Raw genomic sequence first — 72,089 nt, forward strand, 5'->3', positions numbered from 1 at the left:
TTTGGAAGAGTTTGAGAAGTATAGGTATAAGTTCTACGTATGTTTGGTAGAATTCACTGGTGAAGCTGTCTGGTACTGGACTTTTGTTTGCAGGGAGGTTTTTTTGTTTTGTTTTAATTACAGATTCTATTTCACTTCTAGTGATTGGTCTGTTCAAATTATCTGTTTCTTCTTGACTCAAATTTGGCAGGCTGTATATTTCTAGAAACTTGTCCATTTCTTCTTGGTTGTCTAATCTGTTGGCATATAACTGTTCATAGTATTCTCTTATGTTTTTTTGGTTTTTGTGGGTTTTTTTTCGTATTTTTGTGGTATTGGTTGTTGCTTCTGTTTCATTTCTTATTTTGTTTATTTGGGCCCTTTCTCTTTTTTTCTTGGTGAGCCTGGCTAGAAGTGTGTCGATTTTGTTTGTCTTTTCAAAAATCTAGCCCTTGGTTTTATTGATCTTTTCTATTTTTATCTCTATTTTATTTGTTTCCCTCTGATCTTTCCCAAAGAACTGACTTTGGGATTTTTTTGGTTCTTCTTTTTCTAATTCTTTCTCTCTTTTTGTTTTTTTGAGATTTTTCTTGTTCCTTGAGGAAGGCCTGAATCGCTGTGTACTTCCCTCTGAGAACTGCTTTGGCTGCATCACATAGATTTTGGAAGGTTGTGCTTTCATTGTCATTTGTCTTGAGGTATTTCCTGATTTCTTCTTTGATTTCATCATTGACCCACTGGTTTATTGGGAGCATGTTGTTCAGTCTCCATGTATTCGTTCTTTACCCATTTTTCTTTCTGTGGTTGATTTCTAGTTTCATAACGCTGTGGTAATAAAAGATGCTTGAAGTCATTTCTATCCTCTTAAATGTGTTGAGGTTTGTTTTTTGACCTAGTACGTGGCCTCTCCTAGAGAACGTTCCTTGCACGCTTGAAAAGAATGTGTATTCTGTTTATTTGGGGGATGTAGTGTCCTGTAGATAGAAATTAAGTCCAAGTGGTCTATTGTGTCATTTAGGGCCTCTGTTGCCGTATTGATTTTCTGTCTGGAAGATGTGTCCATTGATGTCAGTGAGGCGTTAAAGTCTCCTAGTATTATAGTATTCCTGTTAATTTCTCCCTTTATGTCTGTAACTATTTGTTTTATATATTTAGGTGCTCCTATATTGGGTGTATATATGCTAACAAGTGTAATATCCTCTTCGTTATTGATCCCTTTATCATTATATAATGTCCTTGTTTGTCTTTATGGACTTTGTTTTGAGTCTGTTTTGTCTGATATGTGTATTGCTAACCCCGCTTTCTTGTTGTTTCCATTTGCATGAAATAGCTTTCCATCTCCTCACTTTCAATCTGTCTGTGTCTTGTGCCCTGAAGTGAGTCTCTTATAGGCAGCATATTGTAGGTTCTTGTTTTTGTTTTTGTTTTTGTTTTTTTATCCATTCAGCCACTCTGTCTTTTGATGGGAGCATTTAGTCCACTGAAAGTTAAAGTAATTATTGATAAGTATGTACTTACTGCCATTTTAAACCTTGTTTTCCAGTTGACTTTGTAGTTCTCTATATCTTTCACTTTTGCCATTTTAATTATGCTACGTCTTGGTGTCACTCTAATTGGGTTCTTCTTGTGTGGGACCCTGTGTGCTTCCTGTACCTGGATATCGGTTTTCTTCTTTAGGTTTGGGAAGGTTTCAGCCATAATTTCTTCAAATACATTTTCTATCCCCTTTTCTCTCTCCTCTTCTTCTGGTACCCCTATTATGCATATGACTGTGCACATTATGCATATGATTATGCATATTATGCATGCTTTATATTATCCTATAGATCTCATTTGTTTTCTTCATTTTTAAACATTTGTCTTTCTGTCTGCTGTTCTGATTTGGTGATTTCCATTATTCTATCTTCCAGATCACTTATTTATTCTTCTGCTTTGTTTACTCTGCTATTTATTGCTTTTAGTTTGTTTTTCATCTGGGCAATTGAGTTGTCTAGTTTTGATTGATTTCTCTTTATAGTTTCTAGTTCCTTGTTGCAGTGATCTGCATTTCTATCAATAATCTTTCTTAATTTCTTTAGCCTTTTTCTTACCTCCTTTCTGAATCTGGGGTCTAGTAGACTGGTGAGGTTTCTTTCATTATTTGTTCCTTCAGGGGATTTCTCTTGTTCTTTCCATTGGGGATAGTTCCTCTGTTTTTCATTCTACTTAACTTTCTTTGTCTCTGAATTTAGGAGAAGCATGACTCTACTGTGTTCTTGAAGAGGATCCCTGTGTAGACGGTATGAGTCCAATATCTTTGGTGCAAGGGCTGGTTTTGGTGTGGGTGCTTGCCACGTATTTCCTTAAAGTGTGCTGGCCCTTGTTCCCTTGATAGGGGGTGTGTTTGAAGTTGTGTTGACCAGAGCCTGCACTGGTTGTTGGCTGGGGCCTCCTCTTTGCTCTATGGCTGTCACAGCCCTGTTGGGGCTGGGGTCTGCTTCCCAGCTGTTGGAGTAGAAGCCCTGAGGGTCAGGTTCAGTCAGGTTCCATTGCCCCTGAGCACATGCCCTGATGCAAAGGAGGTGACCACTGAAGCAAATGAGGTCCGTGTGGTCACCGCAAACCTATGTGCCTCCCGTGCAGGCATCCATGGTTGTGCTCAGAAGCAGCCCAAGGTTGCATCCCTTTCTCTGTTGTGTTCATTCCAGACTTAGTGCTGGGCTGTGGTGTGGAGTAGGCTGGTGCTGGGGGGCGGGGCCCTGTGGCTGCAGGAATTGAGGCGGTTGTGCCGCTGCCTGCAACCTGGGCTGCCTCTGTGGCAGACCTCTCCCAGGACCTGTCAGCTCCAGATCTGGCTCCAAGCTCTGGTGTAGAGTGAGCGGGGCCAGTGTGCTTCCACCGTGAAATGAACGGCTGCATACTCCTGCCCAGAGCCCGTCCAACCGAGATGCAGTGCCCAGCTGCTGTGCCTTTCCGTGGCGCCATCTGGTGCACGTGCTGGCAAAGTCCACCATGGCCAGACCTGCCCCCACTGTGTGCACACTGACAATGGGCACTGTGGCAGGACCTGCCCCCACTATGTGCGGGCTGACAATGGGCTCCTTGGTTTGGCCCAGACCATACCCCAGGCCCTCCGGGCTGTCTCCACACATCTAGATCGAGTCCTCTCCCTGGACCTGTCTACCTAAGATTCAATGCTCAGCTGCTGTGTGCATCTGTGGCCCCACCACCTTGTGTGTGCTTTGGATTGGGAAGTGCAGCAAGGCAGCAGCCGCCAGTGCCAGTCTCTCTCTGCCCTGATTGTTCACAAGCCAGCATGCATGCACTCCTTGTGAGTAGAATTTAGGCTTTTCCAGCCCCTCCATCTATCCCAGCGGCTTTTCCAGCAGGCACGGGGGCTCCCTGGGGTAAGGGTCTGCCTATGTGTACCTTTCCTCCTTTACAGATCTCTCCCAGGGGTGCCAGGACCGTCCTCATGCCTTTGAAAATTTTTTCTGTCCTTCCTGGATATGTAGAGATATCCCTTGCAGCTTTGGTTGTGTAGGAGACCTTCTGCCAGTTTCCAGTTGGTTTTCTGTGAGAATTGCCTCACATGTAGGGGTATTTTTAATGTGTTTGTGGGGAGAGGTGAGCTCCACATACTCCTCCTCCACCATCTTGATCCCCCTCCCTATTTGAGAGACTTTGAATTGCATCAAAGTGTCCCATATAAAAACAGATACACTAGACTAAATTAGAATTTCAGAATCCAGTGAGAGTCAACTATTGCAAGTGCCTGTCAGTTTTTAGAGAGCACAGGATATGCCGTGTTTTTCCAGATTTCATGGGGAAAAAAAAGGTAGAGCATCATGTACATTTTAGATTATCATTGGACCCAAACAGGCTACACGAAGTAGAGAATTCAAAAATCATCTGGTGATGTTACGGAAATGTAAAGTTCATTGATAGAACTTAGTCCTCAAAGCCTGCTTTTATTCTAAAGAAAACTGGCAAAGGTCACGCATTTACATCATATGGGAACATATCCACCAGCAGTAGATGGCAGTGTGATATCGTAACAAGAAAACAATGTGGCTGTTTACGTAAAAACCCGTCTCACACTACTCTCAAAGACTATATTTAGAATTATTTGGGGGGTGTGGCAAAAAAATAGTTACAATGAGTGGATAACAAGAGCCAAGCTAGGACCACTTCAATTCTCCCTGTCTAATAATTTTTAAAGCCTTGAACCACACTTATTTAATTTGTAAATGGTCTTCACGCGGATGGGACTTTCAAACTGTACCAGAGAATCATACCATCACAAATGACACAGTTTATGAGCAAAATCCCTGTAAGGAATCCCTGCCTTCTCGCCCCTTTCCATCATCCTTTGGCCTCAAAAGAAGTTTTCACTGTGGATGTAGTTTTCTGTTTCCAGGCTGTGGTAGTCCCCAAGAATGAGCTCAACCCCTAGAGCTGTTAAAATTTACACTGTGCTGGGGGAAGGGAGCACACTGAGTACTCTGACAGGGAGCACCATCTACAATTGTTTCTCTTCTTTCCCACTGCTTGACACTGACAGTAAAGTCACTTCTAGTTAATTAACGAGTTTCTTAAAGGAACAAAGAAAAACATGTTTCGATTACCATTTCTATAAAGGTACAGCAATATCTGGTAAGTTCTCTTGGATAACGTTACCAGATTAAGTCAATTTTACTTTCTGAAAGTAAATTCACATAGGATCTCTACTTGAGTTGTACATATCTGTGTTTGAACCAAAAGCATTTGAGTATCTGTGTTTAATTTAGCAGCATCACAAATGTCTGTTATTCTCCTTTCCCATTTCTCTGTGTTAAACAATGCCTCTAGCACTGACCTCCAAAACAGAAATATAAAAGAAGTAAAAGTTGTTCCCAGTAAACCTTGCCAAACAACATTCAAGAAGAATAGCTTATCAGCCTGCCTCACCTAAATAGACACAGCACCTGACACATGCAGTGCCTAAACTGCCTAGCTCATATAAGCTGTGTTCATACAGGTGTTTATCCATAGCCTGAGCGTCCCTTCCCCAATGTATGTTAGAAAGAGCTGACGGGCACCCACTGGTGTAACTAAATATATATTTTTTAATCCTAAAATAACTCCTGGAAATCATTGCAGGGAAAGAACAAATGATACGACCATTAGTTCTGACAGGAGAATATCTGACCCTTCCAAAGAAAAGTTATAATTAGAACTCCAGGGTTTGTCTTTTGGTGAAAGAAGGTGAACTCACAATCACCATTAGTGGACTTGTCCATTACAGAAACTACAGTTGGGACAGACATCAGGTCTTGATGTCAGAGTCCATCCAGTGATTGTACACAGATGCTTCCTAAATCCATCTTGAGGTTTCATAATAGGCTCTATTGTAAACATGTGGCTCCATTTTCATACCCTGCATTTACATGTGTCCCATAAATAATTTTCCAAAATCATCTAAGTAACACCAATGTACCCAAACAGAGTCACTCCCAAAAAATCACTACTTCCTTCCGTAGGCTTAGAACTACAAACACAGTCTGTTATCCTTACTAGTATATTCAAATTTAACCATGGTGCAAAATTTGGTCTGTCGTATTTTCTTCAGTTTATTTATGTAGCCATGCCACGTTGCAGGGTGCCAGCAAAATAATCCCACTGCTTGTAGAGCATTAAGTTTGCCTAAGCCAGCAAACCAGCAAGATCACATCAGATCTATGTTGGATATACAGACAGATCTTCAGTTTTCTACACAAATCAGCAAAAGAGGCGTTTGTAAAACTGCAATTAAAAAAAAAAAACACAAACCAAAACTATATTGTATATTCTCCTTTCCCTTTCTCTGTCCTTTCTAGAAAGATGCAAACAAAATATAAGTGCAGTAATATCTAATTCAGATTCTGCTCATTTTTAACTTCTGGAATTCCGTTAAGAGCCATAAAGTCTGCAATATTTCTCTTTAGAGAAAAAGAGCCATAAAGTCTGCAATATTTCTCTTTAGAGTGTTTAAAAATAAAAGAAGGAAACGTTTTCAACTAACGTCTAGCATTTTATACCACCTTTTATATACACAAATACTTCACTTATTAAGGATAAGTTTATACTTATACCTTAAAATGAATCCGAGGGCCTTAACTGGCTTCAGCTTGGATTAGTTCTAATTACTGGTAGTACTGGAAATTATTTAAATGGCACTTTAAAGAGGTCCTCTATGATCTCCACTTTTCAGTAACTGCAGATGGCTTTCCAGTTAGTCTGAATAAGGAAGACTGAATTATTCTTAATTTTCTTTGGAGAATCTTGTGGGTGATCAAAACACAAAGTCTGGAGCCAGGGTGCCTGGGAGTAAACCCTGGTTTGGCACCTACAGGTTCAGTTACCTCTTAGGCAAGTGACTTAACACATCTGTGCCTCCACGTTCTCATCTGTGAAAACTGGAATAATAATCATAGTACTTAGTTTATAGAATTGCCACTATTAAAGGAGTTGACGCTTTAAAGTGCCTGACACATAGTAATCATTATATACATTTTTTTCCAAATTAAGAGCTAAAATTCACTTATTGAGTTTGCTTTAATTTCTCTTAGACTTGCATGAAATTACGGCAACAAAGCTTACCTGTACCCACTGCTTAGGTTTTTGAAGTGGCCCTTAAAATATGGCAATGCTTATGGATTTAGGGAGGACCTAGTCCATTGCTATGTGTTAATTTATGTGTTAAATTTCACGTGTTATTAGGGAAAAAATTAGCACATGAAAGAAGCACATTAGCACATTAAAAAGGGGTTGGGGCAGCTGAAGCCAGCTTGTGTTATGAGGAAGATCATCCGGCGGCACCACCATCAAAGGGAAGCCCAGGAATGTGGGCAGTCTCAGCTCTCCAGGTCTCGTGAAGAGAACGACCTCCTGAAACATGCAGCCGGGAGAACCCTACTGTCACTATCCTACACTCAGGAGGCTGACCCAGCTTTTGAGCACCGTGGGCTCCTAAGGCTATGGTCACACGGATGCGGCCATCAAGTGGCAGGCCCAGACAGTTATGTGGCAGGCCCAGACCTAGTGGTCATGCCAGCACCATGAGCCCTTAAACCCTGAGCTCATGTAGTCTCTCTGGACCTATTGCCACTATGATCATGTGGTAGATCCAGCTTTTCAAGTCGCTAGAGCATGGCAGACTCCTAAACCCTGCCCATCATGTGGATTCATCCTGTCATGTGGCCCTCACTAGCTAGTGGCATGTGGAAGCCTCAGCCCTCCAAGTCACAAAGGTGACCCGCTTCTGAGAGTCGTCTGGATGCTATGGTCGGTCACATATCCCCCTTGGTCACATATCAGGCTCAGCCATCTCTATCTCGTGAAGATTGCTGGCTACCAGAATCTTCAGATCCCTGAGTCAACAGGGATGTGGCCGCTTCCATCACATGGCAGGCAAAGCGCCTGCAGTCATGTGAACACCGCACCGCACCTAGCTTTCGGCTGTTGGTCGTGTATATTCTACGGTCACGGGACATGCTGTGGTGTCTTGAGGCTCAGTTCTCTCGGTCACAGCTGAGGATTGAGGGCTCCTGAACCCCGAGGTCACCTGCATCCTTCTACTCCGTGGCCTCCCCCAGCCAAGCCCCTGGAAGTCAGGTGGGGCCCCACGGCGGCGCGCGTTACGTTACGTACGTCCCACAGCCATGTGACGCCATAAGGTCGCGACCGAGGGGGGCGCCCTTTCCGCGTGTGGAGAGCCTGCCCAACGGTGGGTAGCTCGGCTTGGCCTTCTGAGGAGTCAGACCGAGAGGTGAGGACCTTTAGAATTAAGGTACTTGTCCTGGCTGAGGGGGAACTTTGATGAGGCTCTGGCTCCGATCCCAACCTTTCCCCCGACTTTCATATTCTGCCACGGTAGGCGGTAGGCGGTAGGCGGTAGGCGGGTAGGAGGGGCGCCCGCCTGTCCTAGAGGTTTACTCAGAATTGGCGGGACAGCGGGCGGCAGGCGTTCATGGGCTGCTCTCGGCAGCTCGGCTCGGGAAACTGGGTGGACCCCTCCCTTCCCCCTTCCTTCCCAACCCCCACATTAAAGCCCTACTCTTGCTTATCTCTCTTCCGTATTCCTATTCACTGCCTGCCATGTGATGGCATCCTCTGCCCTCCTCTGACCACGTTTGTTATTAAGAACACCAGAGAACTCCTAGATGCCAGCTCGTATCGATGATTTCAAATCTGATCGGAATTTCTGTCTCTTAATTTGTTCCGTAGAGAGAGGCAAGGAGAGAGACTTTTTTTAATTTGATATTTTTTCAGTAAAAGTGTGAAAGTAGCCAGCACGTTAAGGTTCAGAGTTTGTTTTGTGTATTTGCTTTGCTGATCAGTAGTTTTTCAAAGTGTGTGTGGGGTGGGGTGCCATAATCTTTTTCTCCTTGGACTCTCTAAACGGCTTAAATTAGTCCAGCCAGACACCACTGGCTTCTGACTTTCCTCCTGATTTTCTAACCATTCCTTGTTACATTCCTTGAAAGCTCTCCCCTTTCCTTCATGTGGGAAAAAAAACAGTGAATTTATTTAAGAAAACCATGTTAAGTAAAATTATAGATGATACATTTCATAAAAATCACGTAGATGGTACTTAATGAGTAAAATGCAGCAAGAAAAAGATGGTGTTTACATTTGTGAGGGATTTAAATATTGTTTGAGAGATGGTTAAAGGGGTGGTATATATATATTTTTTATTATATAATAGCCATTTCTTTCCTCTCATTTCAGCACTTTCAGGTTTGTTCTACAAGACACTATGTCTGAGAGACAGCAACAACAAAAATGGTTTTATCCATTGAAGAAATACGGGACATACAAAAATGAAGGTAAAAAGGATTTCTATATTGTCATATTTTTAAGATAATATGCCACTTGAATCTCAAAGAGAAGGGTAGTGTCTTAGCTTGTTCAGGCTGCTGTAGTAGAACACCATGGACCGGGTGGCTTATAAATTACAAAAATTTATTTTTCACGGTTCTGGAGTCTGTGAAGTCCAAAATCAAGGCACCAGCAGGTTCAGTGTCTGGTGAGAGCCTGCTTCCTGGTTCATAAAGGGCTGTCTTCACGCTGTGTCCTCACGTGGCAGAAAGGGCAAGGGAGCTCTCTAGGTGCTCTTTTATAAAGGCACTAATCCCATTCATGACGGCACCTCCCTCATGACCTAATCACCTACCAAAGACTCTACCTGCAAATACTGTCACCTTGGAGACTAGGTTGGTACATAAACATTCAGTCTGTAGCAGGTAGTTTCGTCAAGCTCTATGGGAATGGAACATTTTTCCACAGACCACTGGAAGTGCTAGTGTTCCTCAGAAAACATTTTGGGAAAGCCTGTTCAAACTAAGTCTCTTCTACCGCATTAATACCTTGTACCTTTGTTTACTAAGAACAGTGTATGCTTACTAATAATTATGATCTGTTCTTCTCATTAAGAAACTACTTATTGCTAACTCATTTTCTCTTATGTCATTAGTCATTCTCTCTTTTGCTTAATCTTTCCACTTTTTCATTCTTTACGTATAACCTCAATTTATGTTTCTGATATCATGATGGCAAGAAATAAATGCATAAGTGCTAGTCATTAGGAAGCCTTCAAAATAAAATAAAATGCCCCACTCTTGAAAAGACGATACAACTTACCCGTAAGGATGAGTGGATGAATAATAGCTCTCATTTTATACCAATTTTCCACACTTTTTCAAAACTAGTTTGTTATTATTTTTTTTTTAAGATTTTTAGAAATTTCATGTAATGTCTGAAACATTTATATTAACATATTTCCATACATGTTTCCATACAAATACAAATATAAGATTTTTAGAAATTTCATGTAATGTCTGAAACATTTATATTAACATATTTCCATACATGTTTCCATACAAATACAAATATAAGATTTTTAGAAGTTTCATGTAATGTCTGAAACATTTATATTAACATATTTCCATACAAATAACCCAATGAAAGTTTAGTATTAGTTGTTTTGTTTGTTTTTTTATACTGCAGGTTCTTATTAGGCATCAATTTTATACACATCACTGTATACATGTCAATCCCAATCGCCCAATTCAGCACACCACCATCCCCACCTCACCGCAGTTTTCCCCCCTTGGTGTCCATATGTCCATTCTCTACATCTGTGTCTCAACTTCTGCCCTGCAAACTGGCTCATCTGTACCATTTTTCTAGGTTCCACATACATGCATTAATATACAATATTTGTTTTTCTCTTTCTGACTTACTTCACTCTGTATGACAGTCTCTAGATCCATCCACGTCTCAACAAATGACTCAATTTCGTTCCTTTTTATGGCTGAGTAATATTCCATTGTATATATGTACCACATCTTCTTTATCCATTCGTCTGCTGATGGGCATTTAGGTTGCTTCCATGACTTGGCTATTGTAAATAGTGCTGCAATGAACATTCGGGTGCATGTGTCTTTTTGAATTACGGTTTTCTCTGGGTATATGCCCAGTAGTGGGATTGCTGGGTCATATGGTAATTCTATTTTTAGTTTTTTAAGGAACCTCCATATTGTTCTCCATAGTGGCTGTATCAAATTACATTCCCACCAACAGTGCAAGAGGTTTCCCTTTTCTCCACACCCTCTCCAGCATTTGTTGTTTGTAGATTTTCTGATGATGCCCATTCTAACAGGAGTGAGGTGATACCTCATTGTAGTTTTGATTTACATTTCTCTAATAATTAGTGATGTTGAGCATCTTTTCATGTGCTTCGTGGCCGTCTATATGTCTTCTTTGGAGAAATGTCTATTTAGGTCTTCTGCCCATTTTTGGATTGGGGTGTTTGTTTCTTTGATATTGAGCTGAATGAGCTGTTTATATATTTTGGAGATTAATCCTTTGTCCGTTGATTCATTTGCAAATATTTTCTCCCATTCTGAGGGTTGTCTTTTCGTCTTGTTTATGGTTTCCTTTGCTGTGCAAAAGCTTTGAAGTTTCATTAGGTCCCACTTGTTTATTTTTGTTTTTATTTCCATTACTCTAGGAGGTGGATCAAAAAAGATCTTGCTGTGATTTATGTCAAAGAGTGTTCTTCCTATGTTTTCCTCTAAGAGTTTTATAGTGTCCAGTCTTATATTTAGGTCTCTAATCCATTTTGAGTTTATTTTTGTGTATGGTGTTAGGGAGTATTCTAATTTCATTCTTTTACATGTAGCTGTCCAGTTTTTCCAGCACCACTTATTGAAGAGACTGTCTTTTCTCCATTGTATATCTTTGCCTCCTTTGTCATAGATTAGTTGACCATAGGTGCGTGGGTTAATCTCTGGGCTTTCTATCTTGTTCCATTGATCTATGTTTCTGTTTTTGTGCCAGTACCATATTGTCTTGATTACTGTAGCTTTGTAGTATAGTCTGAAGTCAGGGAGTCTGATTCCTCCAGCTCCATTTTTTTGCCTCAAGACTGCTTTGGCTATTCGGGGTCTTTTGTGTCTCCATACAAATTTTAAGATGATTTGTTCTAGCTCCGTAAAAAATGCCATTGGTAATTTGATAGGGATTGCATTGAATCTGTAGATTGCTTTGGGTAGTATACTCATTTTCACAATGTTGATTCTTCCAATCCAAGAACATGGTATATCTCTCCATCTGTTGGTATCATCTTTAATTTCTTTCATCAGTGTCTTATAGTTTTCTGCATACAGGTCTTTTGTCTCCCTAGGTAGGTTTATTCCTAGGTATTTTATTCTTTTTGTTGCAATGGTAAATGGGAGTGTTTCCATAATTTCTCTTTCAGATTTTTCATCATTAGTGTATAGGAATGCAAGAGATTTCTGTGCATTAATTTTGTATCCTGCAACTTTACGATATTCATTAATTAGCTCTAGCAGTTTTCTGGTGGCAGTTTTAGGATTCTCTATGTATAGTATCATGTCATCCGCAAACAGTGACAGTTTTACTTCTTCTTTTCCAATTTGTATTCCTTTTTTTTCTTTTTCTTCTCTGATTGCCGTGGCTAGGACTTCCAGAACTATGTTGAATAATAGTGGTGAGAGTGGACATCCTTGTCTCGTTCCTGATCTTAGAGGAAATGCTTTCAGTTTTTCACCATTGAGAATGATGTTTGCTGTGGGTTTGTCATATATGGCCTTTATTATGTTGAGGTAGGTTCCCTCTATGCCCACTTTCTGGAGAGTTTTTTTTATCATAAATCGGTGTTGAATTTTGTCAAAAGCTTTTTCTGCATCTATTGAGATGATCATATGGTTTTTATTCTTCAATTTGTTAATATGGTGTATCACATTGATTGATTTGCGTATATTGAAGAATCCTTGCATCCCTGGGATAAATCCCACTTGATCGTGGTGTATGATCCTTTTAATGTGTTGTTGGATTCTGTTTGCTAGTATTTTGTTGAGGATTTTTGCATCTATATTCATCAGTGATATTGGTCTGTAATTTTCTTTTTTTGTAGTGTCTCTGTCTGGTTTTGGTATCAGGGTGATGGTGGCCTCATAGAATGAGTTTGGGAGTGTTCCTTCCTCTGCAATTTTTTGGAAGAGTTTGAGAAGGATGGGTGTTAGCTCTTCTCTAAATGTTTGATAGAATTCACCTGTGAAGCCATCTGGTCCTGGACTTTTGTTTGTTGGAAGATTTTTAATCACAGTTTCAATTTCATTACTTGTGATTGGTCTGTTCATATTTTCTATTTCTTCCTGATTCAGTCTTGGAAGGTTATACCTTTCTAAGAATTTGTCCATTTCTTCCAGGTTGTCCATTTTATTGGCATAAAGTTGCTTGTAGTAGTCTCTTAGGATGCTTTGTATTTCTGCGGTGTCTGTTGTAACTTCTCCTTTTTCGTTTCTGATTTTATTGATTTGAGTCCTCTCCCTCTTTTTCTTGATGAGTCTGGCTAATGGCTTATCAATTTTGTTTATCTTCTCAAAGAACCAACTTTTAGTTTTATTGATCTTTGCTATTGTTTTCTTTGTTTCTATTTCATTTATTTCTGCTCTGATCTTTATGATTTCTTTCCTTCTGCTAACTTTGGGTTTTGTTTGTTCTTCTTTCTCTAGTTTCTTTAGGTGTAAGGTTAGATTGTTTACTTGAGATTTTTCTTGTTTCTTGAGGTAGGCTTGTATAGCTATAAACTTCCCTCTTAGAACTGCTTTTGCTGCATCCCAAAGGTTTTGGGTCGTCGTGTTTTCATTGTCATTTGTCTCTAGGTATTTTTTGATTTCCTCTTTGATTTCTTCAGTGATCTCTTGGTTATTTAGTAACGTATTGTTTAGCCTCCATGTGTTTGTCTTTTTTATGTTGTTTTCCCTGTAATTCATTTCTAATCTCATAGCGTTGTGGTCAGAAAAGATGCTTGATATAATTTCAATTTTCTTAAATTTACTGCGGCTTGATTTGTGACCCAAGATGTGATCTATCCTGGAGAATGTTCCGTGCGCACTTGAGAAGAACGTGTAGTCTGCTGTTTTTGGATGGAATGCCCTATATATATCAATTAAATCTATCTGGTCTATTGTGTCATTTAAAGCTTCTGTTTCCTTATTTATTTTCATTTTGGATGATCTGTCCATTGGTGTAAGTGAAGTGTTAAAGTCCCCCACTATTATTGTGTTACTGTCGATTTCCTCTTTTATAGCTGTTAGCAGTTGCCTTATGTATTGAGGTGCTCCTATGTTGGGTGCATATATATTTATAATTGTTATATCTTCTTCTTGGATTGATCCCTGGATCATTATGTAGTGTCCTTCCTTGTCTCTTGTAACATTCTTTATTTTAAAGTCTATTTTATCTGATATGAGTATAGCTACTCCAGCTTTCTTTTGATTTCCATTTGCATGGAATATCTTTTTCCATCCCCTCACTTTCAGTCTGTATGTGTCCCTAGGTCTAAAGTGGGTCTCTTGTAGACAGCATATATATGGGTCTTGTTTTTGTATCCATTCAGCCAGTCTATGTCTTTTGGTTGGGGCATTTAATCCATTCACGTTTAAGGTAATTATCGATATGTATGTTCCTATGACCATTTTCTTAATTGTTTTGGGTTTGTTTTTGTAGGTCCTTTTCTTCTCTTGTGTTTCCCACTTAGAGAAGTTCCTTTAGCATTTGTTGTAGAGCTGGTTTGGTGGTGCTGAATTCTCTTAGCTTTTGCTTGTCTGTAAAGCTTTTGATTTCTCCATCAAATCGAAATGAGATCCTTGCCGGGTAGAGTAATCTTGGTTGTAGGTTCTTCCCTTTCATCACTTTAAGTATATCATGCCACTCCCTTCTGGCTTGCAGAGTTTCTGCTGAGAAATCAGCTGTTAACCTTATGGGAGTTCCCTTGTATGTTATTTGTCGTTTTTCCCTTGCTGCTTTCAATAATTTTTCTTTGTCTTTAATTTTTGCCACTTTGATTACTATGTGTCTCGGCGTGTTTCTCCTTGGGTTTATTCTGTATGGGACTCTCTGCGCTTCCTGGACTTGGGTGGCTATTTCCTTTCCCATGTTAGGGAAGTTTTCTACTATAATCTCTTCAAATATTTTCTCTGGTCCTTTCTCTCTCTCTTCTCCTTCTGGGACCCCTACAATGCGACTGTTGTTGCGTTTAATGTTGTCCCAGAGGTCTCTTAGGCTGTCTTCATTTCTTTTCATTCTTTTTTCTTTAGTCTGTTCTGCAGCAGTGAATTCCACCATTCTGTCTTCCAGGTCACTTATCCGTTCTTCTGCCTCAGTTATTCTGCTATTGATTCCTTCTAGTGTAGTTTTCATTTCACTTATTGTATTGGTCATCTCTGTTTGTTTGTTCTTTAATTCTTCTAGGTCTTTGTTAATCATTTCTTGCATCTTCTCAATCTTTGCCTCCATTCTTATTCCGAGGTCCTGGATCATCTTCACTATCATTATTCTGAATTCTTTTTCTGGAAGGTTGCCTATCTCCACTTCATTTAGTTGTTTTTCTGGGGTTTTTTCTTGTTCCTTCATCTGGTACATAGCCCTCTGCCTTTTCATCTTCTCCATCTTTCTGTAACTGTGGTTTTTGGTCCACAGGCTGCAGGATTGTAGTTTTTCTTGCTTCTGTTGTCTGCCCTCTGGTGGTTGAGGCTATCTGAGAGGCTTCATGGGAGGCTCTGGTGGTGGGTAGAGCTGACTGTTGCTGTGGCGGTCAGAGCTCAGTAAAACCTTAATCCACTTGACTGTTGATGGGTGGGGCTGGGTTCCCTCCCTGTTGGTTGTTTTGCCTGAGGCAACCCAACACTGGAGCCTACCCGTGCTCTTTGGTGGGGTTAATGGCAGACTCTGGGAGGGCTCACGCCAAGGAGGACTTCCCAGAACCTCTGTTGCCAGTGTCCTTATCCCCACGGTGAAACAGAGCCACCACTCGCCTCTGCAGGAGACCCCCCAACACCAGCAGGTAGGTCTGGTTCAGTCTCCCCCAGGGTCACTGCTCCTTCCCCTGGGTCCCGATGCACACATTACTTTGTGTGTGCCCTCCAAGAGTGGGGTCTCTGTTTCCCCCAGTCCTGTCAAAGTCCTGCAATCATTTCCCACTAGGCTTCAAAGTCTGATTCTCTAGGAATTCCTCCTCCCGTAGCCGGACCCCCAGGTTGGGAAGCCTGACGTGGGGCTCAGAACCTTCACTCCAGTGGGTGGACTTCTGTGGTATAAGTGTTCACCAGTCTGTGAGCCACCCACCCAGCAGTTATGGGATTTGATTTTACTCTGATTGCGCCCCGCCTACCGTCTCACTGTGGCTTCTCCTCTGTCCTTGGACGTGGCGTATCCTCCTTGGTGAAGTCCAGGGTCTTCCTGTCAATGATTGTCCAGCAGCCAGTTGTGATTCTGGTGCTCTCGCAAGAGGGAGTGAGAGCACATCCTTCTACTCCGCCATCTTGGTTAATCCCCCTAGTTTGTTATTATTATTTAATAATTATAGCTGCCATTTTTTGAGTTCCTGTTATATGTCAAGCACTGTGGCAACCTTGTCATACCAGCTTTGTCATTTAATCCTCAGAAAAATCCTGAGAGGATGTTATTTTAATTTACAGATAAGATACAAGAATCAAGATAGGCTAGATTATGCTGTGGTAATAGACAGTCCCCGTATCTCAGGGGCTTGTTCCTCACTTCGACTACATGTCCATGGCAGGTGCATGCCCCTCACGGGATGGTGGACTATGGGGGTCTGAGCCATTCTTGCTGGAATGACTTGGAGACCCAAACTGACAGAGCAGCCATCATCTAGAGAGTTGTCAGTCCCTGTGCCTGAGGAGAAGAGGACCCTGCAAGGTCTCAAACCAACAACCATATGTTCTGGCCCAGAAATAGCACATGTCACTCACAACCCATTAGCCAGAACCAGTCACATACACAGCCCTGCCCAAACAAAGGAGGTCAAGAAGTACAGCTCTTCCAGGTCCCGGGAACAGGGACAAATGGAAACCCATGGCAAACAGCACTACCGCATGATGAAATTGAGGCTCAGAGAGGTAAAATACTCGCCTAAAATCACATACGCAGTAAGTGACAGAGCACATTCTGGATATATGATTTCAAAGTCCGTGCTCTTTCTGTTCCTACTCCTTTCTATATTGTATGCTGTCCTCTTCAATGAAGTTCATATGTACTTATCATAGCAGTTCCTTTGCTTCAATGCTGCAGTTCCATCTCCCTTAATCATCTGATATTCCAACAATGGATTTAATTAAACCCCCCACATTGGTAAGCCACAGGTCTTTTCCAAGTAATTAAATGTACTGGATATTTGGATATCCGTGCTATTCGAGGATAGCAATTATAAAAGAAAACATGACGGTAGATGAAAAGACTGTGGATTTGTCACACACCTGATACAAATCATCTCATGCATTTCCATATTGGCAAGAAAAAAATAATAAAAGTAAGAGCCAAAGTTAATGAAATCGATAACAGATATGGAAGAGTTGTGTAAAAATGCTAGATGTTAGTGCTTTCAAAATATAAAAAAATAAGGAAAGCTTTGGCAGTATGGGTCAAGAAAATTAGAAGGCACAGACAAGCCACTTTCGAAGAAGGTGTCTTGCTTGTACTGACAGTAAAGATTTAAAAGATAATATCATGAAAAAGATATGCTGATAATTTGAAAATTAATACTAAATGGGTAAATTCTAGAAAAAAGAAATTTATATTGGGGAAACAGAAAATATTAATATTGAGCTTATTCTTGACAAAGCATGCATGAGAAGGCAAAATTACTGGTGAATCTTAATTAGTTATAAAAATGCCAAAAATAGAAATAAGATAATGGCAAACTTAATCCAGCAATGGCTAAAACAGATAATACAGCAGGGCAAAGTTGTGTTTATACCAAACTTGCAATGTTGGTTTAACATTAGGAGATTCATAATGTAGTTCAACACATTAATAGGTAAAGGAGCAAGAAAAGGATGATTATCACAAAGATTCCAGAAAAAACATGCATGCAATAAAATTCAACAACCAATCAAGATTAAACAACCACAAAAATAACTCTTAGCTAACTGGGAATAGAAAGATATTTCTTTAAAATGATAATGTGTACTTTACAAAAACTACAACAAACACCGTACGTAATAGTGAGACATTAAAAGCATTCCATTCAAACTCAGAAGAGGCAAAGATGATTCATATAATCACTTCTGTTCCACATCTTACTGAGTCTCCTAGGCATTGCAGTAAGCCAAAATACATACATACATTAATTAATACATGTGTAAAAGTGAAAGGGAACAAAACTGTGAGTATAATTGTCTTCATATAAAACTCAAGAGGACCTATGGAAAATTATAATAATAGTGATTAACCAGTTTATTGGATGCAAGACTAATATACACGAGATAATTGCACGAAATAGAAAATAATATTTTCATTGTGAGTATACCATTTACGAGAGCAAAAAAATTGGTCCTGTGGAATATACCTCAAGTTGGCTCAGCTGGCAACTATTCCAACACTCATAAACACTCTTACATGTTTTCCTGTACTGTAGAGACCTGGAAAGCTAAAAACAAGAATGGAGACCTACGTTCGTATGTGTGTGTGTGTGTGTGTGTGTGTGTGTGTTTGTGTGTGTGTGTGTGTGTAGGTTTCCTAGACCCCCTTTTGTCTAGGGTCCCAAAGAAGATCTCTATGTATCAAGCCTATGCACCATAGTGAAACTTGGAGGTGGAACTGAGTAATGTGGGAGCCACAGGCAGGATCAGCTTTGTATGATGGGAGAGGTCTCTGGCTTTTACGGGCAGCCACAGCAGAGTGCCTAGAATTCAGTCTCTGTCATACATGTTGGTTAGCTCATAGGCAGCAGGGGTGTTTCAGCTATACCAGTCCCATGGTGTGAGGGGGCTTCCCCTGGCTGTGCGGCATCCAAGCCCACTTTTCTGGCCCTCACAGAATTTTTGTAAGCTGTGTGATATGTTTTATTAAAGATGTCTTATTTTTATAAAATAGCTAGAATGAATATCTGGCATAAGGAAGTGGGAACTTTGATTAATAGAGTACTTGACACCAAAATTGGTTGCAAGCAAAGGGCCCTGAAGGAAGTGGGGGTCGGGGATAGGTCATCCAGTCTAGGTGGATCTGAAGATAGTAAGGACCCAGTTGGTAATAGAGGATGAATCATTAGTGTTCCATGGCACACAATGGTGAAAGAGTTGCAGTTGCGTTACCGGACAGAACTTGGGTCCACTCACCTGCTGCGCAGCAAAACCAATCTACTGACACTGGGTTGTTGGTGAAGGAAAGTACAGTGTTTATTTTCTGGGTGCCAAGCAAGGAGAACTGGCTGCTTGTGTTCAGAAGACTCTAACTCCCTGCTGACTTTCAGGGAAGGGTTTTAAAGGCAACATCTGGGGTGAGGGCTGCAGGGTGCATGACTTTCCTCTGATTGGTTGGTGGTGAAGAAACAGGGTGCTGTTTCAGGGATCTTAATCATCAGCATTCTGGCTCTGACCAGTCTGGGGTCTGTGTGCTTGTGGTCAGCATGGAGTCACCGTCCTCCACCTGGGCAGGGGATCTTAGTTTCTGCATAGCAGCTCAAAGATATGTATCAAGTTGTTATCTCTTGAGGAGAAACTAGGACTCTGCTTTATCACTGCACTATTGTTTCTTGACTGCCTTTCTTTCTTTTTTTTTTTTTTAACATCTTTATTGCAGTATAATTGCTTTACAATGGTGTGTTAGTTTCTGCTTTCTAACAAAGTGAATCTGTTATACATATACATATGTCCCCATATCTCTTCCCTCTTGCGTCTCCCTCCCTCCCACCCTCCCTATCCCACCCCTCTCGGTGGTCACCAGGCACCGAGCTGATCTCCCTGTGCTATTCGGCTGCTTCCCACTAGCTCTCTGTTTTATGTTTGGTAGTGTATATATGTCCGTGCCACTCTCTCACTTCGTCCCAGCTTACCCTTCCCCCTCCCCGTATCCTCAAGTCCATTCTCTAGTAGGTCTGTGTCTTTATTCCCGTCTTGTCCCTAGGTTCTTCATGACCATTTCTTTTTAGATTCCCTATATATGTGTTAGCATACGGTATTTGTTTTTCTCTTTCTGACTTAACTTCACTCTGTATGACAGACTCTATGTCCATCCACCTGTCTACAAATAACTCAATTTCGTTTCTTTGACTGCTTTTCCTTTGTTTCTGCATTTCCTCACTTCCCTAACTAGTAACTGCTTGAGTCTGTTCTTTGGAACTCAGGGAAGGCCTAGGAGGCCAAAGCCTTTTTCTACAGACAAGAAACAGGGAACACAGCGGGGCTTTTGTACCCAGGAGGGCCCTGAAGGGTTCTGTTCAGTGTCAGTCCCCCCTTTTCTTTGATACTCCTCAATCCTGAGGGGATCATGAGTGGAACAAGAGAGGGAATAAAGTTTTGGATAGAGAAGTTAATCATCAACCTGGCAAGGGAACTCGGTTTTAGGGGGACTCGGTTTCAAGAGTTACCACCTGTGGTCACTTGAATTGAAATGCCTTTGAAGTCAATGTGTTGGTGGACCAGGCAGCTGCTGTTTGGGACCCAGAGGACACTCCTTTCCCCCACAGCATTGAGAAACACATTAGTGTGGAGGGCATCTTCATCTGTGAAGTGTTCTGAAGTGGCTGACTTGTGTAGGCCACAGATGAGATGGGAGATTCTGCCATTGACATGGTCACCCTCATTTGAGTGGAGATGTTGGGGTTCTGGTGTTGCAGGCCCAGTAGGAGCACTTAATCTCCTGCCTCAAGGTGAGTGCTGTTTACCTAATAAACAGCAAGGATGGAAGGGTAGTCACATTGGTTTGACCTGTAGCAACCTCTGAAGGTGGCTAATTGATCAACAGATCCCTTGGATCTTGAAATATCTGACATACTCCAAAGTTGCATTTGAGCAGTGTAAAAATAAATAAAATATAAATAAATATTTGTAATAAAATATAAGAACATAAAAATAAAGAAATCAAGCTCTAGGTCTGGTGACTTGACCTATCTTGATGGCAAATGGTAGTCCCTTACTCAATTCCCACACTTGAGCCAGAACACCATGAATGAGTGGACTACTGAGGAAGGACCCTATGGTGAAGTCGCAAGTTACTGCAGTAAATCTTCTTCCCAGCCTTAGCCAAAGGGACCGTCAGCCATTTACCACAGTTACTGTGCATTTGCTTTAAGGACACTTGCTCTAAGCCAGAGCTCAGCAAACTCCCTGGAAAGGGCCAGGTGACAAATATTTGAGGCTTTGTGGGCCAGTTTGTCTCTTCCGTAACTACTCAGCTCTGCTGTTGTAGAGCGGAAGGCTCCAGAGACAAGTATGGCTGTGTTCCAATAAAACTTTGCATATGGACATTGGCGTGTGGATTTTAAATAATTTTCACGTGTCAAGAAATATTATTTTTGTAACCATTTAAATATGTAACAACCATTCTTAGCTTGCAGGCCCTAGAAAAACAGGCCACAGGCCAGGTTTGGCCCATGGGCTGTAGTCTGCCAATCTCTAATTTAAGCTAATGGAATCACTAGGTCCCTAAAAGAACAGAGTGGAAAGCCAGCAAAATGAGGTGGCATCCGTTCCTAGGGTCTCTGGCAAGCATAAACCAAAAGCTGATACTTTAATACAGTAGCTTTCAACTGTGGTAGCACACTGCAGTCACGTGGAGAATTTAGAAAATGTGGGTGCCTGGGTCTCAACCCAATTCTGCTTTAATTATTGTGGGTATAGCTTGGAGCTGGTGGCATTCTCAAACTCCCCAAGGGGCTCTACTGTGTAAACGAGGTGGAGAACTACAACCCATACTGTGGGATATTACTCAGCAATAAAAATGGCAGGAACATAAACGGATTTCAAAAACATGATGCTGACTTTAAAAAGCCAGACACAAAGGTGTGCAGTATGTATGATTCCATTTACAAGAAATTCTGCAGCAGGCAAAACGAATATACAGGGACTGTGAGCAGATCAAGGTTTATATGGAGCTGGGAGATGGAAAGGTTAACTGGGAACCATTTGGAGTGTGGTATGTGCTTTATATCTTGATTGAGGTGGTGGTTAGCTCTAATCCCTGATTTTTACATGTAAGTAATTTGAGATCAGGAGAAGTCGGGTGAATTGTCCAAAGTGATGTAGCTTAATAATCAGAGAGAAGACAGGTGGATCTGATTATCAGTAATTGTTTCTGTTATGCTAGGTAATGAGTCAGTAGCAATAGTGCTTCCCCCCAAGCCCGTGGCAAAACCCTGACCCAGCCTTTTATACAAGTAGAGCAGGGACATGAAAGTACACCTCTTGTGCATTCCAAACACCTACTCATAAGCACAGTTGACGTTCTCACGTGTTCTTTATGTTGACTTCTTTTTTTTTTTTTTTTTTAATTTTATTTATTTATTTATTTATTTATTTATTTATGGCTGTGTTGGGTCTTCGTTTCTGTGCGAGGGCTTTCTCTAGTTGTGGCAAGTGGAGGCCACTCTTCATCGCCGTGCGCGGGCCTCTCACTATCGCGGCCTCTCTTCTTGCGGAGCACAGGCTCCAGACGCGCAGGCTCAGTAGTTGTGGCTCACGGGCCCAGTTGCTCCGTGGCATGTGGGATCCTCCCAGACCAGGGCTCGAACCCGTGTCCCCTGCATTGGCAGGCAGATTCTCAACCACTGCGCCACCAGGGAAGCCCTATGTTGACTTCTTTACGTTTGTATTTACATATCCAAACAAAAACTTTTCTTAATATTTCCTTTTGAGTAATCACACTCTAATGTACAGGTTTAAAAAGTATGGTAAAAATACGTAACATAAAATTTACCATCATAACCATTTTTAAGTGTACAGTTCAGTACTGTTAAGTTGATTCACATTGTTGTGAAACCAATCTTCAGAACTTTTTCGTCTTTCAATTCTGAAACTCTACACCTTAAACAGCAATTCCCCTTTGTCCCTTCCCCCCAGTCCCTGGTAACCCCATTCTACTGTCTGTTTCTATGAATCTGACTACTTTAGATACCTTTTTTTTTTCAAACCCATGGACTCTGTTTACTATAGTTTTCCCAACTTTTTAAAAAAATATTTATTTATTTATTATTTTGGCTGTGCTGGCTGTTTGTTGCAGCATGCGGGATCTCTAGTTGCGGCATGCAGGCTTCTTAGTTGCAGCATGTGGACTCAGTTGTGGCATGCAGGCTTCTTAGCTGTGGCATGCGGACTCTCAGTTGCAGCATGCTTGCAGGATCTAGTTCCCCGACGAGGAATTGAACATGGGCCCCCTGCAATGGGAGCATGGAGTCTTACCCACGGGACCACCAGGGAAGTCCCTAGAAAACTTATGTAAGTGGAATCATACAGTATTTGTCGTCTCATGACTGGCTTATTTCATTTAGCGTAATGTTCTCAAGGTTCATCCATGCTGTAGCATATGACAGAATTTCCTTCCTTTAAAAGGCTGAATAATATTCCATTGTATATATATATATACATATCAAAATTTGTTCATCCATTTATCCATTGATGGGCATTTTAATTGTTTCTACTTCTTGGCTGTTGTGAATAGTGCTGCTATGAACATAGATGTGCAAGTACCTCCTCAAGATTCTACTTTCAGTTCTTTTGGATATATACCCAGAAGTGGGATTGTTAGGTCATATGGGAGTTGTATTTCATTTTTTTTGGAATCTCCATACACACGCATAAAGAATGAATGGGTCAAAGAAGAAGTCACAAAGGAAATTAGAAACTACTTTGAGACAAATTAAAATGAAAGTCCATCATACCAAAACTTATGGGATGCAGCAAAGGTGTGCTAAGAAGGAAGTTTATAGCTTTAAATGTGTACATTGAAAAGACAAAAGATCTCAAATCAACAACGTAACTTTACACCTCAAGAAATTAGAAACAGAAGAATAAACTAAAGCCAAAACTAGCAGAAGGAAGGAGATATATAAGAGCAGAGATAAATGAAATAGAGAAGAAATACAACAACAATAGAAGAAAAGTAAATGAAACTAAGAGTTGGCTTTTTGTTAAAGCTACACAAAATTGACAAACGCCTTAGTTAGACTCACTAAGAAAAAAAAAATAGAAGACACTCAAATAATTAAAATCAGAAATGAAAGAGGGACATTACAACTGATACTACAGAAATTAAAAGGATTATTAGCGAATACTGTGAATAATTGTATGCCAACAAATTGGAAAACCTAGAAGAAATGGATAAAGTCCCCCAAACAGACAATCTAGCAAGACTGAATCGTAAAGAAATACATAATATGAACAGATCGATTAATGAGGAGGGAGATTTAATCAGTTCTCAAATATCTCCCAGCAAAGTAAATCCCAGGACCACATGGCTTCACTGGATTATTCTATCAAGTACTTGACAAGGCGATGTCTGAGATTGCCTGTGTCTGAATCACCTTGATGAGGGAGGTCTCTAGCCCTGTTTAGGCACCCGACATAGTTGGTCAGCCGGGGGACTACGGTAGCTGTTAGCTGGCCCCCTTCTACGCTTTCCCCTTGGCAACGTTATTTCTGAAGGAATGTGGGTTCTTGCAAATGACTCTGACTCTTCCTATACACCATACATAGACCACATGCCCTTACTGCTCCCTTTAAACTGTGAATTTTTCCCTTTCATTGCTGGATTTTCCTGAAAACGAGTTGGTTGCCCGGCATTCTCCAAAGGTCACCAATAAGGTTCCTCTTTGTTGTTGTTATTGTTGATGAGTATCATTATGAACTCCTGGCTTTTGAACATGTTGGTGGGCTTCAAACCATTGTTATGTGGTGTTGAGCAGAGGAGTGAAATGATTTGACTTGTGCTCTGCTGCTGGGTTGAAAGCAGACAGGTAAGGGAGCCAGGATGAAAGCAGAGGGGCCAGCTGGACAGCAGTACAGTCCAGGAGATAGATGTTGGTATCTTGGCCAGGGTGGTGGTAATGGAGGTGGTGAGAAGTGGCTGGCTTCTGGACATACTTTGAGAGAGGGGCCGAGAGAATTTCCTGACCAGTTGGATGTGTAGTGTGGGAGACAGAGAGCACGCCAGGCCCCCTCCGAGGTTTGGGGACCGAGCAAGTGGCATTTGTGGGTCCAATGCCCTATCTGTGTTTACTTTCACTTCCAGTGCCACACAGGGAAAGTCCCAAGGTTGTGAGTAGCAGGACTGCCCTGACAGCGGGCCACACTGGGAAAGCAACGGCTCCTCAGAGGAGTTCATCTGAGGCCTGGTCGTAATCACTCCATCGTGGAGCGATCAGCCCTGGACGGATCTTTACTCGTAAGCGTGCCCTGAGACAACATGGAATAGTTAATGTACAAAAGGCACAGCCCACAAACCTGGAGAGCCTTAAGTATTACAACCCAAAGGAAGCTGGTTTCTAACAGTGTAATTACCATAATCCTCCCTCCCCACAAGCCACTGGTATGATTATCTGCTGGTTCCCTGTTTCAGTGGAATGTGTTAAAAATAAAATACCCTTAGTGAATCCACCTATGGGGAAGAGAATTGACACGATCTTATTTCTGCAGGTGCCGAAAAACTTCCAAATCTTTTCCCATGGTGAATTAGATATGTTGGAGGGGAGAATTTGTGGGCGGAGGGGTGAACAACAACACAACTCCTAGGAGTGAATAAAAGGTGAGGTATAACCAGGACACTTTCTAAGCGTGCCTGTGGCTTCAGTATCCAATACAGTAGATGTCAGAGCAAAGAAAATGAACAAGAGCCAAAGAGAGGCCTTACAGAATGATGAAAGGATCAGGACACCAGGGAGACATAAAGATCCTAAATGTGTATGAACACAAACAACAGAGCCTCAAAGTACATGAAGCAAAAACTGGTGGAGCTGAAAGGAGAAAGAGCCAGATCTATAATTACAGTGGGGGCCTTCCACACCCACCTCCCTCTTAGCAAGTGACAGAATTACCAGAGAGAAAATCAGCAAGGATATAGGAGACCTGAATAACACAGGAAACTAACGAGATCTTCATGACATAAATAGAACAGTCCGCCCACCAACAGCAGAGTACAGGTTTTTCCCCGAGGGTCTCTGTAACATTCACCAAGTTAGACCATCTCCTCGACCATCAGACAAGCCTCAGTAAATTCAAAAAGAACTGAGGGACTTCCCTGGTGGTGCAGTGGTTAAGAATCCGCCTGTCAGTGCAGGGGACACAGGTTCGAGCCCTGGTCAGGAAGATCCCACATGCCGCGGAGCAGCTAAGCCCACGCTCCTCAACTACTGAGCCTGCGCTCTAGAGCCCTCGAGCCACAACTACTGAGCCCACGTGCCACAACTACTGAAGCCCGCGTGCCTAGAGCCCAAACTCCGCAACAAGAGAAGCCGCCGCGACGAGAAGCCCGTGCACCACAGCGAAGAGTAGCCCCCACTAGCCGCAAGTAGAGAAAGCCCGTGTGCAGCAACGAAGACGCAACGCAGACATAAATAAAGAAATTAACTTATTAAAAAAAAAAAAAAGAAGAGTTGAAATGTCCCAGAGTATGTTCCCTGGCCATGATGGAATCAAATTAGAAACCAGTAATAGAAAGCAAAAAGAGGAATCCCTAAACACTTGGAAATGGTGGCTGACACATCATTCCAGGTTATCATTCACACCCTTGTTATAGAAGAGCTGAAGTGAGGAAGAGTTGCCTGCTGAGCTGAAAGGCATTTCAGGCTGGCCCAAAAGAGAGCTCACCCTGGCTCTTTCAAACAGGGTATTGTTCAGGGCAAGGCTGGAGGGAGGGAGACAGTTCAGGAGGCTGTGACATCAGTGCCACCTGACATTAAAGCTCCTAGTGCACTGGCAAAGGAAGTCCAGCTAGCTTGCTGGTTGTTAGTGGAATCGGTGTGGTGGCTGATTGGATTTGGGAAGCACGAGAGAGGTATTGGTGTGGTTGTTGGAAAGTCCTGAGAGAAGGCAAGATTCGGGTGCCTTCCTGGTACATATATGACTGGTGTCCAGTCTAACCCATGGACGCATACACCTCAGTTCCTTATCTGTCCTGCTCCACTGTGTTAAAAGTTTCAAGGCAGTTGTCCTCTCCTCCCTCCTCCTTCTCCTCCCTCTTTCTCCTCCTTGTCCTCCTCTTCCTCATCCTGCTCCTCCTCGATTCTTCCCCTGATAGTGCCATCTGTCGGATAAGGCTGTCCTCTCTGCACAGGCAGAAGTGTGTCCTTTCTGAGGTTTGTGGGATTGGTCCCTTAGGCCAGGTTGGCACTGTGCCTGCCCTACCATCCTGTTAGCCTAAGACATGGTACATGGTAAGTGCACCACAGATGTGTCTTCAAACCTGTATTTTTGTTCCTCTTTTCAGAATACAGTGATGGTGGTAGAGCACCTCAAGGAAGAAAGAAAGGTTGTAGTTCTTTCCCAGGTAATTCTGGCAAGAGGAGCCCTCATTATGAACACGGTGGGGGTGAGCCTCAGCCCTCACACCTCCAGGAGGATGATGGAAACGTGGTGAAGAGGGATGTCCAGGAGGACCCCGAAGTAAGACAGTAAGTGACCAGGCAGCAGGGTTTGTACACAGCAGCCCCTGGGACTATGCACCTCTCTCACTCTCCGTGGACTTGTTTATCTTCTGTCACTGCAAAACTGAAGCATGCTAGAAGTGAAATAATGGTTGAGCAATCCTAATTGTAGCGCTGGTGTCAAAGAGACGAGGGTGTACAGAAGACTTTCTTAGCACGTATGGCCACTCACCCTCCTTCTCTCCACATCCCCCCTGCAGCTCTCCCTGTACCATCCGAGGCAAAGAGAGGACAGTGAGACTGGACAGTGAAGGCCACATGCATATTACTGTGTGGGGAAACAGAAAACCTCTGGAGAGAGAAATGCGGGAGAACACACAAGATGGAACCCCAGGGAGCTGGTTCAGGGTCACCGTGAGTATCCTGAAAAATGGATGGAATGTGCAGGAGAGAAAAGTCAGGGGGAGTTGTGTTGGTCTCATGTAGAGATGCTGGTTTATTTCACTGTAGACAGCTTGTAATCTGTCCTTTTTATGACCAGGAGTTAACAATCTTGTTCATCTAAGGGCAGATTCAGAGAAGCAGTGTAAAGGGAACAGGCTGACTGTGAGGAGAACGGAGGAGCCTGTCTCAGAGCAAAGATGGAAACTACTGCCAAGGATATGGAGCAACTCCACGTTGGAGGTCTCAGTTTGGCAAGCTGAGTGTGGGAGATGGAGGGTCGAGCCTCTGGAGACCTTGTCTGAGGGGCAAGCAGTGTCTGCACTGGGTAGGATCTCCTGGAAATTTATAAAAGGAAGATCATCTCTGACACCTTGATTATTTGGAAGAGAGTTTGACTGGAGAGAAAGAGTATTTAGGAAATCCATATTACGCACACCCATAAGAAATCATGCCAGTGGTCCCTTCTTTAGAAGCCCTGTCAAGCTCAGTAGAAGGCCGGAAAAGAACAGGAAAAGGTTCGTCCTCCAGCCTAAATTCCCTGTTGTCTGTCCTCTCTCCCATCCCTTCTTTTCATCCTTAGATTCCTTGTGGGATACAGTATGACAGGACATGGCTAATGAACTCAATCCAGCGCCATTGCAGTGTCCCCTTCACTCCAGTGGACGTAAGAGAGGATGCCGAAGCCAGACGCGTGGGCACAGGGAAGGGGGAGAGAGAGACCTGGTTCAGCAGGGTCTGTTGGCTTCTGATACTATTGCTGTTGCATTCAATGCCTGTAGTTCCACTTTATTCACAATGGGGCTGAGTTCTTTGTCCAAGAAGCTAGCACTGCCTCTGCATTGATGGATGTCAGCAACAAGATTTGTGACGAGGAGAGCCGAAAGGTGTGTGTCGCGGGCATTACCTGTACCTCATCCTGAGGAAGGAGTACAGGCCAGGGGCTGGCTGTTTTCTTTGGAACTAGAGTTCCTGGTGCTTACCCCACCTCTTCTTCCTGCAGATACCTGTGTTTGTCAGCCCGTCCGCTGTTCCCTACTCTGTGCAGTATAAGTTGAAGCCAGAAGAAATGGAGCAGCTAAAGGTAATGCAGACTCAAGGCATTTTGTGTGCCAGCGCTCAAACCCACCTCTCCTTCCTCCAGGCCCCCGTCACCCTCTCCCCCGTTTTCCCTACCACCACCACAGCCTCAGAGCGGCTCTCTCCATCTCTCACTCCGCAGCTGACCTTGATCAAACGATTTAATGTCTCCAAGCAAGCTCTTGACCTCCAGAGGCTCTGCGTTGACCCAGGTACGGCTGACAGCAGTAATTCTAGGGCGGGCGAGGGCAGAGGGGTCTTCCTAGAGGGAGACTTAGGGATGGTAACGTGGGAGGGGCTGGTGCTGGCCCCAGACCCCACTCAGCCATCTGATTCCCTCCCCTCTCCTTCCTGAAGACTTGGTGGGCCATGATATTGATATAATTCTGAATCGAAGAAACTGCATGGCTGCCACCCTGCAGATCATCAAAAAGAATTTCCCTGAGGTGAGGCTGTAGGCCCAGTGCTGGTATTAGGGTAGGGGGTGGAAGAGATGGGGTGGAGGGCAGATTTGTCTCCAAGGCCCTAGATAGTAACCTTCACTCTACCTCTTCTTGCCCCAAAGCTGTTGTCCTTGAACTTGAGCAGCAACAAACTGTACCAGCTGGATGGCCTGTCTGACATTATACAGATGGCCCCCACGGTCAAGATCCTGAACCTCTCCAAAAATGAGGTGAGAAGAGGGAGCCAGATCAAAGTTGGGTTGAGAGTAGGGGGGGGGGGCGTGTTAGTGGCCATCAGAGTGATGACAGGAGGCAGGTGAAGGTACCTGTGGGGGAGGGAGGGGGCTGGGGGTGCAGAGATCCGGATGTCCCTCTTTCCCTGGGATTCCTTTTCCCACTTCCGCCCCATATTTCTCAGCTGAAGTCTGTGTGGGAGTTGAGGAAGATTAAAGGGCTGAAGCTTGAAGAGCTGTGGCTGCAAGGGAACCCATTGTGTGGCACCTTCCCAGACCAGTCCACCTATGTAAGGTCAGTGTGAACACCCTGTCACCCTTCCTGGTGACCTTCACCCGTGGGAGCCTAGACTATCTGTGACAGTGCCCCTTTGCCAAAGGTGGCAGCCCTGGTCTTCTGGGAGGATCACAGGCCCCACCTTCTGCTCTCTCTGTGCCTATCACCGGTGAGGAGTTTCCTTCCCCTGACCTGCTCACCTCTGCAGGGGCTCTGGGGTCTGTTTCCAGCTCTCTGCGCCCAGCTATATTCCGCCAAGGCCTCCCAAGAGTGTGCCGCAGGAAGCAGGGCTTCTCCTCCTCACCAGGACCAGGAGCGACCAGCCTTGATCCAGATGCTGGCGCCCTGGACTGAGAAGGGTCCTCCAGTCCAGGGCCTCTTGCTGAGAGAAGCCTTCCTTCTTCGTGCTGAGATGGCATTTGCCTCCCCTGTTCTGAGAGGGGCCCTCTTCCCCTTCCTCCAAAGGGGACCCCCCTCGTCTCCCAGGTTGACATGGGGGCTTTCCTGCGCCATGCTGAGGGCTGAGGCCGTAGGTGGCTGCTGTCATGACATCCATTCTGCTGGCCCAATGCCAGGAGCTGGACCCTCCTTGGGAAAAAGCAGGGCTCCTTGAGTCAAGGGGCCAGACGTGGGCCCCTGCCAGTGATCAGAGGGCTTTCTGAGGCAGGAGTGGAAGGCAGAGGGCAGAGGTGGTAGAGGAGACAGAAGGACAGGGCTCTCAGGGGCACTTCCCATCAACTCCCTGCACACGTCACATCATCCCATCTGGTCCTTCACAGGAGCCCTGGGCAGCCTGAGACAGGTACGATTCCTCAGATAAAGAACGAACTCAGACAGGTGCAGGGGTCATCAGGAGAGAAGGCGGTGATCATAAGACTGGGCCACGGATCCTCAGCCCCATACTGAGCTGGGACCTGACCCTTTCCTCATTCTGGGGGAGATGTGCCCCCATGGCGGCCCTGTTTCCCATGCCCAAGTCTGGCTGAACTCACACAGGTGACAAAGTTTCAACCAGCATCCAGTGGGGCCCCAGCCCAACATGTGCATATTTTCCATTCCTACCTGGTGTGTCTGGGCGATTCTGGGGCAGGTGAAGAGCCGCAACAGGGGCGCCGTTTCCCCTTTCTTCTCTCTTCTTCCCTGACCCCGACCACGGGAGAGCTTCTTTCCCTTCCCTTTGCTTTCTCTCTCTCCCTTGTCTCTGTGCCCCTATGTCTCTCTCATCTCTCCCCTCCTACCTTCACTCCCTTTCTGCCTTCATCCCCTCCATCTCCCTCCCTGAGCCCCACCTCACTCACCTCCCTGGCCCAGCATCCTGGGCCATCCCTGGGGGGTGTCCGGGTCTTGCCAGAGTGCTGGACCCCCAGTGAGGTAGCAGAGCCCCGGGCTCCCACCCCATTCCCTCTTCTCCCCACAGCCTTCAGTGGGGCCCTGGAGGAAGGAAGGGAGGAGAAGGAAGCCCTGCAGTATGGGTTTGAAATGCTGCTCCCTGTGGCACTGGAGAAGGGAGTGCGAGTAGTCTGGGTGGGAGCTACCCAGGCGAAGGAGAGGAAGGGAGGGAGGGAAGGAATATTAAAGTGAAGGTATTGAGAGAGATGAGGAGACAGTGCCTTTCAGACAGTAAGATGACAGATGCTCAGTGCTCAACAGGGAAGTGGACCGAAAACCCTTAAAATCAGAAGCAGAGGTGGGCAAAGGGCGCTGCTGGATGGGCCAGAACACACTGATCTCTGTTTATGGTATTACTGTTTTAACTCAAAGGAAGCATTGCAACCTTGAACTATTAACCACTTCTTCTCTATTTTTGGTGTTGGACAGGGCCATCAGAGAATGTTTCCCGAAGTTGTTACGCCTGGTAAGTGCCTACGTAAATCATTGTCTCTTACGAATGTCGGTGGCCTCTGCACCTGCCCTCAAGCCCTTTGGGTCTTGCCTAGATCACATATTAGCATCAGAACCTTAACCATTTTGGGGGGCATGGACTCCTGAAAATGACATGGATAGACTTGCTGGAAAAATACCCATAAATACACACACGCACACACACAAGTTGCACATAACACTAGAGACTTCCAGGACCTCATGATGAAGACATCCAGTGTAAGCTTTCCCATGGAATTTCCAGGGCCCTTTCACACCTGACCTCTGACCCTCACCCTCCTGGGCCCATCCTTTTCCCGGATCATCCAGGGCCACTCCCCTGGTCTCCACTCCTGACTTCCTCTTCCCTTCTCCAGGATGGCCAGGAGTTACCGTCACCAGTTACTGTTGACGTTGACACTCCCTGCGTATTAAAGCCCTGCAAGGTGAGGAAGAGGATCAAACGACATTTGCGGTGTTGCAGGGAGGCTTTATCCACTGCATAGTCTCAAATGCCTTTTGATTCCAGGGCAGCTACTTTGGATGCGATGAGCTGAAGAGCCTAGTCCTGCAATTCCTGCAGCAGTAAGTACCTCTGGGAAGCTGAGCAAGGGGGAGAGGGCGAGGACAGGTGAGGCCACCTAAGCACAGGTCTGTTCAGGGGAGTTTCCAAGTCTCATTTGAGGTCCAGACCACAGAGATAGACTGTCCTCATTGCTCCCCCTCAGGTACTACCTGATCCATGACTGTGGAGACCGACAGGGTCTCGTGGGTGCTTATCACGAGCAGGCCTGCTTCTCCCTGACCATTCCCTTCCACCCCGAGGACACAGCCCCGTGAGTATCACAGCACAGGCTCTGCTCCTGGGCCGTGTGGCTCCCCAGCAGACACAGGCCAGCTCCTGCAAACACCCACCACCCACTGTTGCTCTTTGTCTCCTAGAAGCAGCTTGTGCAAGTACTTCAAGGACAGCCGGAATATGAAGAAGCTCACGGACCCCCGTGAGTGTGTGATGGGAAGACTGGGTGGGAAAGGGCGGTGAAGGGGTCAATCATAGGGCCCAGGGCGTGGCAGCCCCTGACCTTCGCTCGCTTCCCCTCCCCTCACAGACCTGCGGGTCCAGCTGCTGAAGCACACAAATCGTGTCATTGTGCACACCCTCTGTGTGTTGCCCAAGACTCAGCATGACTTAAGCTCCTTCGTGGTGGACACGTGGTTCCAGACGGTGAGCGCCTGCTTCCACCCTCGGGCGGGCCCAGGAAGCCGCAGGTGGGTAGGAGGTGCAGGTGGTGACTGGGCGCCTGGGCTCTTCCCTTTCAGGAAACGATGCTCTGCTTCTCCGTCAGCGGGGTGTTCAAGGAAGGTGAGTGTGTGTAGATCCCCACCCCAGATGCCCCACTGCTGCCTCACCCTGGCCAGGCTCACTCCCAGAACCACCCAGCTTCCCTGACCCCTTCCCTTCCCTTCCCCTCCCCTCCACTCCCCTTCCCCACTGTGTTCTCCAGCCCTCAGGCTTCCCACAGACAACCCAGGTCTGAGCTGTGTCCATGCCTGTCTGCCCTGCACACCCTGGGCGTTAGGGACACAGGCTGCGGAGTTTGGTGGCTCTCATCCCAGATACTCACTCTGAGAACTTGGGTCGTTACTTAACCTCTCAGTTTCCTCATTTGCAAAATGGGGTAGTAGTATCCACCTCTTGGGCGGCTGTGAAAAACGCATCCCGTGAACCTGTGTAGTGGTTGTCAGGGGCCCTGTCACTGGGCGCAGACTGCTCCTATAGTTGCCCTCCCGATTCCCGACACCCTGGCCCCCGTGAACAAATGCCCTCTCAGCATGAGTGTCCAGTCACAGCCTGACTGGGGACCGCCGTGTGAGCGTGTACAGCATGTGTGGCTCTAAGGGGTAGTGTTGTTTGTTTGCTGTTGAAGTGGAAGGAAGTTCTCAGGGCTGTGTGCGTGCCTTCACCCGGACCTTCATCGCTAACCCTGCCAGCTACTCCAGGTGAGAGCCCTCTTGTGGGCGGGAATGCCCATCCCCGCCTGCGCTCAGGGGCATGGGAATGTGGTGGCGCAGACCTTAGGTTTACTCGGTATTGTGGAAAGCCAGCAGGGAGATCCCAGGAGCAGTCTAGCCTAGTGGTTAAGAAGAGCATGGGCTCTGGAATCAGCCTATGCGTTCTCTCCTTGACCCAACACTCACTCGCTGTGTGACCTTGGTCAAGTCACATGACCTCTCTGTGACTCAGTGTCTTCTTCCGAGAATGGGGATCAGAGCGTCCACCCCTTGGGCTGTGGTAAAGGGTAAATGCGAAATTGCCCGTGGGTTGGGGATAAACCTATAAATCGAGTGAAGGTGGTAGACAGTCTCTCCAAAGGTGGGCTCTGTGGGGAGGGCCAGAGGTACCAGTCAAGGAACCTGGGAGACAGACACAGGAGGGGTGTGGAAGGAATCTGGTTGCTGAGTGCCAGTGGGAGCGGAGTCAATATTGGGGGTGTGGGTGTCCATCCAGCACTTGTCTGAGGGCCCATTTTTCCTTCAGTCTGTGCATCGTGAATGACGAGCTGTTTGTGAGGGACGCCAGCCCCAGTGAGACCCAGAGTGTGTTCTCCATCCCAGCGCATACGCCCACCTCCAGCTCCATGCACACCCTCTCCCAGGAGCAGCAGGACATCATGCAGGCATCCTCCACCCCACCTGAGGTGAACCTCTAGTGGAATCAGAAGTGAGTGCTGGGTTTGCGTGGGCATAGGAGGGAGCTGGGAGGAGTAGAGGGGTGATTAATGGGAACTTGAAGGTAATTATTTTACATCTATTTTTTTCTTACAAACGTTTAGTTGTGAGAAATTCCCTAACTTCATACTAATACCTTTCCATGTATTATAAAATACAGGTTTCCTATCTTATATACTGTTTTGAAACTTCTTTTGTTTATTATTAGTACCAGCATTTCCTCTCAGTATATGTGAAGCTACATTATTCTTTCTAAGATCAATATATTAAACAATTGAATTCCAGGAAGCCATAAGCTATTATTGATAGGCATTTACCTTTTCGCTTCTTTTTCAGCATTACATGCTGTGGCATCTGCTCATTCTGGTACATACATGTTGGTAAACTTGAAGGCGTGCTCTTGTAGCATAGATTTAGCTGTGACGTTGTGTGGTCAAGTGGCTCCAGTTTGGTCCTAAGGGAGGTCATCTATCCTCCCCCACTACAGGTGCTTTCAGTACGATGACTAGACTATACCAGAACTAAAAAATTCTTTACTCATTAAAAAGTCAATTCTGAGAATTCAGAGATAAGAAGAAATAGACCTCTAGGGTTTCAGGAAGGTGAAGGCGGACAGAAGTCAGGTGCCCTGGGGTTGAAACTCAACGGCTGCTGGCTCTGCTGACATCCCAATTCTTTCTCTTTACTTTCTTCAGCCCAAGGGCAAGATTCCAGATGAATTTTGACATGAGACCCTCATCCACTGACCTGGGATCTTGAGAACAAAACTCTGCAAATGAGCCTTTAGATGTCATTTTCATCCTCCTCATATTTGTTACCTCTCTTCTCTTAACTGAAGCCATATCCATGACTAAGCTTGCAGTCCAGCTAATCAGGAAACCAAAGTTTACCGTGTAGGCCTGCCAGTTGTTCTGTATTTTTCCCACGCATGATCCTTGTTTATCTTTATATTAAAGAGTAACATTGCACATTGTATGTTGTGTGTCTTGGATTGCTCTTCCCCTGACCCAACCATGAGTTAGTGGGGCCAGGACCAAAAGGTCCCATCTCCCACATCATCCCTGGCAGTCTCTAGCATTTATATCCGACCTATACAGTGCTTGAAAATTATAGAGTAAGGACTCCATTCCTGGACTACCCTAAAATCCAAGCTTTGCCTCCTGATAACCTTCTCTCCACCACTTCAGTACTCACAAGTTGTGACCGTTCTGATGTTCACTTCTATAAACAAATATAACGTATTTAGCAAGTAAAGTACCATATTTACTCTAATAATTATGGTATTCTTAATCATTGAACAGGTCTAAAACTGTGCTAACATTTTTATTAGGTTCTTAGGTTGTGTAACTAACACTATTTTCCCCACAACTCCTATGTTGTTTTTTTAACTTATTTACTTTGAAATAATTATTGATTTACCAAAAGTTGCAAAAAAATGTGTAGAGAGGTCATGTATACCCATCACTCACCTTCTCCTAATAATAACACCTTGCATTACTTTAGTACAGTATCGAAACTAAGAAATGGACATTGGTACAGTCCACTGAGCTTACTACAATTTCGCCATTTTACATGCACTCATTTGTGTGTTAGAACACCTGTGAATAATACTTATATATATAATTCCATGCACTTTTACCAGCTATGTAGGTGTTCTAACTATCACCACAAACAAGATCAAAAACTGTTTCATCACCACACGTTTCCCTCATGTTAGCCTTTATAGCCACACCCACCTTCTTCCTGATCCCACATCCCTAAACTCTGTCAGACACTATTATAATTTCCTAAATGTCATAGAAATAGAATCATATAGTATATTATCTTTAGGAATGGATTTCTTTCACTCAGCATAACTCTCCTGAGATCCATCCAAGTTGTAAAGTGGGTCTATAGTCTGTTCCTTTGTATTGCTGAATAGGATTCCATGGTGTGAATGTACCACAGTTTGTTTAGCCATTCCCCCGTTGAAAGACATCTGGGCTATTTCCACTTTTTAACTATTGTGAGTAAAACTGTGATGAACTTCATGTAAGGGTTTTTGTGTAAACATAAATTTTCATTTCTCTGGGTAAACGGCCCAGAGTGCAACTGCTGTATCATATGGTAATGGCATATTTCGTTCTGAAAACCCTGCCACATTGTTTTGCAGACGACCTGTACCATTTTGCATTCCCATTGGCAATGTATGAGTGACTCAGTTTATCCAGTGTTGTCTGCATTTGGTTTTGTCACTGTTTTTTTCAGCCATTCTGATAGGGGGGTTTAATATTTCATTGTGCTTTTAATTTGCATTTCCATGATGGCTAAAGATGTTGAATAGCTTTTCCTAAGCCTATTTGCCCTCTGTTCATGTCTTTCATCCATTTCATAATTGGATTAAGAGGCAAGAAGTTATCTCTATAGAGAGCTGCCCTGGCTCTGGCTAACAGGCAGAGTAAGAGAATATGAGGCCCCTCGAGACTCACTTTTCTTGACAGGGAGGGCAGAAGTGGGGCTGAAGCTATTAAATGTTCCTCAAATTAGGACGGAACTTGGATATGGAACAGGATTAAGAGGTGGGGGCATCTCTGGGTCCATCTGTGGAGATCTGGATACGGCAGAAAAAGAAGGGGGATGTGGGGCAGAGGAAAAACAGTGGAAGGAGGGAGATACAGGGGGATGCCTTCTAAATGATGCTAGATTCATCACTCTCAGCCTGCTCAATGGAGTGCAAAAAACTACTCTCCTAGACATGTGGCTTTCAACTCTGGATATCCATTAGGATCCCCTCTAATGCTCAGATTCAACCAACTGAATCAGAGCCTCTAGGGGTAAGCCCAGTCATCAGTATCTTTAAGGTTCACCTCAGTTGATTCTAATGAGCTGTCAAAATTGGAAACCTTATCTGATGGTGTATTAGTTTGCTATGGCTGCCATAACAAGATACCACAGGCTGAGTAGCTTAAACAACAGAAATTTATTTCTCACAGTTTTAAAGGTTGGAAGTCCAAGAACCAGGTGTTCACAGGTTTGGTTTCTTCTGAGGCCTCTCTCCTTGGCTTGCAAATGGCCTCCTTCTTACTCCTTCTTCACATGGCTGTCCCTCTGTGCATACACACCCTGGTATCTCTTTATGTGTCCTAAGCTCCTCTTATAAGGAAACCAATCATATTGGATTAGTGTCTACCCTAACGGCCTCATTTTAATTTAATCACCTCTTTAAAGGCCCTATCTTCAAACACAGTCACATTCTGAGTTACTGGGGGTTAAAGCTTCAACATATGAATTTGGGTAGGCCACAGTTCAGTCCACAACAGATGGTATGAGAAATACCTTGGTCTGAGAAATTCATCTCCCTTTTAGCTACCTTCCTGGAACTACTATACAACACTTCTGCCATCACCTCATTAGGTAGAAGTTGGTCATGTGACCATTGTTGGCTGCAAAGCAGGCTATAAATGTGGTCTTTTACTGGAAACATTACTGTACCAAATAAATTTGGGATTCTTTTATTAAGAAAGAAGGAGAATTGGTATAGAACATATGCTACACTTTCATACCCAAGGCAGCTAGAAGCACTACCTCAATTATCATGTCCTTTCTACCCAGTTTTCCAACCACAGTTTTCATGGGTTCAAACAAAACTGCTGCTTCAGGGACACCTGAGCTCACTCTCCCATCCTCCCAAATCCCATGTCCCAGACTATGCCTGAGTCCTCACAACTTAGCATGTTTAATCGACGTCATTCACTCACTCATTCATTCATTCAACAAATATTTATTGGTTACCAATGATATGTGAGGCACTGTGATAGGCACGGGAGATAAATCAGAGAACCTGACAGACAGGGTCATGGTTCTCATGGAGCTCACATTCTACAGGGGTTGATACACTCAAGGTTTAAGAGCCATTAAGAAAATAATATGGGAAAATGTGACAGAGAATGACTAGGGTGGGGAAGGCAAGGAAGGATGTTCTGAAGACGTAACTTAGATTTAATATTCAAATAACAACAAGTACACAGTCAGCAGTGGGAAGATATAGGAGCTGAGCCCTCGAGGCAGAGGGAAGAGCAAGACGAAAGGCCCTAAGATATGGGCAAGCTTGGCAGTTTTAGGGAACAGCTTGTATGCCAGTGCGTATTGGGAGGACAGTGTTAGAAAATGAGGTGAGAATGGTAGGAGGGGCCCAATAACAGAAGGTCCTGTGGGCCATGGTAAGGACTCTGGGTTTTGTTCTTATTATGATGGAGCCATTGGGTGCTTTCTGAAAGGAAGGGAAGTTATTATTATCATCTACTTTATTAAAGCTCATTCTAAATGTTCTTTGGAGGACAGACTGAAATAGAGCAACTGTAAGATCAAGAGACAAGATTAGGAGGCTACTACACACATGACAGTGAGAGGTGACAGTCTCGTAGACCACGGCCGTAGCAATGGAAGGGGTGAGATGGGGTTTGAAATGAGATGTGTCTCGGAAGTACTGAACTTGTTGATGAAGTTCACGTTTGTGGTAAGGGATAGAGAGGGATTAAGTGTGTCCCTTGGAATGTGGATTTTTGCAGCTGGGTTAGGGCGGTTTTCTTCGAAGGGAAGTGAATGGAAGACCAGTTTCGGTGCAATGCCAGGACACTGACAGTTCTGTTTTGACCATGTCATTTGTGGAGCCTATGAAAAATCTGGGGGGGAGCATGTGGTTGGATGTATAAGTCAGGAGATCCTGAGAATATTCTTGGCTGTGGCAAAAAAAAAACCCAATACAAAACAAAAAAACAAGCATGCAAGCAAAGAAATGAAAAACCCAACTGTACAGTTCAATCTGAAAATACAGGTTGATTCCACATATGAGCGTGACAGAGCTCTAGATTCTGGAAGGGATACAAAGACATATTAAAAACCAACTTCACTGAGCTATAATTTTTGTTCAACATAATGCATCCATTTTTTTTTTTCTTTATTTTTTGGCTGTGCTGCGCAGCTTGCAGGATCTTAGTTCCCCAACCGGGGATCGAACCTGGGCCCCTTGCAGTGAGAGCACCGAGTCCTAACCACTGGACTTAGCTATAAGGCTAAGGCGCTGGCCTGCCAGGGGCTACTAACTGTCAGAGAAGAAAGATATATGTCTGGAATATAACTATCAGTCATCCACTTATTCATTCATTCATGCACCTAGTGCATGTCAAGATTAGTGCTAAAAAGGGAAGATAGAACCATGAAAAATTTCAGGCAATGTCTCTGTCTTCCTGAAGATTAGGAGTCGAAATAGAGAACTGCAAGTGGCTCTGGTTGCTAAATAGTAAGGGAGGTATTTGGTGAGATAATTGGGCCCCCAAAAGGTCTAACCCCAGTGCACAGAAGCAACTTTTCCCCTTCTGCATGTCTCATAGACAATGCTGTGGCATGACCTAGAATATAGAGCTGTGAGAATAGAATGAACCTGAACATTCTCTGCATAAATGGCTGAGGAAACAGCTTTCCAAACCTTCCACCCAGCAAACAGCCCTGATTATGTGCAGAAGTATATCTCAATTTCATTGAATTCTCACAGTTGGAGTTGTATGACTAATTATTTTATCTCTGTATCTAATTAAGAAGCTGAGGTTAAGAAGGGTCAAGTATCTTGGAAGAAAACAGCAGATCTATTGATGATAGGAAAGTGTTCGATTTTAAGCTGTGAGCTATTAACTAGTGTGGAATACTCGTTCCCATCCTTTAGGTCCAGGCTGAGGTAGTAGCAATGCAAATTTCTCAGTCAAATGCCTGGGATTCATTGGTCATTAGAGAATTTTAGGAACTGAAGAAGCTATAGGAAAATGAAAGCCTAACATACCATCCTCCTGCCTGCTCCGCATCATTGTTCCTGCCTCTGCTCTCTTGTTTTCTATGATAACGTCATCTTAACATTAGGTTTTGTTATTGACTGAACTGTGTTCTCCCAAAATTCATACACTGAAGCCCTAATTAGCAGTGCCTCAGAATGTGACTGGATTTGGAGATAGGGCCTTTAAAAGGTGATTAAGTTAATTTAAGGCTCTTAGGGGATACGTTAATCCCATCTGACTGGTGTGCTTATAAGAAGAGGAGTTTAGGACACACAGAGAGACAGCAGAAGTGTGTACACACAGAGGGACAACCACGTGAAAAAGCAGCAAGAAGATGGCCATCTTCAAGCCAAGGAGAGAGGCCTTAGAAGAAATCACCCCTGCTCACACCTTGATCTTGTACTTCCAGCCTCCAGAACTGTGAGAAACAAATTTTTGTTGTTAAGCCACTTAGTCTGTGGTATTTTTGTTGTGGCAGTCTGAACAGTCTAATACAGGCATTATGAACGTGTTTCAGTAGGTCATGAAGCAGGTAGAGTAGACTGTCAGAAAGGATGAAAATAAAGTGATGGTAAAAAATACCAGTGATCAGTAAAACTGAAAGAAACGTGGTTAATTTGTATTACTATCAGGCAAAATAGGCATCAAGCAATTGCAACAAAGAAGGCCACTATCAAATCATAAAAGAAAATGTATTAAGAAGTTTAAAAATTCTGAACTTACACTCACCTGATAACATATCTTCAAAAACATATATAGCAGTAAGTAACGAAGTTACAAGTAACAGAAAGTAAAATCCACTTTTGTGTATACGATAAGGAAATACATTTGCTTATATAACTGAGAGCCCAGAGGTAGAGGAGACTTTAGGTTAGTTGATCCAGTGACTCAAAGATATAAAGACTCAGGCCCAATCTTGAACCAATGACTGTGGCTAGGGACATAGGATTATTGATTGAGATCTAGAGTAACTCTGGTCTCACCCTTGGAACTAGCAGTCAAATTCCCCCCAAACGTGACTGTATGAGGGAGGAAATGCACTCATGAAAATTTGAGACCAGTTAGGAAGAAGAATGTATATTGCGTAGGTAAACAAAAATGTCACCTTCAGGCACCATTTGAAAGCACAATTATCAATATGAGCATAATACCCACAATACTCAAGCGCAAATGGTTTTCAACTACTATGTCTTTCCAGGTAACAGATACTTCTATTCAGGAAATACCTACATTGAATTAGTGAATGGGTAGTTACAAAGCACTAGAGCGCTCACCCCTGCAGTAAGTTTAGGAAGAACCACAAAGGCATCCATGGTAGCGTACTTAAATCTCATTTTCTTTCTCAAATTTTTGGCAAAGCTTTTTCTTTACTATCGTACTTTGATATTCTTGTGTCAGGATAGTTTCACTAGAACGGAATGGATTCTTTATAGCTACAATTTTATCAAGTATTACCATTCTGTAAACATACAACACAGAGTTCATAAAGATATGAAAGATGAGAAGCAAGAAAATTGTCAACATTTATGATCAGCGACAATTTTCTTTAAAGAGCACCATTAAACTTCAATATGGAATATCTTTAAAAACGTCAAGCTTTTAGAAGAAATTCAGTCTCATAAAAATGTAATAAAATTAAAGAACATCTTCTGTTAATGTACATACTTGTAAATATGTAAAAAGGAATATTCCTCTTGGAACACTAGCCCAAGAACCACCGCAGCCCTGCCGCCTGGCATACCAGGACCCAGCACATACACCAACAGGCTGGCACCAGCTCTGGGACACATTGGGCCCCTCAACCAGCTGCTCCTGGATCTGGCCCCACTCACCAGTGGGATGACGCCAGCTTTGGGACACCCCAGACCGCATACCCAGCCATGTCAGGAACTGGCCCCACACACCAGCAAACCGACACTAGCTTCAGGACTCCAAGGCCCTGCAGCCAGAGACCCAGGAACCTGGCTCTGCCCACCAGCGAGCCAGCACTAGCTCCAGGACTCCCTGGGCCACAGCCCCACCCACCAGCAGGCCAACACCAGTTCCAAGACACCTTGGACCCCTCAGCCAGCTGCCCTGGGATCCAGCCCCACTCAACAGTGGGCCATCACCAGCTTTTAGACACCCCCAAACCCTGGAGCCAGCCATGTGGAACTGGCCCTGCCCACCAGCAGGCTGACACTAGATACAGGACCTCTAGCCCCCACCACCACCCACTGCAGAGCCTAGCACCACCCACCAGTGGGCCAGCACTAATCCCGGGGCTTCCTGGGGCACTGCAGCCAGCAGCCTCATGACCCAGCCTCACTCACCAGTGGCCACCAGCCTCTGCACAAAGCAGGGCCTGGCAACCCACTGGACCAGGGGACAGCCACACCTACCCCACCGCCCACAGTAGTGTGCCGGTCACAACAGAAGGACACACGCAGCCCTAACAGGGGGCACCCTTAGAGCATATAGCTCTGGTGACTAGAGGGGAGAGTTCGGCTGGGACACACAAGACATCTCCTACAAAAAGCCACTTCTCTGCGGTTGGGAAATGGAGCCAACCTACCAGATACAGAGAAATAAAATAGCAAATTGGACAAAATGAGGCAACAAAGGAATCTAATCCAAACCAAGGAACACGATAAAACCCCAGAAGAAGAACAAAGTGAAGTGGAGATAGGCGATCTACCTGATAAAGAGTTCAGGGTAATGATCATAAAGATGTTCAAAGAACTCAGGAGAAGATTGGATGAACAGAGTGAGAAGTTTTTAACAAAGATTTAGAAAATATGAAGAAGAACCACACAGAGAAGAATACAGTAACTGAAATGAAAAATACACTACAAGGAATCAACAGTAACTGAAATGATGCAGAGGAATGGACGAGCAAGCTGGAAGACTGAGTAATAGAAATAACTGAAGCAGAATAGAGAAAAGAAAAAAGAGAAAAAGAAACAGGACAGTTTAGGAGACCTCTGGGACAACAGCAAGTGTACTAACATTTGCATTATAGGGTTCTTAGAAGGAGAAGAGAAAGAGAAAGAGAAAGGGGCAGAGAACATATTTGAAGACATGATAGCTGAAAACATCCCTAACCTGGCAAAGGAAAGAGATATCCAGGTTTAGTAAGCACAGAGAGTCCCAAACAGGGTCAAGCCAAAGGAGACCACACCAAGACACACTGCAGTTAAAATGGCAAAAATTAAAGATAAAGAGAGAATATTAAAAGCAGCAAGGGAAAAGCAACAAATAACATACAAGGGAACTCCCATAAGGCTATCAGAGCAACTGGAATGAATCCAAGTGGATCACGGTGTATGATCCTTTTTAATGTATCGTTGGACTCGGTTTGCTAATATGTGGTTGAGGATTTTTGCATCTATATTCTTCACAGATATTGGCCTGTAATTATCTCTTTTGGTAGTGTCTTTGTCTGGTGTTGGTATCAGGGTGATGGTGGCTTCATAGAATGAATTTGGGACTGTTCCCTCCTCTTCAATCTTTTGGAAGAGTTTGAGAAGTATAGGTATAAGTTCTACGTATGTTTGGTAGAATTCACTGGTGAAGCTGTCTGGTACTGGACTTTTGTTTGCAGGGAGGTTTTTTTGTTTTGTTTTAATTACAGATTCTATTTCACTTCTAGTGATTGGTCTGTTCAAATTATCTGTTTCTTCTTGACTCAAATTTGGCAGGCTGTATATTTCTAGAAACTTGTCCATTTCTTCTTGGTTGTCTAATCTGTTGGCATATAACTGTTCATAGTATTCTCTTATGTTTTTTTGGTTTTTGTGGGGTTTTTTTCGTATTTTTGTGGTATTGGTTGTTGCTTCTGTTTCATTTCTTATTTTGTTTATTTGGGCCCTTTCTCTTTTTTTCTTGGTGAGCCTGGCTAGAAGTGTGTCGATTTTGTTTGTCTTTTCAAAAATCTAGCCCTTGGTTTTATTGATCTTTTCTATTTTTATCTCTATTTTATTTGTTTCCCTCTGATCTTTCCCAAAGAACTGACTTTGGGATTTTTTTGGTTCTTCTTTTTCTAATTCTTTCTCTCTTTTTGTTTTTTTGAGATTTTTCTTGTTCCTTGAGGAAGGCCTGAATCGCTGTGTACTTCCCTCTGAGAACTGCTTTGGCTGCATCACATAGATTTTGGAAGGTTGTGCTTTCATTGTCATTTGTCTTGAGGTATTTCCTGATTTCTTCTTTGATTTCATCATTGACCCACTGGTTTATTGGGAGCATGTTGTTCAGTCTCCATGTATTCGTTCTTTACCCATTTTTCTTTCTGTGGTTGATTTCTAGTTTCATAACGCTGTGGTAATAAAAGATGCTTGAAGTCATTTCTATCCTCTTAAATGTGTTGAGGTTTGTTTTTTGACCTAGTACGTGGCCTCTCCTAGAGAACGTTCCTTGCACGCTTGAAAAGAATGTGTATTCTGTTTATTTGGGGGATGTAGTGTCCTGTAGATAGAAATTAAGTCCAAGTGGTCTATTGTGTCATTTAGGGCCTCTGTTGCCGTATTGATTTTCTGTCTGGAAGATGTGTCCATTGATGTCAGTGAGGCGTTAAAGTCTCCTAGTATTATAGTATTCCTGTTAATTTCTCCCTTTATGTCTGTAACTATTTGTTTTATATATTTAGGTGCTCCTATATTGGGTGTATATATGCTAACAAGTGTAATATCCTCTTCGTTATTGATCCCTTTATCATTATATAATGTCCTTGTTTGTCTTTATGGACTTTGTTTTGAGTCTGTTTTGTCTGATATGTGTATTGCTAACCCCGCTTTCTTGTTGTTTCCATTTGCATGAAATAGCTTTCCATCTCCTCACTTTCAATCTGTCTGTGTCTTGTGCCCTGAAGTGAGTCTCTTATAGGCAGCATATTGTAGGTTCTTGTTTTTGTTTTTGTTTTTGTTTTTTTATCCATTCAGCCACTCTGTCTTTTGATGGGAGCATTTAGTCCACTGAAAGTTAAAGTAATTATTGATAAGTATGTACTTACTGCCATTTTAAACCTTGTTTTCCAGTTGACTTTGTAGTTCTCTATATCTTTCACTTTTGCCATTTTAATTATGCTACGTCTTGGTGTCACTCTAATTGGGTTCTTCTTGTGTGGGACCCTGTGTGCTTCCTGTACCTGGATATCGGTTTTCTTCTTTAGGTTTGGGAAGGTTTCAGCCATAATTTCTTCAAATACATTTTCTATCCCCTTTTCTCTCTCCTCTTCTTCTGGTACCCCTATTATGCATATGACTGTGCACATTATGCATATGATTATGCATATTATGCATGCTTTATATTATCCTATAGATCTCATTTGTTTTCTTCATTTTTAAACATTTGTCTTTCTGTCTGCTGTTCTGATTTGGTGATTTCCATTATTCTATCTTCCAGATCACTTATTTATTCTTCTGCTTTGTTTACTCTGCTATTTATTGCTTTTAGTTTGTTTTTCATCTGGGCAATTGAGTTGTCTAGTTTTGATTGATTTCTCTTTATAGTTTCTAGTTCCTTGTTGCAGTGATCTGCATTTCTATCAATAATCTTTCTTAATTTCTTTAGCCTTTTTCTTACCTCCTTTCTGAATCTGGGGTCTAGTAGACTGGTGAGGTTTCTTTCATTATTTGTTCCTTCAGGGGATTTCTCTTGTTCTTTCCATTGGGGATAGTTCCTCTGTTTTTCATTCTACTTAACTTTCTTTGTCTCTGAATTTAGGAGAAGCATGACTCTACTGTGTTCTTGAAGAGGATCCCTGTGTAGACGGTATGAGTCCAATATCTTTGGTGCAAGGGCTGGTTTTGGTGTGGGTGCTTGCCACGTATTTCCTTAAAGTGTGCTGGCCCTTGTTCCCTTGATAGGGGGTGTGTTTGAAGTTGTGTTGACCAGAGCCTGCACTGGTTGTTGGCTGGGGCCTCCTCTTTGCTCTATGGCTGTCACAGCCCTGTTGGGGCTGGGGTCTGCTTCCCAGCTGTTGGAGTAGAAGCCCTGAGGGTCAGGTTCAGTCAGGTTCCATTGCCCCTGAGCACATGCCCTGATGCAAAGGAGGTGACCACTGAAGCAAATGAGGTCCGTGTGGTCACCGCAAACCTATGTGCCTCCCGTGCAGGCATCCATGGTTGTGCTCAGAAGCAGCCCAAGGTTGCATCCCTTTCTCTGTTGTGTTCATTCCAGACTTAGTGCTGGGCTGTGGTGTGGAGTAGGCTGGTGCTGGGGGCCGGGGCCCTGTGGCTGCAGGAATTGAGGCGGTTGTGCCGCTGCCTGCAACCTGGGCTGCCTCTGTGGCAGACCTCTCCCAGGACCTGTCAGCTCCAGATCTGGCTCCAAGCTCTGGTGTAGAGTGAGCGGGGCCAGTGTGCTCCCACCGTGAAATGAACGGCTGCATACTCCTGCCCAGAGCCCGTCCAAACGAGATGCAGTGCCCAGCTGCTGTGCCTTTCCGTGGCGCCATCTGGTGCACGTGCTGGCAAAGTCCACCATGGCCAGACCTGCCCCCACTGTGTGCACACTGACAATGGGCACTGTGGCAGGACCTGCCCCCACTATGTGCGGGCTGACAATGGGCTCCTTGGTTTGGCCCAGACCATACCCCAGGCCCTCCGGGCTGTCTCCACACATCTAGATCGAGTCCTCTCCCTGGACCTGTCTACCTAAGATTCAATGCTCAGCTGCTGTGTGCATCTGTGGCCCCACCACCTTGTGTGTGCTTTGGATTGGGAAGTGCAGCAAGGCAGCAGCCGCCAGTGCCAGTCTCTCTCTGCCCTGATTGTTCACAAGCCAGCATGCATGCACTCCTTGTGAGTAGAATTTAGGCTTTTCCAGCCCCTCCATCTATCCCAGCGGCTTTTCCAGCAGGCACGGGGGCTCCCTGGGGTAAGGGTCTGCCTATGTGTAACTTTCCTCCTTTACAGATCTCTCCCAGGGGTGCCAGGACCGTCCTCATGCCTTTGAAAATTTTTTCTGTCCTTCCTGGATATGTAGAGATATTCCTTGCAGCTTTGGTTGTGTAGGAGACCTTCTGCCAGTTTCCAGTTGGTTTTCTGTGAGAATTGCCTCACATGTAGGGGTATTTTTAATGTGTTTGTGGGGAGAGGTGAGCTCCACATACTCCTCCTCCACCATCTTGATCCCCCTCCCTATTTGAGAGACTTTGAATTGCATCAAAGTGTCCCATATAAAAACAGATACACTAGACTAAATTAGAATTTCAGAATCCAGTGAGAGTCAACTATTGCAAGTGCCTGTCAGTTTTTAGAGAGCACAGGATATGCCGTGTTTTTCCAGATTTCATGGGGAAAAAAAAGGTAGAGCATCATGTACATTTTAGATTATCATTGGACCCAAACAGGCTACACGAAGTAGAGAATTCAAAAATCATCTGGTGATGTTACGGAAATGTAAAGTTCATTGATAGAACTTAGTCCTCAAAGCCTGCTTTTATTCTAAAGAAAACTGGCAAAGGTCACGCATTTACATCATATGGGAACATATCCACCAGCAGTAGATGGCAGTGTGATATCGTAACAAGAAAACAATGTGGCTGTTTACGTAAAAACCCGTCTCACACTACTCTCAAAGACTATATTTAGAATTATTTGGGGGGTGTGGCAAAAAAATAGTTACAATGAGTGGATAACAAGAGCCAAGCTAGGACCACTTCAATTCTCCCTGTCTAATAATTTTTAAAGCCTTGAACCACACTTATTTAATTTGTAAATGGTCTTCACGCGGATGGGACTTTCAAACTGTACCAGAGAATCATACCATCACAAATGACACAGTTTATGAGCAAAATCCCTGTAAGGAATCCCTGCCTTCTCGCCCCTTTCCATCATCCTTTGGCCTCAAAAGAAGTTTTCACTGTGGATGTAGTTTTCTGTTTCCAGGCTGTGGTAGTCCCCAAGAATGAGCTCAACCCCTAGAGCTGTTAAAATTTACACTGTGCTGGGGGAAGGGAGCACACTGAGTACTCTGACAGGGAGCACCATCTACAATTGTTTCTCTTCTTTCCCACTGCTTGACACTGACAGTAAAGTCACTTCTAGTTAATTAACGAGTTTCTTAAAGGAACAAAGAAAAACATGTTTCGATTACCATTTCTATAAAGGTACAGCAATATCTGGTAAGTTCTCTTGGATAACATTACCAGATTAAGTCAATTTTACTTTCTGAAAGTAAATTCACATAGGATCTCTACTTGAGTTGTACATATCTGTGTTTGAACCAAAAGCATTTGAGTATCTGTGTTTAATTTAGCAGCATCACAAATGTCTGTTATTCTCCTTTCCCATTTCTCTGTGTTAAACAATGCCTCTAGCACTGACCTCCAAAACAGAAATATAAAAGAAGTAAAAGTTGTTCCCAGTAAACCTTGCCAAACAACATTCAAGAAGAATAGCTTATCAGCCTGCCTCACCTAAATAGACACAGCACCTGACACATGCAGTGCCTAAACTGCCTAGCTCATATAAGCTGTGTTCATACAGGTGTTTATCCATAGCCTGAGCGTCCCTTCCCCAATGTATGTTAGAAAGAGCTGACGGGCACCCACTGGTGTAACTAAATATATATTTTTTAATCCTAAAATAACTCCTGGAAATCATTGCAGGGAAAGAACAAATGATACGACCATTAGTTCTGACAGGAGAATATCTGACCCTTCCAAAGAAAAGTTATAATTAGAACTCCAGGGTTTGTCTTTTGGTGAAAGAAGGTGAACTCACAATCACCATTAGTGGACTTGTCCATTACAGAAACTACAGTTGGGACAGACATCAGGTCTTGATGTCAGAGTCCATCCAGTGATTGTACACAGATGCTTCCTAAATCCATCTTGAGGTTTCATAATAGGCTCTATTGTAAACATGTGGCTCCATTTTCATACCCTGCATTTACATGTGTCCCATAAATAATTTTCCAAAATCATCTAAGTAACACCAATGTACCCAAACAGAGTCACTCCCAAAAAATCACTACTTCCTTCCGTAGGCTTAGAACTACAAACACAGTCTGTTATCCTTACTAGTATATTCAAATTTAACCATGGTGCAAAATTTGGTCTGTCGTATTTTCTTCAGTTTATTTATGTAGCCATGCCACGTTGCAGGGTGCCAGCAAAATAATCCCACTGCTTGTAGAGCATTAAGTTTGCCTAAGCCAGCAAACCAGCAAGATCACATCAGATCTATGTTGGATATACAGACAGATCTTCAGTTTTCCACACAAATCAGCAAAAGAGGCGTTTGTAAAACTGCAATTAAAAAAAAAACACAAACCAAAACTATATTGTATATTCTCCTTTCCCTTTCTCTGTCCTTTCTAGAAAGATGCAAACAAAATATAAGTGCAGTAATATCTAATTCAGATTCTGCTCATTTTTAACTTCTGGAATTCCGTTAAGAGCCATAAAGTCTGCAATATTTCTCTTCAGAGAAAAAGAGCCATAAAGTCCGCAATATTTCTCTTTAGAGTGTTTAAAAATAAAAGAAGGAAACGTTTTCAACTAACGTCTAGCATTTTATACCACCTTTTATATACACAAATACTTCACTTATTAAGGATAAGTTTATACTTATACCTTAAAATGAATCCGAGGGCCTTAACTGGCTTCAGCTTGGATTAGTTCTAATCACTGGTAGTACTGGAAATTATTTAAATGGCACTTTAAAGAGGTCCTCTATGATCTCCACTTTTCAGTAACTGCAGATGGCTTTCCAGTTAGTCTGAATAAGGAAGACTGAATTATTCTTAATTTTCTTTGGAGAATCTTGTGGGTGATCAAAACACAAAGTCTGGAGCCAGGGTGCCTGGGAGTAAACCCTGGTTTGGCACCTACAGGTTCAGTTACCTCTTAGGCAAGTGACTTAACACATCTGTGCCTCCACGTTCTCATCTGTGAAAACTGGAATAATAATCATAGTACTTAGTTTATAGAATTGCCACTATTAAAGGAGTTGACGCTTTAAAGTGCCTGACACATAGTAATCATTATATACATTTTTTTCCAAATTAAGAGCTAAAATTCACTTATTGAGTTTGCTTTAATTTCTCTTAGACTTGCATGAAATTACGGCAACAAAGCTTACCTGTACCCACTGCTTAGGTTTTTGAAGTGGCCCTTAAAATATGGCAATGCTTATGGATTTAGGGAGGACCTAGTCCATTGCTATGTGTTAATTTATGTGTTAAATTTCACGTGTTATTAGGGAAAAAATTAGCACATGAAAGAAGCACATTAGCACATTAAAAAGGGGTTGGGGCAGCTGAAGCCAGCTTGTGTTATGAGGAAGATCATCCGGCGGCACCACCATCAAAGGGAAGCCCAGGAATGTGGGCAGTCTCAGCTCTCCAGGTCTCGTGAAGAGAACGACCTCCTGAAACATGCAGCCGGGAGAACCCTACTGTCACTATCCTACACTCAGGAGGCTGACCCAGCTTTTGAGCACCGTGGGCTCCTAAGGCTATGGTCACACGGATGCGGCCATCAAGTGGCAGGCCCAGACAGTTATGTGGCAGGCCCAGACCTAGTGGTCATGCCAGCACCATGAGCCCTTAAACCCTGAGCTCATGCAGTCTCTCTGGACCTATTGCCACTATGATCATGTGGTAGATCCAGCTTTTCAAGTCGCTAGAGCATGGCAGACTCCTAAACCCTGCCCATCATGTGGATTCATCCTGTCATGTGGCCCTCACTAGCTAGTGGCATGTGGAAGCCTCAGCCCTCCAAGTCACAAAGGTGACCCGCTTCTGAGAGTCGTCTGGATGCTATGGTCGGTCACATATCCCCCTTGGTCACATATCAGGCTCAGCCATCTCTATCTCGTGAAGATTGCTGGCTACCAGAATCTTCAGATCCCTGAGTCAACAGGGATGTGGCCGCTTCCATCACATGGCAGGCAAAGCGCCTGCAGTCATGTGAACACCGCACCGCACCTAGCTTTCGGCTGTTGGTCGTGTATATTCTACGGTCACGGGACATGCTGTGGTGTCTTGAGGCTCAGTTCTCTCGGTCACAGCTGAGGATTGAGGGCTCCTGAACCCCGAGGTCACCTGCATCCTTCTACTCCGTGGCCTCCCCCAGCCAAGCCCCTGGAAGTCAGGTGGGGCCCCACGGCGGCGCGCGTTACGTTACGTACGTCCCACAGCCATGTGACGCCATAAGGTCGCGACCGAGGGGGGCGCCCTTTCCGCGTGTGGAGAGCCTGCCCAACGGTGGGTAGCTCGGCTTGGCCTTCTGAGGAGTCAGACCGAGAGGTGAGGACCTTTAGAATTAAGGTACTTGTCCTGGCTGAGGGGGAACTTTGATGAGGCTCTGGCTCCGATCCCAACCTTTCCCCCGACTTTCATATTCTGCCACGGTAGGCGGTAGGCGGTAGGCGGTAGGCGGGTAGGAGGGGCGCCCGCCTGTCCTAGAGGTTTACTCAGAATTGGCGGGACAGCGGGCGGCAGGCGTTCATGGGCTGCTCTCGGCAGCTCGGCTCGGGAAACTGGGTGGACCCCTCCCTTCCCCCTTCCTTCCCAACCCCCACATTAAAGCCCTACTCTTGCTTATCTCTCTTCCGTATTCCTATTCACTGCCTGCCATGTGATGGCATCCTCTGCCCTCCTCTGACCACGTTTGTTATTAAGAACACCAGAGAACTCCTAGATGCCAGCTCGGATCGATGATTTCAAATCTGATCGGAATTTCTGTCTCTTAATTTGTTCCGTAGAGAGAGGCAAGGAGAGAGACTTTTTTTAATTTGATATTTTTTCAGTAAAAGTGTGAAAGTAGCCAGCACGTTAAGGTTCAGAGTTTGTTTTGTGTATTTGCTTTGCTGATCAGTAGTTTTTCAAAGTGTGTGTGGGGTGGGGTGCCATAATCTTTTTCTCCTTGGACTCTCTAAACGGCTTAAATTAGTCCAGCCAGACACCACTGGCTTCTGACTTTCCTCCTGATTTTCTAACCATTCCTTGTTACATTCCTTGAAAGCTCTCCCCTTTCCTTCATGTGGGAAAAAAAACAGTGAATTTATTTAAGAAAACCATGTTAAGTAAAATTATAGATGATACATTTCATAAAAATCACGTAGATGGTACTTAATGAGTAAAATGCAGCAAGAAAAAGATGGTGTTTACATTTGTGAGGGATTTAAATATTGTTTGAGAGATGGTTAAAGGGGTGGTATATATATATTTTTTATTATATAATAGCCATTTCTTTCCTCTCATTTCAGCACTTTCAGGTTTGTTCTACAAGACACTATGTCTGAGAGACAGCAACAACAAAAATGGTTTTATCCATTGAAGAAATACGGGACATACAAAAATGAAGGTAAAAAGGATTTCTATATTGTCATATTTTTAAGATAATATGCCACTTGAATCTCAAAGAGAAGGGTAGTGTCTTAGCTTGTTCAGGCTGCTGTAGTAGAACACCATGGACCGGGTGGCTTATAAATTACAAAAATTTATTTTTCACGGTTCTGGAGTCTGTGAAGTCCAAAATCAAGGCACCAGCAGGTTCAGTGTCTGGTGAGAGCCTGCTTCCTGGTTCATAAAGGGCTGTCTTCACGCTGTGTCCTCACGTGGCAGAAAGGGCAAGGGAGCTCTCTAGGTGCTCTTTTATAAAGGCACTAATCCCATTCATGACGGCACCTCCCTCATGACCTAATCACCTACCAAAGACTCTACCTGCAAATACTGTCACCTTGGAGACTAGGTTGGTACATAAACATTCAGTCTGTAGCAGGTAGTTTCGTCAAGCTCTATGGGAATGGAACATTTTTCCACAGACCACTGGAAGTGCTAGTGTTCCTCAGAAAACATTTTGGGAAAGCCTGTTCAAACTAAGTCTCTTCTACCGCATTAATACCTTGTACCTTTGTTTACTAAGAACAGTGTATGCTTACTAATAATTATGATCTGTTCTTCTCATTAAGAAACTACTTATTGCTAACTCATTTTCTCTTATGTCATTAGTCATTCTCTCTTTTGCTTAATCTTTCCACTTTTTCATTCTTTACGTATAACCTCAATTTATGTTTCTGATATCATGATGGCAAGAAATAAATGCATAAGTGCTAGTCATTAGGAAGCCTTCAAAATAAAATAAAATGCCCCACTCTTGAAAAGACGATACAACTTACCCGTAAGGATGAGTGGATGAATAATAGCTCTCATTTTATACCAATTTTCCACACTTTTTCAAAACTAGTTTGTTATTATTTTTTTTTTAAGATTTTTAGAAATTTCATGTAATGTCTGAAACATTTATATTAACATATTTCCATACATGTTTCCATACAAATACAAATATAAGATTTTTAGAAATTTCATGTAATGTCTGAAACATTTATATTAACATATTTCCATACATGTTTCCATACAAATACAAATATAAGATTTTTAGAAATTTCATGTAATGTCTGAAACATTTATATTAACATATTTCCATACAAATAACCCAATGAAAGTTTAGTATTAGTTGTTTTGTTTGTTTTTTTATACTGCAGGTTCTTATTAGGCATCAATTTTATACACATCACTGTATACATGTCAATCCCAATCGCCCAATTCAGCACACCACCATCCCCACCTCACCGCAGTTTTCCCCCCTTGGTGTCCATATGTCCATTCTCTACATCTGTGTCTCAACTTCTGCCCTGCAAACTGGCTCATCTGTACCATTTTTCTAGGTTCCACATACATGCATTAATATACAATATTTGTTTTTCTCTTTCTGACTTACTTCACTCTGTATGACAGTCTCTAGATCCATCCACGTCTCAACAAATGACTCAATTTCGTTCCTTTTTATGGCTGAGTAATATTCCATTGTATATATGTACCACATCTTCTTTATCCATTCGTCTGCTGATGGGCATTTAGGTTGCTTCCATGACTTGGCTATTGTAAATAGTGCTGCAATGAACATTCGGGTGCATGTGTCTTTTTGAATTACGGTTTTCTCTGGGTATATGCCCAGTAGTGGGATTGCTGGGTCATATGGTAATTCTATTTTTAGTTTTTTAAGGAACCTCCATATTGTTCTCCATAGTGGCTGTATCAAATTACATTCCCACCAACAGTGCAAGAGGTTTCCCTTTTCTCCACACCCTCTCCAGCATTTGTTGTTTGTAGATTTTCTGATGATGCCCATTCTAACAGGAGTGAGGTGATACCTCATTGTAGTTTTGATTTACATTTCTCTAATAATTAGTGATGTTGAGCATCTTTTCATGTGCTTCGTGGCCGTCTATATGTCTTCTTTGGAGAAATGTCTATTTAGGTCTTCTGCCCATTTTTGGATTGGGGTGTTTGTTTCTTTGATATTGAGCTGAATGAGCTGTTTATATATTTTGGAGATTAATCCTTTGTCCGTTGATTCATTTGCAAATATTTTCTCCCATTCTGAGGGTTGTCTTTTCGTCTTGTTTATGGTTTCCTTTGCTGTGCAAAAGCTTTGAAGTTTCATTAGGTCCCACTTGTTTATTTTTGTTTTTATTTCCATTACTCTAGGAGGTGGATCAAAAAAGATCTTGCTGTGATTTATGTCAAAGAGTGTTCTTCCTATGTTTTCCTCTAAGAGTTTTATAGTGTCCAGTCTTATATTTAGGTCTCTAATCCATTTTGAGTTTATTTTTGTGTATGGTGTTAGGGAGTATTCTAATTTCATTCTTTTACATGTAGCTGTCCAGTTTTTCCAGCACCACTTATTGAAGAGACTGTCTTTTCTCCATTGTATATCTTTGCCTCCTTTGTCATAGATTAGTTGACCATAGGTGCGTGGGTTAATCTCTGGGCTTTCTATCTTGTTCCATTGATCTATGTTTCTGTTTTTGTGCCAGTACCATATTGTCTTGATTACTGTAGCTTTGTAGTATAGTCTGAAGTCAGGGAGTCTGATTCCTCCAGCTCCATTTTTTTGCCTCAAGACTGCTTTGGCTATTCGGGGTCTTTTGTGTCTCCATACAAATTTTAAGATGATTTGTTCTAGCTCCGTAAAAAATGCCATTGGTAATTTGATAGGGATTGCATTGAATCTGTAGATTGCTTTGGGTAGTATACTCATTTTCACAATGTTGATTCTTCCAATCCAAGAACATGGTATATCTCTCCATCTGTTGGTATCATCTTTAATTTCTTTCATCAGTGTCTTATAGTTTTCTGCATACAGGTCTTTTGTCTCCCTAGGTAGGTTTATTCCTAGGTATTTTATTCTTTTTGTTGCAATGGTAAATGGGAGTGTTTCCATAATTTCTCTTTCAGATTTTTCATCATTAGTGTATAGGAATGCAAGAGATTTCTGTGCATTAATTTTGTATCCTGCAACTTTACGATATTCATTAATTAGCTCTAGCAGTTTTCTGGTGGCAGTTTTAGGATTCTCTATGTATAGTATCATGTCATCCGCAAACAGTGACAGTTTTACTTCTTCTTTTCCAATTTGTATTCCTTTTTTTTCTTTTTCTTCTCTGATTGCCGTGGCTAGGACTTCCAGAACTATGTTGAATAATAGTGGTGAGAGTGGACATCCTTGTCTCGTTCCTGATCTTAGAGGAAATGCTTTCAGTTTTTCACCATTGAGAATGATGTTTGCTGTGGGTTTGTCATATATGGCCTTTATTATGTTGAGGTAGGTTCCCTCTATGCCCACTTTCTGGAGAGTTTTTTTTATCATAAATCGGTGTTGAATTTTGTCAAAAGCTTTTTCTGCATCTATTGAGATGATCATATGGTTTTTATTCTTCAATTTGTTAATATGGTGTATCACATTGATTGATTTGCGTATATTGAAGAATCCTTGCATCCCTGGGATAAATCCCACTTGATCGTGGTGTATGATCCTTTTAATGTGTTGTTGGATTCTGTTTGCTAGTATTTTGTTGAGGATTTTTGCATCTATATTCATCAGTGATATTGGTCTGTAATTTTCTTTTTTTGTAGTGTCTCTGTCTGGTTTTGGTATCAGGGTGATGGTGGCCTCATAGAATGAGTTTGGGAGTGTTCCTTCCTCTGCAATTTTTTGGAAGAGTTTGAGAAGGATGGGTGTTAGCTCTTCTCTAAATGTTTGATAGAATTCACCTGTGAAGCCATCTGGTCCTGGACTTTTGTTTGTTGGAAGATTTTTAATCACAGTTTCAATTTCATTACTTGTGATTGGTCTGTTCATATTTTCTATTTCTTCCTGATTCAGTCTTGGAAGGTTATACCTTTCTAAGAATTTGTCCATTTCTTCCAGGTTGTCCATTTTATTGGCATAAAGTTGCTTGTAGTAGTCTCTTAGGATGCTTTGTATTTCTGCGGTGTCTGTTGTAACTTCTCCTTTTTCGTTTCTGATTTTATTGATTTGAGTCCTCTCCCTCTTTTTCTTGATGAGTCTGGCTAATGGCTTATCAATTTTGTTTATCTTCTCAAAGAACCAACTTTTAGTTTTATTGATCTTTGCTATTGTTTTCTTTGTTTCTATTTCATTTATTTCTGCTCTGATCTTTATGATTTCTTTCCTTCTGCTAACTTTGGGTTTTGTTTGTTCTTCTTTCTCTAGTTTCTTTAGGTGTAAGGTTAGATTGTTTACTTGAGATTTTTCTTGTTTCTTGAGGTAGGCTTGTATAGCTATAAACTTCCCTCTTAGAACTGCTTTTGCTGCATCCCAAAGGTTTTGGGTCGTCGTGTTTTCATTGTCATTTGTCTCTAGGTATTTTTTGATTTCCTCTTTGATTTCTTCAGTGATCTCTTGGTTATTTAGTAACGTATTGTTTAGCCTCCATGTGTTTGTCTTTTTTATGTTGTTTTCCCTGTAATTCATTTCTAATCTCATAGCGTTGTGGTCAGAAAAGATGCTTGATATAATTTCAATTTTCTTAAATTTACTGCGGCTTGATTTGTGACCCAAGATGTGATCTATCCTGGAGAATGTTCCGTGCGCACTTGAGAAGAACGTGTAGTCTGCTGTTTTTGGATGGAATGCCCTATATATATCAATTAAATCTATCTGGTCTATTGTGTCATTTAAAGCTTCTGTTTCCTTATTTATTTTCATTTTGGATGATCTGTCCATTGGTGTAAGTGAAGTGTTAAAGTCCCCCACTATTATTGTGTTACTGTCGATTTCCTCTTTTATAGCTGTTAGCAGTTGCCTTATGTATTGAGGTGCTCCTATGTTGGGTGCATATATATTTATAATTGTTATATCTTCTTCTTGGATTGATCCCTGGATCATTATGTAGTGTCCTTCCTTGTCTCTTGTAACATTCTTTATTTTAAAGTCTATTTTATCTGATATGAGTATAGCTACTCCAGCTTTCTTTTGATTTCCATTTGCATGGAATATCTTTTTCCATCCCCTCACTTTCAGTCTGTATGTGTCCCTAGGTCTAAAGTGGGTCTCTTGTAGACAGCATATATATGGGTCTTGTTTTTGTATCCATTCAGCCAGTCTATGTCTTTTGGTTGGGGCATTTAATCCATTCACGTTTAAGGTAATTATCGATATGTATGTTCCTATGACCATTTTCTTAATTGTTTTGGGTTTGTTTTTGTAGGTCCTTTTCTTCTCTTGTGTTTCCCACTTAGAGAAGTTCCTTTAGCATTTGTTGTAGAGCTGGTTTGGTGGTGCTGAATTCTCTTAGCTTTTGCTTGTCTGTAAAGCTTTTGATTTCTCCATCAAATCGAAATGAGATCCTTGCCGGGTAGAGTAATCTTGGTTGTAGGTTCTTCCCTTTCATCACTTTAAGTATATCATGCCACTCCCTTCTGGCTTGCAGAGTTTCTGCTGAGAAATCAGCTGTTAACCTTATGGGAGTTCCCTTGTATGTTATTTGTCGTTTTTCCCTTGCTGCTTTCAATAATTTTTCTTTGTCTTTAATTTTTGCCACTTTGATTACTATGTGTCTCGGCGTGTTTCTCCTTGGGTTTATTCTGTATGGGACTCTCTGCGCTTCCTGGACTTGGGTGGCTATTTCCTTTCCCATGTTAGGGAAGTTTTCTACTATAATCTCTTCAAATATTTTCTCTGGTCCTTTCTCTCTCTCTTCTCCTTCTGGGACCCCTACAATGCGACTGTTGTTGCGTTTAATGTTGTCCCAGAGGTCTCTTAGGCTGTCTTCATTTCTTTTCATTCTTTTTTCTTTAGTCTGTTCTGCAGCAGTGAATTCCACCATTCTGTCTTCCAGGTCACTTATCCGTTCTTCTGCCTCAGTTATTCTGCTATTGATTCCTTCTAGTGTAGTTTTCATTTCACTTATTGTATTGGTCATCTCTGTTTGTTTGTTCTTTAATTCTTCTAGGTCTTTGTTAATCATTTCTTGCATCTTCTCAATCTTTGCCTCCATTCTTATTCCGAGGTCCTGGATCATCTTCACTATCATTATTCTGAATTCTTTTTCTGGAAGGTTGCCTATCTCCACTTCATTTAGTTGTTTTTCTGGGGTTTTTTCTTGTTCCTTCATCTGGTACATAGCCCTCTGCCTTTTCATCTTCTCCATCTTTCTGTAACTGTGGTTTTTGGTCCACAGGCTGCAGGATTGTAGTTTTTCTTGCTTCTGTTGTCTGCCCTCTGGTGGTTGAGGCTATCTGAGAGGCTTCATGGGAGGCTCTGGTGGTGGGTAGAGCTGACTGTTGCTGTGGCGGTCAGAGCTCAGTAAAACCTTAATCCACTTGACTGTTGATGGGTGGGGCTGGGTTCCCTCCCTGTTGGTTGTTTTGCCTGAGGCAACCCAACACTGGAGCCTACCCGTGCTCTTTGGTGGGGTTAATGGCAGACTCTGGGAGGGCTCACGCCAAGGAGGACTTCCCAGAACCTCTGTTGCCAGTGTCCTTATCCCCACGGTGAAACAGAGCCACCACTCGCCTCTGCAGGAGACCCCCCAACACCAGCAGGTAGGTCTGGTTCAGTCTCCCCCAGGGTCACTGCTCCTTCCCCTGGGTCCCGATGCACACATTACTTTGTGTGTGCCCTCCAAGAGTGGGGTCTCTGTTTCCCCCAGTCCTGTCAAAGTCCTGCAATCATTTCCCACTAGGCTTCAAAGTCTGATTCTCTAGGAATTCCTCCTCCCGTAGCCGGACCCCCAGGTTGGGAAGCCTGACGTGGGGCTCAGAACCTTCACTCCAGTGGGTGGACTTCTGTGGTATAAGTGTTCACCAGTCTGTGAGCCACCCACCCAGCAGTTATGGGATTTGATTTTACTCTGATTGCGCCCCGCCTACCGTCTCACTGTGGCTTCTCCTCTGTCCTTGGACGTGGCGTATCCTCCTTGGTGAAGTCCAGGGTCTTCCTGTCAATGATTGTCCAGCAGCCAGTTGTGATTCTGGTGCTCTCGCAAGAGGGAGTGAGAGCACATCCTTCTACTCCGCCATCTTGGTTAATCCCCCTAGTTTGTTATTATTATTTAATAATTATAGCTGCCATTTTTTGAGTTCCTGTTATATGTCAAGCACTGTGGCAACCTTGTCATACCAGCTTTGTCATTTAATCCTCAGAAAAATCCTGAGAGGATGTTATTTTAATTTACAGATAAGATACAAGAATCAAGATAGGCTAGATTATGCTGTGGTAATAGACAGTCCCCGTATCTCAGGGGCTTGTTCCTCACTTCGACTACATGTCCATGGCAGGTGCATGCCCCTCACGGGATGGTGGACTATGGGGGTCTGAGCCATTCTTGCTGGAATGACTTGGAGACCCAAACTGACAGAGCAGCCATCATCTAGAGAGTTGTCAGTCCCTGTGCCTGAGGAGAAGAGGACCCTGCAAGGTCTCAAACCAACAACCATATGTTCTGGCCCAGAAATAGCACATGTCACTCACAACCCATTAGCCAGAACCAGTCACATACACAGCCCTGCCCAAACAAAGGAGGTCAAGAAGTACAGCTCTTCCAGGTCCCGGGAACAGGGACAAATGGAAACCCATGGCAAACAGCACTACCGCATGATGAAATTGAGGCTCAGAGAGGTAAAATACTCGCCTAAAATCACATACGCAGTAAGTGACAGAGCACATTCTGGATATATGATTTCAAAGTCCGTGCTCTTTCTGTTCCTACTCCTTTCTATATTGTATGCTGTCCTCTTCAATGAAGTTCATATGTACTTATCATAGCAGTTCCTTTGCTTCAATGCTGCAGTTCCATCTCCCTTAATCATCTGATATTCCAACAATGGATTTAATTAAACCCCCCACATTGGTAAGCCACAGGTCTTTTCCAAGTAATTAAATGTACTGGATATTTGGATATCCGTGCTATTCGAGGATAGCAATTATAAAAGAAAACATGACGGTAGATGAAAAGACTGTGGATTTGTCACACACCTGATACAAATCATCTCATGCATTTCCATATTGGCAAGAAAAAAATAATAAAAGTAAGAGCCAAAGTTAATGAAATCGATAACAGATATGGAAGAGTTGTGTAAAAATGCTAGATGTTAGTGCTTTCAAAATATAAAAAAATAAGGAAAGCTTTGGCAGTATGGGTCAAGAAAATTAGAAGGCACAGACAAGCCACTTTCGAAGAAGGTGTCTTGCTTGTACTGACAGTAAAGATTTAAAAGATAATATCATGAAAAAGATATGCTGATAATTTGAAAATTAATACTAAATGGGTAAATTCTAGAAAAAAGAAATTTATATTGGGGAAAAAGAAAATATTAATATTGAGCTTATTCTTGACAAAGCATGCATGAGAAGGCAAAATTACTGGTGAATCTTAATTAGTTATAAAAATGCCAAAAATAGAAATAAGATAATGGCAAACTTAATCCAGCAATGGCTAAAACAGATAATACAGCAGGGCAAAGTTGTGTTTATACCAAACTTGCAATGTTGGTTTAACATTAGGAGATTCATAATGTAGTTCAACACATTAATAGGTAAAGGAGCAAGAAAAGGATGATTATCACAAAGATTCCAGAAAAAACATGCATGCAATAAAATTCAACAACCAATCAAGATTAAACAACCACAAAAATAACTCTTAGCTAACTGGGAATAGAAAGATATTTCTTTAAAATGATAATGTGTACTTTACAAAAACTACAACAAACACCGTACGTAATAGTGAGACATTAAAAGCATTCCATTCAAACTCAGAAGAGGCAAAGATGATTCATATAATCACTTCTGTTCCACATCTTACTGAGTCTCCTAGGCATTGCAGTAAGCCAAAATACATACATACATTAATTAATACATGTGTAAAAGTGAAAGGGAACAAAACTGTGAGTATAATTGTCTTCATATAAAACTCAAGAGGACCTATGGAAAATTATAATAATAGTGATTAACCAGTTTATTGGATGCAAGACTAATATACACGAGATAATTGCACGAAATAGAAAATAATATTTTCATTGTGAGTATACCATTTACGAGAGCAAAAAAATTGGTCCTGTGGAATATACCTCAAGTTGGCTCAGCTGGCAACTATTCCAACACTCATAAACACTCTTACATGTTTTCCTGTACTGTAGAGACCTGGAAAGCTAAAAACAAGAATGGAGACCTACGTTCGTATGTGTGTGTGTGTGTGTGTGTGTGTGTGTGTCTGTGTGTGTGTGTGTGTGTAGGTTTCCTAGACCCCCTTTTGTCTAGGGTCCCAAAGAAGATCTCTATGTATCAAGCCTATGCACCATAGTGAAACTTGGAGGTGGAACTGAGTAATGTGGGAGCCACAGGCAGGATCAGCTTTGTATGATGGGAGAGGTCTCTGGCTTTTACGGGCAGCCACAGCAGAGTGCCTAGAATTCAGTCTCTGTCATACATGTTGGTTAGCTCATAGGCAGCAGGGGTGTTTCAGCTATACCAGTCCCATGGTGTGAGGGGGCTTCCCCTGGCTGTGCGGCATCCAAGCCCACTTTTCTGGCCCTCACAGAATTTTTGTAAGCTGTGTGATATGTTTTATTAAAGATGTCTTATTTTTATAAAATAGCTAGAATGAATATCTGGCATAAGGAAGTGGGAACTTTGATTAATAGAGTACTTGACACCAAAATTGGTTGCAAGCAAAGGGCCCTGAAGGAAGTGGGGGTCGGGGATAGGTCATCCAGTCTAGGTGGATCTGAAGATAGTAAGGACCCAGTTGGTAATAGAGGATGAATCATTAGTGTTCCATGGCACACAATGGTGAAAGAGTTGCAGTTGCGTTACCGGACAGAACTTGGGTCCACTCACCTGCTGCGCAGCAAAACCAATCTACTGACACTGGGTTGTTGGTGAAGGAAAGTACAGTGTTTATTTTCTGGGTGCCAAGCAAGGAGAACTGGCTGCTTGTGTTCAGAAGACTCTAACTCCCTGCTGACTTTCAGGGAAGGGTTTTAAAGGCAACATCTGGGGTGAGGGCTGCAGGGTGCATGACTTTCCTCTGATTGGTTGGTGGTGAAGAAACAGGGTGCTGTTTCAGGGATCTTAATCATCAGCATTCTGGCTCTGACCAGTCTGGGGTCTGTGTGCTTGTGGTCAGCATGGAGTCACCGTCCTCCACCTGGGCAGGGGATCTTAGTTTCTGCATAGCAGCTCAAAGATATGTATCAAGTTGTTATCTCTTGAGGAGAAACTAGGACTCTGCTTTATCACTGCACTATTGTTTCTTGACTGCCTTTCTTTCTTTTTTTTTTTTTTAACATCTTTATTGCAGTATAATTGCTTTACAATGGTGTGTTAGTTTCTGCTTTCTAACAAAGTGAATCTGTTATACATATACATATGTCCCCATATCTCTTCCCTCTTGCGTCTCCCTCCCTCCCACCCTCCCTATCCCACCCCTCTCGGTGGTCACCAGGCACCGAGCTGATCTCCCTGTGCTATTCGGCTGCTTCCCACTAGCTCTCTGTTTTATGTTTGGTAGTGTATATATGTCCGTGCCACTCTCTCACTTCGTCCCAGCTTACCCTTCCCCCTCCCCGTATCCTCAAGTCCATTCTCTAGTAGGTCTGTGTCTTTATTCCCGTCTTGTCCCTAGGTTCTTCATGACCATTTCTTTTTAGATTCCCTATATATGTGTTAGCATACGGTATTTGTTTTTCTCTTTCTGACTTAACTTCACTCTGTATGACAGACTCTATGTCCATCCACCTGTCTACAAATAACTCAATTTCGTTTCTTTGACTGCTTTTCCTTTGTTTCTGCATTTCCTCACTTCCCTAACTAGTAACTGCTTGAGTCTGTTCTTTGGAACTCAGGGAAGGCCTAGGAGGCCAAAGCCTTTTTCTACAGACAAGAAACAGGGAACACAGCGGGGCTTTTGTACCCAGGAGGGCCCTGAAGGGTTCTGTTCAGTGTCAGTCCCCCCTTTTCTTTGATACTCCTCAATCCTGAGGGGATCATGAGTGGAACAAGAGAGGGAATAAAGTTTTGGATAGAGAAGTTAATCATCAACCTGGCAAGGGAACTCGGTTTTAGGGGGACTCGGTTTCAAGAGTTACCACCTGTGGTCACTTGAATTGAAATGCCTTTGAAGTCAATGTGTTGGTGGACCAGGCAGCTGCTGTTTGGGACCCAGAGGACACTCCTTTCCCCCACAGCATTGAGAAACACATTAGTGTGGAGGGCATCTTCATCTGTGAAGTGTTCTGAAGTGGCTGACTTGTGTAGGCCACAGATGAGATGGGAGATTCTGCCATTGACATGGTCACCCTCATTTGAGTGGAGATGTTGGGGTTCTGGTGTTGCAGGCCCAGTAGGAGCACTTAATCTCCTGCCTCAAGGTGAGTGCTGTTTACCTAATAAACAGCAAGGATGGAAGGGTAGTCACATTGGTTTGACCTGTAGCAACCTCTGAAGGTGGCTAATTGATCAACAGATCCCTTGGATCTTGAAATATCTGACATACTCCAAAGTTGCATTTGAGCAGTGTAAAAATAAATAAAATATAAATAAATATTTGTAATAAAATATAAGAACATAAAAATAAAGAAATCAAGCTCTAGGTCTGGTGACTTGACCTATCTTGATGGCAAATGGTAGTCCCTTACTCAATTCCCACACTTGAGCCAGAACACCATGAATGAGTGGACTACTGAGGAAGGACCCTATGGTGAAGTCGCAAGTTACTGCAGTAAATCTTCTTCCCAGCCTTAGCCAAAGGGACCGTCAGCCATTTACCACAGTTACTGTGCATTTGCTTTAAGGACACTTGCTCTAAGCCAGAGCTCAGCAAACTCCCTGGAAAGGGCCAGGTGACAAATATTTGAGGTTTTGTGGGCCAGTTTGTCTCTTCCGTAACTACTCAGCTCTGCTGTTGTAGAGCGGAAGGCTCCAGAGAGAAGTATGGCTGTGTTCCAATAAAACTTTGCATATGGACATTGGCGTGTGGATTTTAAATAATTTTCACGTGTCAAGAAATATTATTTTTGTAACCATTTAAATATGTAACAACCATTCTTAGCTTGCAGGCCCTAGAAAAACAGGCCACAGGCCAGGTTTGGCCCATGGGCTGTAGTCTGCCAATCTCTAATTTAAGCTAATGGAATCACTAGGTCCCTAAAAGAACAGAGTGGAAAGCCAGCAAAATGAGGTGGCATCCGTTCCTAGGGTCTCTGGCAAGCATAAACCAAAAGCTGATACTTTAATACAGTAGCTTTCAACTGTGGTAGCACACTGCAGTCACGTGGAGAATTTAGAAAATGTGGGTGCCTGGGTCTCAACCCAATTCTGCTTTAATTATTGTGGGTATAGCTTGGAGCTGGTGGCATTCTCAAACTCCCCAAGGGGCTCTACTGTGTAAACGAGGTGGAGAACTACAACCCATACTGTGGGATATTACTCAGCAATAAAAATGGCAGGAACATAAACGGATTTCAAAAACATGATGCTGACTTTAGAAAGCCAGACACAAAGGTGTGCAGTATGTATGATTCCATTTACAAGAAATTCTGCAGCAGGCAAAACGAATATACAGGGACTGTGAGCAGATCAAGGTTTATATGGAGCTGGGAGATGGAAAGGTTAACTGGGAACCATTTGGAGTGTGGTATGTGCTTTATATCTTGATTGAGGTGGTGGTTAGCTCTAATCCCTGATTTTTACATGTAAGTAATTTGAGATCAGGAGAAGTCGGGTGAATTGTCCAAAGTGATGTAGCTTAATAATCAGAGAGAAGACAGGTGGATCTGATTATCAGTAATTGTTTCTGTTATGCTAGGTAATGAGTCAGTAGCAATAGTGCTTCCCCCCAAGCCCGTGGCAAAACCCTGACCCAGCCTTTTATACAAGTAGAGCAGGGACATGAAAGTACACCTCTTGTGCATTCCAAACACCTACTCATAAGCACAGTTGACATTCTCACATGTTCCTTTATGTTGACTTCTTTACGTTTGTATTTACATATCCAAACAAAAACGTTTCTTAATATTTCCTTTTGAGTAATCACACTCTAATGTACAGGTTTAAAAAGTATGGTAAAAATACGTAACATAAAATTTACCATCATAACCATTTTTAAGTGTACAGTTCAGTACTGTTAAGTTGATTCACATTGTTGTGAAACCAATCTTCAGAACTTTTTCGTCTTTCAATTCTGAAACTCTACACCTTAAACAGCAATTCCCCTTTGTCCCTTCCCCCCAGTCCCTGGTAACCCCATTCTACTGTCTGTTTCTATGAATCTGACTACTTTAGATACCTTTTTTTTTTCAAACCCATGGACTCTGTTTACTATAGTTTTCCCAACTTTTTAAAAAAATATTTATTTATTTATTATTTTGGCTGTGCTGGCTGTTTGTTGCAGCATGCGGGATCTCTAGTTGCGGCATGCAGGCTTCTTAGTTGCAGCATGTGGACTCAGTTGTGGCATGCAGGCTTCTTAGCTGTGGCATGCGGACTCTCAGTTGCAGCATGCTTGCAGGATCTAGTTCCCCGACGAGGAATTGAACATGGGCCCCCTGCAATGTGAGCATGGAGTCTTACCCACGGGACCACCAGGGAAGTCCCTAGAAAACTTATGTAAGTGGAATCATACAGTATTTGTCGTCTCATGACTGGCTTATTTCATTTAGCGTAATGTTCTCAAGGTTCATCCATGCTGTAGCATATGACAGAATTTCCTTCCTTTAAAAGGCTGAATAATATTCCATTGTATATATATATACATATCAAAATTTGTTCATCCATTTATCCATTGATGGGCATTTTAATTGTTTCTACTTCTTGGCTGTTGTGAATAGTGCTGCTATGAACATAGATGTGCAAGTACCTCCTCAAGATTCTACTTTCAGTTCTTTTGGATATATACCCAGAAGTGGGATTGTTAGGTCATATGGGAGTTGTATTTCATTTTTTTTGGAATCTCCATACACACGCATAAAGAATGAATGGGTCAAAGAAGAAGTCACAAAGGAAATTAGAAACTACTTTGAGACAAATTAAAATGAAAGTCCATCATACCAAAACTTATGGGATGCAGCAAAGGTGTGCTAAGAAGGAAGTTTATAGCTTTAAATGTGTACATTGAAAAGACAAAAGATCTCAAATCAACAACGAAACTTTACACCTCAAGAAATTAGAAACAGAAGAATAAACTAAAGCCAAAACTAGCAGAAGGAAGGAGATATATAAGAGCAGAGATAAATGAAATAGAGAAGAAATACAACAACAATAGAAAAAAGTAAATGAAACTAAGAGTTGGCTTTTTGTTAAAGCTACACAAAATTGACAAACGCCTTAGTTAGACTCACTAAGAAAAAAAAAATAGAAGACACTCAAATAATTAAAATCAGAAATGAAAGAGGGACATTACAACTGATACTACAGAAATTAAAAGGATTATTAGCGAATACTGTGAATAATTGTATGCCAACAAATTGGAAAACCTAGAAGAAATGGATAAAGTCCCCCAAACAGACAATCTAGCAAGACTGAATCGTAAAGAAATACATAATATGAACAGATCGATTAATGAGGAGGGAGATTTAATCAGTTCTCAAATATCTCCCAGCAAAGTAAATCCCAGGACCACATGGCTTCACTGGATTATTCTATCAAGTACTTGACAAGGCGATGTCTGAGATTGCCTGTGTCTGAATCACCTTGATGAGGGAGGTCTCTAGCCCTGTTTAGGCACCCGACATAGTTGGTCAGCCGGGGGACTACGGTAGCTGTTAGCTGGCCCCCTTCTATGCTTTCCCCTTGGCAACGTTATTTCTGAAGGAATGTGGGTTCTTGCAAATGACTCTGACTCTTCCTATACACCATACATAGACCACATGCCCTTACTGCTCCCTTTAAACTGTGAATTTTTCCCTTTCATTGCTGGATTTTCCTGAAAACGAGTTGGTTGCCCGGCATTCTCCAAAGGTCACCAATAAGGTTCCTCTTTGTTGTTGTTATTGTTGATGAGTATCATTATGAACTCCTGGCTTTTGAACATGTTGGTGGGCTTCAAACCATTGTTATGTGGTGTTGAGCAGAGGAGTGAAATGATTTGACTTGTGCTCTGCTGCTGGGTTGAAAGCAGACAGGTAAGGGAGCCAGGATGAAAGCAGAGGGGCCAGCTGGACAGCAGTACAGTCCAGGAGATAGATGTTGGTATCTTGGCCAGGGTGGTGGTAATGGAGGTGGTGAGAAGTGGCTGGCTTCTGGACATACTTTGAGAGAGGGGCCGAGAGAATTTCCTGACCAGTTGGATGTGGAGTGTGGGAGACAGAGAGCACGCCAGGCCCCCTCCGAGGTTTGGGGACCGAGCAAGTGGCATTTGTGGGTCCAATGCCCTATCTGTGTTTACTTTCACTTCCAGTGCCACACAGGGAAAGTCCCAAGGTTGTGAGTAGCAGGACTGCCCTGACAGCGGGCCACACAGGGAAAGCAACGGCTCCTCAGAGGAGTTCATCTGAGGCCTGGTCGTAATCACTCCATCGTGGAGCGATCAGCCCTGGACGGATCTTTACTCGTAAGCGTGCCCTGAGACAACATGGAATAGTTAATGTACAAAAGGCACAGCCCACAAACCTGGAGAGCCTTAAGTATTACAACCCAAAGGAAGCTGGTTTCTAACAGTGTAATTACCATAATCCTCCCTCCCCACAAGCCACTGGTATGATTATCTGCTGGTTCCCTGTTTCAGTGGAATGTGTTAAAAATAAAATACCCTTAGTGAATCCACCTATGGGGAAGAGAATTGACACGATCTTATTTCTGCAGGTGCCAAAAAACTTCCAAATCTTTTCCCATGGTGAATTAGATATGTTGGAGGGGAGAATTTGTGGGCGGAGGGGTGAACAGCAACACAACTCCTAGGAGTGAATATAAGGTGAGGTATACCCAGGACACTTTCTAAGCATGCCTGTGGCTTCAGTATCCAATACAGTAGATGTCAGAGTAAAGAAAATGAACAAGAGCCAAAGAGAGGCCTTACAGAATGATGAAAGGATCAGGACGCCAGGGAGACATAAAGATCCTAAATGTGTACGCACCAAACAACAGAGCCTCAAAGTACATGAAGCAAAACTGGTGGAGCTGAAAGGAGAAAGAGCCAGATCTATAATTACAGTGGGGGCCTTCCACACCCACCTCCCTCTTAGCAAGTGACAGAATTACCAGAGAGAAAATCAACAAGGATATAGGAGACCTGAATAACACAGGAAACTAACGAGATCTGCATGACATAAACAGAACAGTCTGCCCAACAACAGCAGAGTACAGTTTTTTTCCCCGAGGGTCTCTGTAACATTCACCAAGTTAGACCATCTCCTCGACCGTCAGACAAGCCTCAGTAAATTCAAAAAGAACTGAGGGACTTCCCTGGTGGTGCGGTGGTTAAGAATCCGCCTGCCAGTGCAGGGGACACAGGTTCGAGCCCTGGTCAGGAAGATCCCACATGCTGCGGAGCAGCTAAGCCCGTGCGCCTCAACTACTGAGCCTGCGCTCTAGAGCCCTCGAGCCACAACTACTGAGCCCGCGTGCCACAACTACTGAAGCCCTCGTGCCACAACTACTGAAGCCCGCGCGCCTAGAGCCCAAACTCCGCAACAAGAGAAGCCGCCGCGACGAGAAGCCCGTGCACCACAGCGAAGAGTAGCCCCCACTAGCCGCAAGTAGAGAAAGCCCGTGTGCAGCAACGAAGACGCAACGCAGACATAAATAAAGAAATTAACTTATTAAAAAAAAAAAAAGAAGAATTGAAATGTCCCAGAGTGTGTTCCCTGGCCACGATGGAATCAAATTAGAAACCAGTAATAGAAAGCAAAAAGAAGAATCCCTAAACACTTGGAAATGGTGGCTGACACATCATTCCAGGTTATCATTCACACCCTTGTTATAGAAGAGCTGAAGTGAGGAAGAGTTGCCTGCTGAGCTGAAAGGCATTTCAGGCTGGCCCAAAAGAGAGCTCACCCTGGCTCTTTCAAACAGAGTATTGTTCAGGGCAAAGCTGGAGGGAGGGAGACAGTTCAGGAGGCTATGACATCAGTGCCACCTGACATTAAAGCTCCTAGTGCACTGGCAAAGGAAGTCCAGCTAGCTTGCTGGTTGTTAGTGGAATCGGTGTGGTGGCTGATTGGATTTGGGAAGCACGAGAGAGGTATTGGTGTGGTTGTTGGAAAGTCCTGAGAGAAGGCAAGATTCGGGTGCCTTCCTGGTACATATATGACTGGTGTCCAGTCTAACCCATGGACGCATACACCTCGGTTCCTTATCAGTCCTGCTCCACTGTGTTAAAAGTTTCAAGGCAGTTGTCCTCTCCTCCCTCCTCCTTCTCCTTCCTCTTTCTCCTCCTTGTCCTCCTCTTCCTCATCCTGCTCCTCCTGGATTCTTCCCCACCCTGCTCCTCCTGGATTCTTCCCCTGATAGTGCCATCTGTCGGATAAGGCTGTCCTCTCTGCACAGGCAGAAGTGTGTCCTTTCTGAGGTTTGTGGGATTGGTCCCTTAGGCCAAGTTGGCACTTTGCCTGCCCTACCATCCTGTTACCTAAGACATGGTACATGGTAAGTGCACCACAGATGTGTCTTCAAACTTGTATTTTTGTTCCTCTTTTCAGAATACAGTGATGGTGGTAGACCACCTCAAGGAAGAAAGAAAGGTTGTAGTTCTTTCCCAGGTAATTCTGGCAAGAGGAGCCCTCATTATGAACACAGTGGGGGTGAGCCTCAGCCCTCACACCTCCAGGAGGATGATGGAAACGTGGTGAAGAGGGATGTCCAGGAGGACCCCGAAGTAAGACAGTAAGTGACCAGGCAGCAGGGTTTGTACACAGCAGCCCCTGGGACTATGCACCTCTCTCACTCTCCGTGGACTTGTTCTTCTTCTGTCACTGCAAAACTGAAGCATGCTAGAAGTGAAATAATGGTTGAGCGATCCTAATTGTAGTGCTGGTGTCAAAGAGACGAGGGTGTACAGAAGACTTTCTTAGCACGTATGGCCACTCACCCTCCTTCTCTCCACATCCCCCCTGCAGCTCTTCCTGTACCATCCGAGGCAACGAGAGGACAGTGAGATGGCACAGTGAAGGCCACATGCATATGACTGTGTGGGGAAACAGAAAACCTCTGGAGAGAGAAATGCAGGAGAACACACAAGACGGAACCCCAGGGAGCTGGTTCAGGGTCACCGTGAGTATCCTGAAAAATGGATGGAATGTGCAGGAGAGAAAAGTCAGGGGGAGTTGTGTTGGTCTCATGTAGAGATGCTGGTTTATTTCACTGTGGACAGCTTGTAATCTGTCCTTTTTATGACCAGGAGTTAACAATCTTGTTCATCTAAGGGCAGATTCAGAGAAGCAGTGTAAAGGGAACAGGCTGACTGTGAGGAGAACGGAGGAGCCTGTCTCAGAGCAAAGATGGAAACTACTGCCAAGGATATGGAGCAACTCCACGTTGGAGGTCTCAGTTTGGCAAGCTGAGTGTGGGAGATGGAGGGTCGAGCCTCTGGAGACCTTGTCTGAGGGGCAAGCAGTGTCTGCACTGGGTAGGATCTCCTGGAAATTTATAAAAGGAAGATCATCTCTGACACCTTGATTATTTGGAAGAGAGTTTGACTGGAGAGAAAGAGTATTTAGGAAATCCATATTACGCACACCCATAAGAAATCATGCCAGTGGTCCCTTCTTTAGAAGCCCTGTCAAGCTCAGTAGAAGGCCGGAAAAGAACAGGAAAAGGTTCGTCCTCCAGCCTAAATTCCCTGTTGTCTGTCCTCTCTCTCATCCCTTCTTTTCATCCTTAGATTCTTTCCAGGATAAAGTATGAGAGGACATGGCTAATGAACTCAATCCAGCGCCATTGCAGTGTCCCCTTCACTCCAGTGGACGTAAGAGAGGATGCCGAAGCCAGACGCGTGGGCACAGGGAAGGGGGAGAGAGAGACCTGGTTCAGCAGGGTCTGTTGGCTTCTGATACTATTGCTGTTGCATTCAATCCCTGTAGTTCCACTTTATGCACAATGGGGCTCGGTTCTTTGTCCAGGAAGCTAGCACGGCCTCTGCATTGATGGATGTCAGCAACAAGATTTGTGACGAGGAGAGCCGAAAGGTGTGTGTCGCGGGCATTACCTGTACCTCATCCTGAGGAAGGAGTACAGGCCAGGGGCTGGCTGTTTTCTTTGGAACTAGAGTTCCTGGTGCTTACCCCACCTCTTCTTCCTGCAGATACCTGTGTTTGTCAGCCCCTCCGCTGCTCCCTACTCTGTGCGGGATAAGTTGAAGCCAGAAGAAATGGAGCAGCTAAAAGTAATGCAGACTCAAGGCATTTTGTGTGCCAGTGCTCAGACCCACCTCTCCTTCCTCCAGCCCCCCGTCCCCCTCGCCCCTGATTTCCCTGCCACCACCACAGCCTCAGAGCGGCTCTCTCCACCTCTCTCTCCGCAGCTGACCTTGATCAAACGATTTGATGTCTCCCAGCAAGCTCTTGACCTCCGGAGGCTCCGCGATGACCCAGGTATGGCTGACGGCAGTAATTCTAGGGTGGGCGAGGGCAGAGGGGTCTTCCTAGAGGGAGACTTAGGGATGGTAACGTGGGGAGGGGCTGTTGCTGGCCCCAGACCCCACTCAGCCATCTGATTCCCTCCCATCTCCTTCCTGAAGACTTGTTGGGCCATGATATTGATATAAATCTGAATCGAAGAAACTGCATGGCTGCCACCCTGCAGATCATCAAAAAGAATTTCCCTGAGGTGAGGCTGTAGGCCCAGTGCTGGTATTAGGGTAGGGGGTGGAAGAGATGGGGTGGAGGGCAGATTTGTCTCCAAGGTCCTAGATAGTAACCTTCACTCTACTTCTTCTTGCCCCAAAGCTGTTGTCCTTGAACTTGAGCAGCAACAAACTGTACCAGCTGGATGGACTGTCTGACATTATACAGATGGCCCCCACGGTCAAGATCCTGAACCTCTCCAAAAATGAGGTGAGAAGAGGGAGCCAGATCAAACTTGGGTTGAGAGTAGGGGGGAGGGCATGT

At 43.4% G+C, this 72,089-nt stretch overlaps 2 pseudogenes; both read left to right on the forward strand.

Annotated features, from left to right (window-relative positions):
- The first annotated feature begins 26,759 nt into the window (after positions 1-26,759).
- Positions 26,760-33,944, forward strand: LOC137756617 (nuclear RNA export factor 2-like; annotated as a pseudogene).
- Positions 33,945-69,715: 35,771 nt separating this feature from the next.
- The window catches only part of LOC137756640 (nuclear RNA export factor 2-like), a 7,184-nt pseudogene continuing 4,810 nt past the window's right edge, over positions 69,716-72,089 (forward strand).

This window comes from Eschrichtius robustus, chromosome X (assembly GCF_028021215.1).
Source record: "Eschrichtius robustus isolate mEscRob2 chromosome X, mEscRob2.pri, whole genome shotgun sequence".
NCBI lineage: Eukaryota > Metazoa > Chordata > Mammalia > Artiodactyla > Eschrichtiidae > Eschrichtius > Eschrichtius robustus.